The sequence below is a fragment of the Taudactylus pleione genome, unplaced genomic scaffold (assembly GCF_031769625.1).
Source record: "Taudactylus pleione unplaced genomic scaffold, aTauple2 ptg000457l, whole genome shotgun sequence".
NCBI classification, from domain to species: Eukaryota; Metazoa; Chordata; class Amphibia; order Anura; family Myobatrachidae; genus Taudactylus; species Taudactylus pleione.
In genome coordinates, this window is record NW_028284859.1 from 1,779,763 (window position 1) to 1,846,761 (window position 66,999).

At 43.3% G+C, this 66,999-nt stretch overlaps 1 pseudogene; it reads left to right on the top strand.

Moving 5' to 3' along the window:
- The first annotated feature begins 5,446 nt into the window (after nucleotides 1-5,446).
- LOC148504747 (nicotinamide N-methyltransferase-like) lies at nucleotides 5,447-39,686 on the top strand (annotated as a pseudogene).
- The last annotated feature ends 27,313 nt before the right edge of the window (nucleotides 39,687-66,999 follow it).

The window sequence follows — 66,999 nt, forward strand, 5'->3', positions numbered from 1 at the left end:
AGGTGTGTGTGTGGGGGGGGGCACTGATAGGCAGATGGGAGTGTTTGGGGGTTGTCACTGACAGGCAGAGGTGAATGAGTGTGAGAATCACAAATAGACAGGGGAATGAGTGTGTGGGGGAGTCACTGACATTCAGAGGGGAATGTGGGGGGACCACCTACACAGAGTGGAATGTGGGTGGATTGTTGAAAGAGAAAGGGGAATGTGTATTAGATCACTGAGGGCTCTATTAATTAACATTATTTTTACAAAAATAAAGTGAAAAAGGGTGTTTTCACACCCTTTTCACATTATTTTAGTATCACCTATAGTTATTACAGGGCAATTGAAGTAGAATTCGTAAAATTCTACTCCAACCCATAAGTATCACTTATTTTTAGTAAAGCAGATCACATTTCCCATAACTGTAATGGGAAATGTGATACGACCAGAGATACTAAAAATAAATTGTAAAAAAATATCGGGGAAAGCCCTGTGATAATAACGCCACCTGGAGGTGGCATTATCCAGGGTCTCCCCCAGTTACCGGACTCCTACTCTGCTCTAACGGGGAGAGTAGAGCCGGGAGTCTGTCCCAGTAATCATCTGTGTGGTCTAAACAGACCTGACTCCAGGGACCGGTGATCGGGCCTCCGGTGATGTCTCCCCTCCAGTCAGCTGGTCTCCCATAGTGCACTGCGGCCCGGTCATCAGGTGATCGGGTCCCAGTGCAGTATGGGAGATCACCTGATCGGAGGCATGGAGAACATCACCGGAGGCCCGGAGCATACAGGTAAGTGTAATTAAGGGAGAGGGGAGGTCACGGGGGGGAGGGGGGGTCACGGGAAGTCCACGATTGTGGGGGGCGGGGCTTATTGCTGGGGGCGGAGCTTAGCACGGGGGGGTAGCAGCGACGGTCGGTCGGCGCATGCGCAGGCACTTTGTCACGGTATTTTTGTGAAAATACCGTGACTAGTGTGCGGAGGGGATTCGCAGGGACAGAGCTTTATCGCAAGCTCTGTCCCTGCAAGGGATTTGCAGTAATCCCGGTGATATTGCCTGAATTCGCAATGCGAATTCAGTCGATAATATCACACTACAATCTACATTCAATATGCAGATTGTACTAAACAGAGCCCTGAGAGAGAGAAGGGAATGTGGATGAAATCACTGAGAGAGAGGAGAATCTGGAGGGCATCATTGAGTGAGAGAGTAGAATATATGTGGGTGTCAATGAGACAGGGGAATTTGAGCAGATCACTGAGAGAGGGGAATGTGGAGGGATCACTCAGATGAGAGAGAGGAGAATGTATGGGGGTGTCACTGAGACAGGGAGGAATGTGGGGGGATTACTGAGAGAGAGGGGAATCACAGAGAGAAATGTGTGTGGGGGGGATTGCGGCTGCCTGGTATAATAAAATTATATATTTTTCATATTGAGATAAAGCATCACGTGCAATGCACCACCAACAGGAAACAGCCACAATGTGAAGAGGAGCAACCAGAAGACACATGAGAAGGTGTCTGTGGGCTGTAGAGGGCTGGATGCAGGAGCTGTCTGGAGAGTCAGAAGGATTGCTGTCTGGAGGGACAGAAGGGGTGCTGTCTAGAGAGACAGAATGGGTGCTGTCTAGAGAGACAGAAGGGGTGCTGTCTAGAGAGACAGAAGGGGTGCTAGCTGGGGAGACACTGTGGGGTTGGTGTTGCAGAAACACGGGGAGTGATTAAACAGGGTGTGTGTCATGAGGACACGCCCCTTCTCCGTGAGGCCACACAGCCTTTTTGAGCTGCACATGCCAGAGGCAAATGCAGGGAGTTTATTTGCCATACTGGGTGTCACAGGGGCATCTTAATAGAGGAGGGGGCCAGCGTGCATTCCCTGTCTGGAGCTCCCTCCTCTCTCCCGGGTGGGCGGCAGCTGACTGGCATGGCTGGCTGCCCATCGCAGCATCAGTAGACGCTGAGCACTAGCATGTGCTCAGAGTCTACTGCACATGTGCAGATTGCCGAGGAAATAACGTGGCTGCCATTTTCCCGGCGATTTCATCACTGCGCATGCGCAAAACATCAGAAATATGGCCACGGCAGTAAGACCCCCAATGCCGGACCTTGGAGAGGTATGTTTTAGATAATATGGGTGCAGCGTGTGCACCGCACACCCTGCACCCATTATAGTTACGCCAAAATATATATGTGCCTTTATTATGAGGCCTTATAATTCTTATATATTACATTTGGGGTGAGCATTTGGGGGTAGGGCCCCTGAGGCTACTCTGGCTGAGCCTCCTCAGGGCATCACCACTTAATACACATCGTTACATTTCACATCACCTTTTATGTTTGTTTTTTATTCATGTAATTTTTTCACATATATTTTAACCTCTTTTTCAACACTTAATTACTAGCACACATCTATACTTTACACTGCACTGTCACTCTTTTTCCATTTTCGTGTGATTCCCTGGGGGGGTCCTGGGCTGGATGTTTTTTGGGGTGCTCTGCGCCCCAGACGTGAACACCTAGTGTTAGGGACTGCTAGTGAGAGAGAAGTTGTAACGTGGCCTAGCAGCTTCCCATGTATTTGCAAATGCATGCAACTAATATATCTGAAGTTCTATTACCATATAGTGTTCATATATTGTTGTAAGTATAATTCAGTGTGCTGAGGAACAATAGGGGGTTAAACACCCCTCCATTTTCTACTTGGTATGACCCCTCCCTTTCATGCACCTGAAAAGTACTAGAAGATTGATTGAGCAGCTGCCATTTTTTTTTGTTTGTTTACACCCCTGGGGTGCCACCTACCCCAGTGTAGCCACTGTGAGCTTTGCCTGCTTCGCCTACACTATGCCTCTTTAGCAGGGTAGTTTCAAGGTCCGAGCATTGTGTGTATGTTCTTATAATGTATTGTGTTCTCAGTTAGATGCACTTGCATTGTGGATCTTTATTTTTTGTGGTTTTTGAATGATCCTTAATATATTGAACTAAAGTTAATTTTGTTTTGAGAAACAAGCACACTGGGAAATCAGATGATATATTTTTACTATTTATAATAGGACAGAAAATGCACTTTACAAATGAGTTTTAAGCTGGGTACACAATATGCAAGATTTTGGCCGATAATGCCATTTCCTGAACTACATGGCTAATAATTGTTTAGAGTGTATGTAGACGCAGTGCCCGACGGTTGGTTGAAAAATTGTTGTTTTTCCTCCCAATTCATTGAGAGCTATATTCGTTCACTTGTTTTGGCATCGTCAGAAAATGCAGTGTGTACGGACCTCGGCCGAAGTCTAGTGTATAGTGTACAGAGACACTAATGGGGAATTCAATTAGCCCTGATACTTTATTGGGGGTAAATCCTCAGACTTTAGTGCTATTCAATTACAGACCTTTTTTCTCGCACCATAAATTATCTAACGGGCGTTAACACATAGGGGTAAATTGACTAATGCAACATACACGGCCAGATAAAATGCCTGTCAGACCGACAGACATTTTATCTGGCCGGCTGCCAGCCGCAGATGTCGCCGGCATACACTGTGAGATTTCTCTCACAGTGTATTCGGCAGACATCTGTGCTCCGCCCCCGGGGGAGGAAACATTTCCCTGTTCCTTCCATAGGAAGGAACACAGGAAATGTCTGTCTGTCGGCCGCGGCTGGGCATACACTGCCCGATGCGGCCGACAGTTTAATGGGAAATATCGCATCGGACAGACATGCTGGACAAACCGGCATGCCCAACTGAGCAATATTTAACCCTCGGTCGCCCCCCCCACACGCTACAATTATCGTGGCGATCCGCCGATATCAGGCGGATCGCCCCGATAACTGTAGCGTGTATGGCCAGCATAAGATGGGAGTTCTATTTAAGAAGTGATGTTGCCCATAGCAACCAATCAGACTCCAGGTATTATCTTGTAGAAGGTGCTAGATAAATGAGAAGTAGAATCTGATTGGTTGCTATGGGCAGGGGTGTATCTAAGGGTTAGAGCGCCCCTGACAAAATAAGGGACTGGTGCCCCCCCCCTTCCCCCTCAGCTCTCCCCCCTCACAGCCCTGTCGCCTCACACAGCTTTTACTATTTTTAATATTAAGAAACACACATTGGCTTCCACGGGGAAAAAAAAACATCCAGTCCCCCTTCCAAGACCCAACTCCCCAGCCAGCCCTAGCAGGGTCCCCTTCTGTGCCCCCACTCCCCAGCCAGCCCCAGCCTTTTATGTCCCCCACTCCCCAGCAGCCCCCATTCTAAGTCCGCACTCCCCAGCCAGCCCCAGCAGGCCCCCTTCTGTGCCCCCACTCAACAGCCAGCCCCAGCCTGTTATGTTCCCCACTCCCAAGCCAGTCCCCCCTTCTAAGTACCCACTCCCCAGCCAACCCCGGCAGGTCCTCTTCTGTGCCCCTAATCCCCACTTCTTATCTTGTTGCTGCAGTGCTTTCACGGGCCGCAGCTCCTCTGTCCTCTATTCAGCACTGCGTGGTGACATCACGCGCACCGGGTCGACTCTTCTCTTCTCTCCACAAAAAAAAAAAATCACATGGCGTTGATAGGCGCGCACTTCAGGAAGCTGCATGGCCCGGCTGCACAGTCGCAATGAGGATGAGGCTGCTGCTGCCAGCCCCCCCCCCCCCCGGGCCATGCAGCTTCCTGAAGTGCGCGCCTGCAGGCGCCGTCAGATGAAGTTTTTTTTTTTACTGTGGAGAACACCCGGCGTGCGTCAAAGAAAAAACCTCTTAAATACGTGGCCCCCCCATCCTGAATCAACACTGCCGGCATGCACGTATCTATCACCTGGCCATTGATGGCACCGCTGGGTGGCGCCCCCCTCGGCCGGCGCCCCTGGTGACTGCCATCCTGGCCAATGTGTAGATACGCCCCTGGCTATGGGCTACATCACTTCTTAAGTAGAACTCCCATCTTAGTAAATTTACCCCTTAGAGTCCTGGAAAGTTTACGGAACTATGTGTAAACCCACTGTTTTCATCTGATAGGCTAATTATCACATATCTTTTCAGGTCTGTTCAGACTTGAAAATAAATATATGTTAAATGCAGCACTATAGGCTGACTTCGGGGTTAAATGGTAAATTACCATGGCTAATTGAATTCCCCCCTTCATCTGTGATATGATTTGGGATTGAGGGGATCATTTAAAAACAAACAATTATTGAGTATTGTGTACACTGTACATCAGCCACTTTTTTAGATCGTTTGTGTTAATCACAATTGGTCAGAATCTAATAGTGTGAAACCAGCATTAGAAACTGATTTGAATATGCCGTGCTAAATAGTGTAGGATGTATTGTTCACTAATGTTAACTTTTGTGAGTGTGTAAGAAATAAATCATATTTATAAATGTAATATTATGAAAGTTATTTTTTTTATTTCAATAGCCTGTTTATACAGTATCCTAAAACATTTAAGAGAAGCAGATATATTTTGAGTCATCCTAAGAAAATAACATGGAAACCCCTTTAACCACTCAACAGACCATACATCGATGAGTTTAACCCAATAGATTACTACCATACATACTATGCTCTAGGAGAAGGAAAACTTAATGGAGAATGGTCAGAGTTTGTATTACGGAATCTACATGAAACCTTTACTCCAGGTAAATAAATAACACTAAACGGAAATACCAATTCATTGCTGTTAGAGTTGTGTCAGCATTATTATCTCTACATTAAATCATGCAGCAGTAATAACTAGGTTAAGACGTTACTAAAAATATGATTTAATAAAAAAGAACAGAAGAAGAATGCTCTATGGTGGAGGCACACTCCAATAGTTTTATTAAAATATAGCCTTTTATAGTATAATGTTAAAAAGTTTTAGCACTAAATGAACTGTCATAAAGGTATTGATACTCATCAAAAGTGAGAAAATAAAGATAAATGAGACAAATGTAAAAACAATGAAAAATTTGTGTGTGACTTAAAAGAGGTGAAAGAGTGTTAGGCGAACATATATACAAAAATGATAAAAAAGTGATAAATTAAAATGAGCATCACTGTCCACTAATAATCAATATGATACTGTATGTTAATAATTCACTCCAATGGAACAAGGAATGAAATATATGGTATGCCAGGTTACAATAGAGTCCTCTTATATGGTAGGTTAGATATGTTGTCAGATCCCCAACAATATAATCAGGTAAGTAAACTTTACCATAAATATATGCAATATTTATTCATTCATGATGGATTATAATCTAATATCTCGAATGAGAGGATCCAAAGATCCTAAATATAAAATCATCATGTAAGAAGAAATACTTATACACTGCAGAAAAATCAGGTAACAAATAGAAAAAGACACAAAGTTGAATTGAAGGTGCTGCCCTTGATTGGGGACAATGAAACAGTCCTGTATATTCGACCATTCAGTTATGCAGCAAGATGAACACTTTATACTTTATATATAGTATTACACATGAAGGTGTGCAATAAGCATAATATTCTGTTGTGGGTAATTAATACCATCGCCTATAATCAAAGCTACAAATCCATGTTCTTTAAGTGTTTAAGTTGCTGAGGTAAATTACCACATGGGGATAACACTGTGATTTAACACGCAGGCCTGATCCCAGTAATAAATAACATAGCATATAATTAGAGTGCAGTTATGTAGCAAAATCAAACAGCTTGTATCTAATGTTACACTTGGAGGTGTCACATTAGCATGCAGGACTGAACCCAGTAATAAATAACATAACATATAATTAGAGCTATGAATACATGTTTATAAAAGGTTCAAATTGATGAAGTAATTAACAGTAAGATAATGTAAATATGTTTCAGTTTTGGTTATCAGAAATGACTCCACATTTGGGAAATATATTCATAATTAATCCAAAATATTAGCAAATAAAGAGGGAGACCGTTTGTGCACTTAGGTGGACTACATTCTGCTGTCCCTAGTTTGCATAGGACTAGAGATGAGAGTTGTAGTCACACTAGCACAATAGAATAGATAATTGCAGCATCTGCTGTCAGCGCTCACTCTCTGTTGGTAGCCTGATGCTAAACTGCAAGTGAGGAGATGCTGATGAGAGTACTGGGAAAGGAGGAGAGAGGCATAATACCTGTACATATACACAATGTTCCCAGGAAAGAGGGTAGCGGTGTGGGGGGTCCCCTGTGCGCCCAAGGGCGTCCCCATGGAGGTTTTGATGCACGTTTTGCTGGGACTTGGTCACGGAAGCTTGACATAATAGTTACTGTGCAGTGTCACAGTTGTGGGGCTTTGAGGCTTTGTTCCTGGGCTGGGTCTAGGACTAGTGCTATTAAACTCGAGTGCTCTTTGGAGGAGACTTGGTTTTATGATGTTTCTCCGCATGAGAGGGTGCAGAAGACTTGTATAGAGTTTGGTTTAATACAGAGACTACTTAATGCGGCTGGGAAGCCGTGAGGTAAATGGTGGCAGTACGGACTGCTTGGAGTGGCTGGGAAGCTGTTAGGTGAATGGTGGCAGTACGGACTGCTTGGAGTGTCTGAGAAGCTGTGAGGTGAATGGTGGCAGTACGGACTGCTTGGAGCAGCTAGGAAGCCGTAGGAGAAGGGTGGTAGTGTAGAAGCTACTTGGTGCGGCTAGGAAGCCGTAGGAGAATTATAGCCGGACGGTAGTAGATAACAACGGAGCTCAGTGGATAGGCTCACTTAGTAGACTAAGGGACTTGTTGCACTGACAATTTGCTAGTGGGACAGGAGGTCCCTTTATACCAGCTGCTGGAAGCTGACTGGCCAGATCTAGAGGGGGAGCTGCTCCATTGGTGGAGACAGCATCCCATGCCTAGGGCCAAGATGGCTATGCCCATGTCCACTGGGAGTGCGGTTGGAGCACTTGTAGATGACAGCCCAGCAGAGGAAAACGGAGTGCAGGTGCCGGCGGGGAGTGGAGAGAACAGCGGCCAGCTGGGAGCAAGTGCAGGGGCAGCAGCAGCAGAGGATCGGCGGAGAGCCAGAGCGCCATGGGACAGAGACCAGACAGGTAAGCAGTGGGTTCTGTTGCGGAGGTCTTGGTGGCTTGTGACAGTACCCCCTTCTTCATGAGTGGCCACCGGACACTCTTGATTTTTGAGGAAACCTCATGTGAAATGCTTTGACTAGGCGAGGAGCATGAACTTCGGAAGAGTTTTTCCAAATCCTTTCCTCTGGACCATATCCTTTCCAATTGATGAGGAATTGGAGATGATTAAAACTATAACAAGAGTCCAGTATGCTTCCAACCTCAAATTCTTCTCCTCATTGGGATTGTACACTTGAGACTTTGGGAAGAGCCTTCTGGAATCTGTTTAGAATTAGCAGTTTCAGGAGAGAGATATGGAAGAATTGGGTACACGAAGAAAAGGTGGTAATTTTAGTTGGAAGGCAATGGGGTTAATCACTCTGGCTATCGGAAAGGGTCCGATGAAACATGGAGCCAAATTCATGGAAGGAACTCAAAGTCTGAGCTTACGAGTGGAGAGCCAGACCATATCTCCAGTTTGAAAGCTCAGACCAACTCGTCTCTTGTGAACAGCAAATATTTTGTATCGAGCTAAGGCTTGGGTCATAGCAGAATAAACCTTTTCCCAAATGAAAGGGAATTGTTGGAGAGATAACTTGGCTGCCGGTACGTCAAATGCTGGAAGCAGAGCGAATTCTGGAACTTGTGGGTGATGGCCGAAGACCGTGAGGAAAGGAGTTGACTTAGTGGTGGTATGGTAGTGATTGTTGTGGGCAAATTCAGCCCAAGGAAAGAGTTCAATCCAGTCATCTTGAGAGGAGGAGATGAAGGTGGAAAGGAACTGCTCTAGATCTTTATTAACCCTCTCAGTTTGCCCGTTGGTTTGAGGATGGTATGCAGTGGAAAACTTCAGTTTCACCCGTAGAGCTGAACAAAGTGACTTCCAGAACTTCATCACGAACTGCACCCCTCTGTCAGAAATGATTTCTTGGGAGAGACCATGTAACCTGAAGATCTCCTTAATAAAGGTTTGAGCAAGTAATGGTGCAGATGGTAATCCGGTTAGGGGTACGAAATGGGCCATTTTGAAAAATCTATCCACGATAACCCAATTAGTATTATGAGTGGGTCCATGGTTTTAATGGAATCGCTAGAGGTTGGAGCTGTCTGAGTGGAGCCTGTTGGGGTATCTTGTGCTGGGCACACTTGATGCATGACGACACATAGGACCTTACATCCCCTTTCATCGAAGGTCACCAATAGGATCACTGGATGAATTCAAGAGTCTTATCCATACCTAAGTGACCAGAGAACTGAGAAGCAGGGGCCCACTGATAGTTTGGTAGAAGCAAAGGTAGCTGGATCCAGGATTGGATGAGACTGTTCCATGGGTAGATCAGAGTCACCCCGTCATGGAACGAGAGAGTGCATCAGCTTTGCGGTTTTGTGAGCCGGGACGATAGGAGAGTTTAAAATTGAACCTGGAGAAGAACGTCACCCACCTGGCTTGCCAAGGGTTCAAGCAATTTGCAGACTTAAAGTAAAGCAGATTCTTGTGGTCTGTATAAATGGTGATGGGGTATTGGGCCCCTTCTTGAAGATATTGCCATTCTTCGAGCACCAGTTTTATGGCAAGCAGCTCTTGGTCATCAATAGTGTAGTTCTTCTCTGCTGGCAAGAACTTCCGAGAAAAGAAACCACAGGGATGAAGTTTCTCATCTTCAAATCATTGGGAGAGTACAGCACCAACACCTTTGAAGGAGGCATCCACTTCCATGATAAATGGCCAAGTAGAATCCAGTTGTTTTAAGATGGGAGCAGAGATAAATGCTTGCTTTAGGAGTTGAAATGCGGAAGTAGCTTCGATGGGCCATTTAGTTGGATTTGCACCCTTGCAGGTGAGGGCCGTGATAGGTGCTACCAACGTCAAAAAACCCTTCACAAACTTGTGGTAATAGTTGGCGAAGCCTAGGAACCGTTGTATGGATTTCAAAGCTGAAGGGAGAGACCAATCAATAATGGCTTGTAGTTTTGAGGGATCCATTTGATGACCTGTTCCGGAGATGATGTACCCCAGGATTGGTACACTTGAGACTTCAAATAGGCATTTCTCCAGCATGCAGAAAAGTTGGTTGGAGCATAATCTCAGAAGAACTTCTTTCACCTGATCATGATGGCATCTGAGGTCTTGAGAGAAAATCAAGATGTCGTCCAAATAGACGACCACGCACTTGTACAGGAGACCTTGGAAAATTCATTGAAAAAAAATTGGAAGACAGCTGGGGCATTGCAGAGGCCGAAGGGCATAACGAGATATTCTAGTGCCCATCCTTGGTGTTGGATGCCATTTTCCATTCGTCCCCAGGACGTATACGGATTATATTATAGGCTTCTCTTAAATCGAGCTTGGTGAAAACTGTGGCTCCCTTGACTCGATCAAACAATTCGGTTTTGAGGGGAGGAGGGTAGCGATTCTTGACAGTTATATCGTTAAGACCTCGGTAGTCAATACATGGACGTAACCCACCATCTTTCTTTTTTACGAAGAAAAATCCAGCCCCAGCTGGAGACGTGGAAGGTCGAATTAAGCCTTTACTTAAATTTTCCTTAATATATTCTGACATGGCTTAAGTTTCAGGAATAGATAGAGGGTATCTTCGGCCCCTGGGAGGATTCTTTCCAGGGATCAGGTCTATGGGACAATCCCAATCACGATGGGGAGGCAATAAATCTGTGCTCTGTTTGCTGAAGACGTCCAGGAACCCCAAATAAGATTTGGGCAGGACTGTAGGACTCTGTAGGGCAGAAGATCAAACAGGTACTACCCGATGAAGGCAGCTCTTGAAACAGTCAGAACCCCAGGCGGTTATCTGCATGGTTGACCAATCAATTTGTGGTGAATGTCTCTGTAGTCAGGGTAACCCAAGAACTAGAGAATGAGAGGCTTTGGGAATCACTAGGAAGGATAGTTGTTCGGAATGGAGCACCCTGATGGTAAGTTTAAGTGGTGTTGTGCGATGAGTGACGGTTCCACTAGTAATGTGACTACCATCGATGGCGGTTAAAGTGATGACTCGAGGCAATGCTTCAACGGAAATGCTTCAACGGAAATCTGATGTTTATGGACAAAGTCCGTAGTGACAAAGTTTCCTGCCACTCCGGAATCCAGAAGGGCTAATACAGCTTTGGAACCTTGAGGAAGCTTCAAATGAGCCTGGATGGTGGAATCTGACTTCCTTGGTGAATCAATAGCAACTCCTAACTTAACCTCTCTGTCGAAAGTTAGGAGGAGGCGTTTCCCGGACGGATGGGACAGGATCTAACTAAATGTTGGGGTGATCCACAGTACATACAAAGATTTTCTTTCTGCCTTTTCTGCTGTTCCTCGTTCGACAAGCGAGAGCAGTTGATCTGCATGGGTTTGTCGCCCATGGAAGGAGAAGACACACGATGGACCAGACGTGGTCTACCACAATCAAATCATCTTCTTTCTAGAGCATGCTCTCTAAGGCATAAGTCCACCTTGTTGCAGAAATAGATCAAATCGTCTAGCTTCTGTGAAAGATCATGGGAGGCCAGATCATCTTTGAGTTTTTCTGAGAGACCACTCCAAAAGGCAGCAATGAGAGCATCCTCGTTTTAGTTGAGTTCTGAAGCCAGAGTTCGGAATTGGATAACAAACTGGCCAACGGTCGTGCTGCCCTGACGGAGATGTAGAATATCGGTTGATGCAGAAGCGGTCCTTCCTGGCTCATGGAAAATTCTGCGAAATGTGGCAATGAATTCAGGATACTTAGAGAGCAAAGGGTCAGATTTCTCCCAGAGAGGTGAGGCACAATTGAGTGCTTGACCTGAAAGCAGAGAGATAATGTAGGCCGCCCAGGTTCTGGCTGTCGGGAAGCTGGCTGGCTGAAGCTCGAAATGAATTTTTGCATTGGTTCAAAAAACTCTGCATAACTTGGGGTTGCCATCGAATTTGCTTGAAGGTGAGAGCTGAAAACGGGCAGTGGGTGGTGCCAGAGGAGCAGGAGGTACAGCGGGAGAAGAGGCGACTTGAGCCCAATTGGAGCAGGGTGCGACAGCAGGGCCTAAATGCTGTCCAAATGAGATGACATATCCTGGATGAACTGAGTCAACTGTAACTGAGAGGTCTCTTGTCTTTCCAGATGAGATAGAACATCTTGGGAGGAATCCGCCCCAGATGCTTGACCACTTGCCGAGTACATTGGGCCAGTGCAAACTGTCACAGTTGTGGGGCTTTTAGGCTGTGTTCCTGGGCTGGGTCTAGGACGTGCTATTAAACTCAGGTTCTCTCTGGAGGAGACTTGGTTTAATGAAGTTTCTCCACATAAGAGGGTGCAGAAGACTGGTATCGAGTTTGGTTCAATACAGAGACTACTAAATGCGGCTGAGGAACTGTAAGGTGAATGGTGGCAGTACAGACTGCTTGGAGCGCCTGTGAAGCCATGAGGTGAATGGTGGCAGTACGGACTGCTTGGAGCGGCTCGGAAGCCATGAGGTGAATGGTGGCAGTACGGACTGCTTGGAGTGGCTGGGAAGCTGTGAGGTGAATCGTGGCAGTACGGACTGCTTGGAGCGGCTAGGAAGCCGTAGGAGAAGGGTGATGGAAGCTACTTGGTGCAGCTAGGAAGCTGTAGGAGAATTATAGCTGGATGGTAGTAGATAACAACGGAGCTCAGTGGGTAGGCTCACTTAGTAGACTAAGGGACTTGTTGCACTGGCAATTTACTAGTGGGACAGGAGGTCCCTTTATACCAGCTGCTGGAAGCTGACTGGCCAGATCCAGAGGGGGAGCTGCTCCATTGGTGGAGACAGCATCACATGTCCATGGCCAAGATGGCTGTGCCCATGTCCATTGGGAGTGCGGTTGGAGCACTCGTGGATGACAGCCCAGCAGAGGAAAATGGAGTGCAGGTGCAGGTGGGGAGCGGAGAGAACAGCGGCCAGTCGGGAGCTAGTGCAGGGGCAGCAGCAGTAGAGGATCGGTGGAAAATCGGAGCACCGCGGGATAGCGCCCAGACTGGTAAGCATGTTCTGTTGCGGAGGTCTCGGTGGCTTGTGACATGCAGCCTCCATTCCTGTGCCTGTTGTCCCTAAAAATATGATTTAAATATCTGTGTTTAATGCTATTAACACCATACCACACCACACACACTCTTGCAAAAGTATTCAACTGCCTAAGAAGTAATTTGCATTACAACTGACACAGTACACAGATTATTTCAAATAGTATTTTAATTATGAAACGGTAGGCTCTTAAAGTTCATTTTCAAACTCCTAATTCATCATTTGTCTGCAGATTTTTTAAATAAACTGAAAAATGCAGGGCCATAGGGAGGAATGTGCTAGCTGTGCTGTAGCCAGGGCAGTGGCATAACTATAAATTTTGCTCCCCCATGCCAAAAAAGTTTCAAGCCCCCCCCGCCCAAAGATCAAACACACCCAAAGATGACATTTAAGGTGTGTGGTTACATGATACAGTAAAGTGCCTTACACATTATGACATACTAAGTAATGCCCCTTACAACACATTGTGCCACACCGGAATGCCCCTTACAACACATTATGCCACACCGGAATGCCCCTTACAACACATTATGCCACACAGTAATAACCTTTACACATGCCACACAATAATGCCACTTATAACACATAATGACATACAGTAATGCCCTTATAACAAATTTATGCCATGCTTTAATGCCCCTATTTCACATTATGCCACACTGTAATGCCATATACAACACATTATGCCATACAGTAATGCCAAATACAAAACATTATGCCACAAAGTAATGCCCCTTACACATTATGCCACACAGTAATGCCCCTAATAGCACATTGTGCACACAGTAATGCCAAATACACATTATGCCAAACAGTAATGCCCATTACATCCTACCCTGAAAGATCTACTTCACCAACCCTCCTCTCTTCTCCTGCCAGTCTGTCACCTCAGCTCAACACAGGTTACACAGTTTTTATGTCCGTGTAGAACCAGATTATTGGGAACATAGTTTATAGCCTGTAAACTGCGTGTAAGTTAGTGCCCCTTATACAGTGCCCCCTGTAGTTGTGCCCCAAAATGCACTTCCCCCTATACTAGTGCCCCTTATGCAATGCCCCCTGTAGCAGTGCCCATTATGCAGGGCCCCCTCTGGTTGTGCCCATTAAAGTAGTGCCCCCTATAGTTGTGCCCCATATGCAATGCCCCCTATACTAGTGCCCCGTATGCAATGCCCCCTGTCATAGCGCCCCTTATACAATGCCCCCTGTAGTAGTGCCTATTATGCAGGCCCCCTGTAATTGTGCCCATTAAAGTAGTGCCCCTGTAGTTGTGCCCCTTCTAGTAGTCTCCCCTGTAGTTGTGACCATTTTAGTAGTGCCCCCTGTAGTTGTGCCCCTTTTAGTAGTGCCCTCTGTAGTTGTGCCCCCTGTAGTTGTGGCCCTTTTAGTAGTGCCCCCTGTAGTTGTGCCCCTTCAAGTAGTGCCCTCTGTAGTTGTGCCTGCTGTAGTCGCCCTCAAGTGGTGCCCCCTGTAGTTGTGGCCTCTCCAGACCTCCCCCCCCGTACTTACCTGACTCTGCATGCTGTCATCCAGGCTGTCTCTCCCGCTGCCACGCGACTGGATCTAAATAGATCCAGCAGACGCAGTCGCACAGGTTCCCCACTGCATTTCTGGGAATGCTGGCCTCTGAAGTGATCGGAGGCTTCCTTAGCCTCCGATCACTTCAGAGGCCAGCGCTCACAGTTGCAGTATCGCAACCACTGCCCCCATCGCCCCCAAGCTACCCGGTGCCTCCAAGCCACCGCAGGGGCTGCAGGGGCAGTAGTTATGCCACTGCACCAGGGGCACAGAACCCTGGGGGTGTCACCATTGCAGTCCCATGGAACCTGCATCTGGATATCAGGGTGTGGCCAGTAATGCTGCTACAATGACACCCTGAATACCATCAAAATATAGCATCCAGACATTGGTGAGTGTCAAACAGCACCTGGCACCACTCTCTTACCCTGTATGGAGAAATTCCTCTCTCCATCCATAGCAGCCAAGACACAGAGGCCCTGGGCTGAGCAGAAGTGCGAATACAAGATGGCAGATGTGGCCATATAGCAGTCAGCTTCAACGGAGACTGAACCCCTGCTGTTCCCTCTGCTAGATGGGGACCAGGAGTCCTTAGCCACTGACCCCCCTCCACAACCCCATCACCTACTCTGTCCTGGTGCAAGTAATCCAAGACACCATGCAGCCTTTATTACAGGACTAAGCTTTGCAGTTTGCACAAGCCCTGTGGAATTATGCCAAATTACTATTCTGCTGAGGTAACCTACTGTATGCCCATGAGTTTTCACCTATTTGTTCCCGCCTTATTAAAGAAGGTGAAACATTTTGCCTGCTATTTCTGGCTCTTTGAAGGCTCCTCTTTTATTGACTTTATTATGTTATTGTTGATGTTTATATGTGACATGCAATGTACATGCCCCTAATGTTTACTCCAAACTATTTTTTCAACGATTGTTGGCTATATTCCTCTGCATAGGTGTCCTCAGCACTTATAATAGGTAGGGATTTTAACTTAATTTAGGCCACTATTATGAATAAAAAATCCCCTGACAGGAAGAAGTAAGTACCTCTTAGATTTGGAGTACACCACCCATTGGTTTGTGAATAGAAATGCTAGTCTGCTGCGCATGGAACTTTGTCCCGTTTGGATTTCTAATTATTATATTGACACATTTGTTCCTCAGTATATCTAATTCTGCCACTGAACTGATCTGTATCTCACATCATGCATTGGTGTGGCTTACTATTGAACCCATGTATCACCAATGGCTTTACTCACGCATGTGGGCAATTCTTTTAAAGGTAGTATTGTGAAATCCTCCTTGAACCAGACACGCCCGAACTTTGCAACCTGAATTCGGACCTGAGTCCGGCTTGGGTTTTCCCGTCTGACACAGATCCAAAAACGAGGCAAAATGCGTCAACCTCCTGCTGTAGGATTCTTGTGGGTTTTGGATTCTATAAAGGTCCCGGTGATTGGCACCATTTTCACTCCAGCTGTGGAGAGTGTGCAAGACAGATGTGCTCTGTCTGTACTGTTGTTGTTCAAGGGTGCAGTGTTGTTGGGCTTGGGAGTAATGGAAAGAGTCCACACAAGTAATACCAAAATTCATTGAAAGAATGTTATATGAAATTTAGAATAAAATAATATATACCAACATGATGGTCTATCACATACAATGAATTCTGGATGACACTAGGTTGGTGGTGCACCCACAAAAATTTGTGCAATACACATGTGAAAAGTTTAAGTGAAGAACAAAAACTGAAGAAAAGACAAACATGTCTATGTGGGCGCACTCTTATAACAAAATATAAAGATGATAGATAGAAAATTACTTAAACTTAACTTTTAATGAAAAAGTTTCCTAAAAGAAAGAAATTCTCTTCAATATCAAATATCACACTTGGTTATATATCAGCATGTTGATATAGTGATCAAAAATTCAGAGAAAGAAATATTAATTCAAGGTGATACAGAATAATTATATTTCCTGCATAGAAAGCCTAAGGTATAATGTAAATAATGTAAGGTATAATGTAAAAGACCAATTCTAGGTCTAACCCACATTGATCGGTATGGAGAGCAAAAAATGGTATGCAATGTATAGAAAATACCTATTATAATTAACCAATGCTTATATGCATAATGCAGGAAAATTGGCGAACATAAATACTTAAATTAGAAGGATCTCTAAGGTCCAGTTTCTATAATTAAAGTCCACAATGGACACAGAGACACCACACACAGCAAACACAAAATCTGACTGACATGAAATAAATCAATTCGGTAGGAGTAATGTATTGAGTATCAGTCAGTCTGATAGATACTATTTCCAATCGCAGTTAAACTCTCCCAGTATTAGTGAATAATTATCATAATTGAGACAAAGATCAATGTAACAATTTCATGTTATAACAAAGTGCCGTCTAAGGACAGACCAGTACGGACTTAACCTCAAAGAAAATGTATGAGAAATAAATATATGAGTGTTATGCCGGGAGTCACGTAGTTAAAGGAAAACAGTAAGGTCTGAGGTGAGAGAAACGCTCTAAGTCACTTCTACTGTTCCCAGTCAATCAAACTGGGAATGAGAGAGTGACAGTGGCGTTGCCTCAGATGAAACAACAGAAAGGCACTTCTGCTTTCTGAGATGTAGCTACGTCTGAGCCCTGATACCAACTAGGCATTGCAGGGGGAGTCACATGCTATGGACTCAGATGAGAGAGCGCATCTGAGCGATAGTGAAAGTACCTGTGTCAGAATCGGTTGTGCTGGATTGCAGTGTGTGTGAGGTCCTGAAGCTGAATGCTGTCACAGGACGCGCGTTTCGCTGGAAAGGCTTGGTCACCTGATTGTTGGGCTTGGGGTCTGTGCTGCTGTTGTTCAAGGTTGCAGTGTTTTCGGGCTGAGGATGCAGTACTAAAAGGGGGGCTGCAGTACATAAAGGGGTGCTGCTGTGTTGTCCTGTCCATCAAGGGTCTAGGACTGCAGCACATAAAGGAGTGCTGTCATCCAGGGGTGCTCTGTCAATCCAGGGGTGCTCTTCCCCAGTTTAAAAAATATAAGAGTTAAATAAAATTATCATTTAATTTCTGTTTTGATTTTTTTTGTTTCTACTGTAGCTAGTAGCTATGCTATTATTGTTTGGTGACACTGCTGGTCAGACCGCAGTTTATCATCCACGTATTTGTGACTCTGCAGGTGGTCCGTCCACACTCCTCAGGGGTGCTTTGTTATCCATAAAGGGGAGCTGTGTTGTTCATCAATGGACAGCTGCCTCGTCCAGGGGTGCTTTTCCCAAGTGTAAAAAAAATAAATGTGAAATAAAATTATCATTCCTCAAAAAATAAAAAATAACAGCAACTTAGCTGTACTGTTATTGTTCAGTGACACTGCCGGCCAGACCGCAGTTTATCATCCACGTATTGTGACACAATAAGTCGTAGTGCAGTGTGTTATTCTATTTCATAAAAAATATTGTAAGTGGTAGCGCAGTTTCTTATTCTTATTCATAAAAAATCTTGTGACACTAAGTGATAGCCCAGTGTGGATTTTCTTGTCTTATTCATAAAAAATCTTGTGACACTGTAAGTGATAGCGCAGTGTGCTGTTCTTTTTTTATTCATAAAAAATCTTATGACACTGTAAGTGGTACCGCAGTGTGTTATTCTTTTCTTCTTATTCATAAAAATGATTGTGACACTGTAAGTGGTAGTGCAGTGACTTATTCTTACTCATAAAAAAATCTTGTGACACTGTCACTGTGGGCTGAATTCAATTCAGTGCAATGTTCAATAGCCGTGGAAGGGTGCTCCTGCAGCTATTCAGTACATCGCGCTGTTTGGGCGGCTAAAGGATTTCTTTTCACACCCCCCTGGGGATGCAATAAGAAATCCGACAAAAGTGCTGGGCGCGCAGCTGTTTGCCAGCGTAGCACAGAGCTAACAGCCGTGCGCCTGGCACTTTAGTCAGAGAATGCCGGTTACTGCGCCTTAACATCCCAGTGACTAAAGTTAGTTCGTTCATCCAGATCAAACAGGTTTTGTGTGGGGCTATCACTCAGTAGTCAACATTCGCAACAGTGGAGTCATCCGCGAATTTGAATAGGACAGTTTTGTTATCTGAAAAAGCATTTCAACTTGCGATATGGGACCATCTCTATGAATCATTTGGTCACTTTGGGTTTCCAGATGACTATATTGTTCAAACTTTTTACTCAGCCCCCATGACTTATGGGTAATGGGTATTTGTATTCTCCCTTCATGGTACAACGAGGTACTAGAAAAGGCTGTTCTCATTCCCCATTATTATCTGCCTTAGCAACAGAACCCTTTGCTATTGGTTTAAGGAACTGAGTATTTTAGGAGGATTCGGATAGGGGCACCTGAGACTAAATTAGCGTTATTCACTGATGATAGGGTGATATTTCTTACTAACCAACCCTCTTGATCCCTGCTGTTATGGACATTCTTTGTCATTTTGGAACTTTTGTGGGGAATAATTTACATTTCCACAAATTGAAATATATGGCTCTGGGTTTATTATCTCAGTCAGATTACCATCCATTTTGTCAGCCCATTTAAAGAAATCATCCTCCTTGAAATGCCTTGATATAGTTATATTATTTCCAATCCTTCAGAGCTATATAAAGTGAATTTCACACCTATGACATTTAAAATTGAACACCTTCTTGAAAGCTGGCGACTGCTTCCTTTATCTTTGATTGGTAGGATAGCAGTACTTAAAAATATTTTCCCAAAACTATCTTATATTATCCAAATGTTGCCATTGTGCCTCACTAATAATAATATAGCTCACTGTTCTAGAGTGTTCTCTAAATTCCTGTGGAATAACTAGGATTACACTCGCGAAACTCCAGTTGCTTCGTAGGGATGGAGTGTTTCTATCCTGGCCACTTTCACTAAAGCACTTTTCATTACATATATTATTGATTGATTCTGTGGGAAAAGTTCATACACAAATAGAGAACTAGAATTAGAATTGTTTGCTTCATTTTCCCCTTGTGTGTTACTGCATGCCAACTGTTCTTCTCTTCCCCCTCAATTATTTGGTAATATTATGTTTGGAGGCACTTATCATATATAGCTTTCTGTGATTAAAAAACTCAGACATAATCCCCTAAACTCCACATTTGCTACCTTTTGGACAAATACATCTTTCACCCCTGGTGAAGACAATGTTAACTTCTGAGTTTGGCGGTCTAAATGTATAGCTGTCATAAGAGAGCTATTTGACCTGAGTGGCTGCCTACTTTCATTTCAGGTTTTAAAAGAATATTTTTTATTTTTACTTACTAAATAGCCAATTTTAGATGTACCAACAAGCTAGACATTTCACTCTAACCCTACCTTTACCTAAATTGCAAAATTCCGACACAGATGATTTATCTTCCCTATTATCCTAGCTGTCCTCACAGAATATTATAATGGTTATACTCCTCAAATCTAATTTGGAAACCCTATGGACTCCCGATGTTAATAGTTAGAAGAGGCTTATACCTTCTCTTGAAAACTCTGGACCACTTTTTAAATATTATGACACTACACTTAGGTACTGTCATCTACTCTTCTCCAGGAGATGCACATCAAAGTCCTTCACCAAACCTATATCTCCCAGAATCAGAGATGCCATATGGTTGGTGAGGAGTTGGAGCAATGCCCCAAATGTCATATCTCTACTGCTACATGTTTCCATAATTTTTGAGAATGTGGGAAAATATGTGTACCGCCATAGACAAATAGCCAATACCTCTTAGATAGAGATGTGTGCCAGGCCACTTTTGGTGGTTTTGGTTCTAATTCATTATCTGGTTTGGTTTTGCCAAAACACAGTGACTAGTTTTTGTTTTGGAATTTCTCCAAAAATTTACATAAAAATCTAAAATCACTTAATTTGGGCTTTTTTTTTGTTCCTAGAGTATAATTACCTTAATAACATTACATTTTAGTAATTGCCACTCAATTGACCACCTCACAGCCCACAATATTGTTCCCCAATATAAGCCAAAGGCTGACTAGCTAAACTAAGAAACAGAGCAGCGGCACAAATACACGGCAGTTATTTCTGTTTAAAAATGTTTTGCAAATTAGTAATTTGATCAATCAGCCTTTTTGCTTAGCAGTTCCCCAAAATCTCCCCAACCATAAAAACAGCATTCCGTACCTGTGGGTTGGATACAGTGCAGGCTACAGTGCGGGTTGGATAGAGTATGGGATACAGTGTGGGTTGGAAATATTTCTGGTCACATACAGTGTGGGATACAGTGTGGGTCAGATACAATGAGGGACGTCTACAGTGTGGATCGGCTACAGCGCGGGTTGGATACAGCGCTGGTCACCAGTGGTTGGATACAGTGCAGGTCGAATACAGTGCGGGCTGGATATACCAATTGTGCACTTATGGTGACAGAGGGTGCTGGCGTTGTCTTCAGTGTGGGGGTGCCAGCGGTGACAGCTGTGCGGGGGTGCCGGCCATGAGGGGGTGGTGGCGGTGTCCTCAGTGCAGTAATGATGGCAGTGTCGGCAGTTCAGGGGTGCAGCAGTGTCGGCAGAGAGGGCGACAGTATTCTTAGTGCGGAAGTGCTGGTGGTGTCGGCAGTGCGGGGGTGCCAGCGGTGTCTTCATTACAGGGTTGCTGGGCACTACCAGGAATGTGTGGCTGGTGAAGGAGATGGGCACTACCAGAAATGTGTGGCTGGTAAAGGAGATGGGCTCTACCAGGGATGTATGGTGGGTGTAGGAGATGGGCACTACCAGTACTGTGTGGCTGGTGTAGGAGATGGGAACTACCAGGGATGTGTGGCAGGTGTAGGAAACAGATTAATATACATCATTATGGGCAGTACAGATAGTGTAATGGTAAGCAGTACTGGCCACAGCACTGAGGTCATGGGTTCAATTCCCACCATGGCCCTAACTGTGTGGAGTTTGTATATTTTCCCTGTGCTTGTGTGGATTTCCTCTGGGTGCTCCGGTTTCCTTCCACAATCCAAAATTATAATGGTAGGTGAACTGGCTCTTTATAAAAAAAAAATAATCCTATGTCCTATATGTATGTGTGCATGTGTTTAGGGCAGACTAGAAGGACCAAGTGGTTCTTAACTGGTGTCCAATTCCATGTTTCTATTACATCACCCCCATGTTTGTCCCATCCTCCGTCAGTGTGTTTGCATTGTCTATGTGTCTGTCACCATTTTTATGTTATTGTTTCTATTACCAACCTGCATGTGATGTGTACCTGTCTCTCTGTTCCCACAGAGCTTCTCTGTGTCCCTCCATTGTGTGTATGTCTCCCATTGTCCCCACACCCCATATGTTCTCATATGTTCCTCCTCTTTTTCTCCCATCTGTTCCCACAACCCACTGTCCTATTGCCTCACATCTCCCTCTTCTTCCACTTCTCCCCTCTTTACAAGGTAAGATCAGCACAATTTGCTAACCTTTGAAAAGCGTGATCTATACTTGTAATAAAGTTGTAATGGCTGAGTCTGTACATATAATTTTTTTTGGAGAAATGTACTTCTTGGTACTGTGTATGAACTATGAAGACAAAAAAAAAATCTGAATTTTTGTTTGTCTGTCTATTCTTTCCGGTATCACGAGCAAACAACCTGATGAATTTGAATTGCATTTTCAATATTTTATATCCTAGTCAACTAGAAAGAAACTGAGGTACAGTATGTATTATCTCAATGTGTCATCAGGTAGAGGAAAAATAAAAGGAAAAACCAGATGCTTGACACTCGGAATGTACAGTGTGCAGGCTCCACAAGCCAAAAATTACCAAATGTACAGTATATAAATATAATTGTTTTGGGACAAATATACTTTTAGAGACTGTTTATGAACTGTGGAGACAATTTTTTTAAATCAGAATTTGCACATATATACAGTATATACACAATATATACTGTGATAGGATCACTGGTAAAGTGGTCTGTGGCAGGTACATTTGTCCCAGATTCCTGTCTTATGTGTTTTAAACCCCCAGGAGAAAGTCTGCAGTGTAGCAGGCTTGAGTCTCGGCTTTTTGAAAAGCCGGTTTGGGACCTGGGGGTTGTGGGTGAGAGGAGAGGGAGGGCTCCACCCACGGCCACTCCAGGTTTTGGGCCTTGCTGCCTGGTAACAGGCTTGTTAGGGTTTCCACCTGAGAGTGGCCAATATAAGCCTAGTGTGTATAGGGCTGAGTGTCTCACCTGGGAGAGCAGGCAGGGAGTTTGCTCAGAGACAGTTGAAAACCTAACTGTGAGTGTTGTGCTGTGGCTTTGTTGCTGGTGAGGGCATTAGGCCCTGCCAGGTTCTGGTAGTGAGGGAACCACCTGTGAAGTTAGTGCCCCGACAGGGCTAGGATTTATGTTTATGTTTTCTTTATGTTATTTCTGACATTGTACAATAAAGACTGGCGCCAACCAGCTTGTACTCGCATCCAGACTGGTGTGCTGCTTCCCTGCTGCTGTGGGTGTGTGTAAGAAAGGAGTCCTTCTACCCAGGAGAGGGAACCCTAATCTGACTGTGTCACAATATGGTGGAGAATGCGGGCACCCACACACACTGAAGTTGCAGCGAGAGGAAAACTTTCCGTTTAAAAATTAAAGGGACAGACACCCAATTGGTGAGTGTGGAAATAACACTGTGTCCTTGGAGTCCCATAGAGGAGGCGTCAGCCAATGCTCAGAGAGGCAAGGTTCAGCTTCCAACCTACACCCCAAGACAAAATGGAGGACATTATTAAGGCCTTGCTCCAAGCTACAGCAGCTCAGCAGGAGACAAACAAACTTCAACAGGAATCTACCAGAGCTCAGCAGGAGACGAACAAACTTCAGCAGGAAGCTACCTGGGCTCAGCAGGAATCCACCAGGGTGCAACTGTTGGCCTTGGAGACAGCCCAGAGGCAACAACAGGTCGCCGTCGAGGAAACCCGCCAGGCCTTAGCGGAAAACAGCCAGGCCTTAGCAGAAAACAGCCAGGCCATAAAAGAAGTGGTACAGCACCTGGTCGCCCAGCCCAGAGATGTTACTACTGGTCCTCCCACCACCACTCACTCCATACGAGCCAGTCACTTCCTCCAAAAGATGACTTCGGGCGATGATGTGGAGGCCTACCTCACCGCATTTGAAAGAACGGCCGAAAGTGAGAGTTGGCCCAAGGAGCAGTGGGCAAGTCTGGTGGCACCTTTTCTGTCGTGGGAGCCACAAAAGGCCTATTTCGACTTATGCCTGGCAGATGCCAAGGACTATATAAAACTAAAACAGGAGATCCTAACTCGCTTGGGAGTCACCACCTTTGTTCGTGCCCAACGGGTCCACCGCTGGGAGTTCCATATGGACAAGCCTCCACATTCACAGATGCATGACCTCGTCCATCTGTCCTCAAAATGGCTACAGCCCGAGACGCTGACAGGACCACAGATTGTGGAAAGGGTCGTGATGGACCGGTACCTGCGTTCATTACCTGTGACTCTGCGCAAGTGGGTGAGCCATGCAGACCCTAAGTCCGCGGACCAGTTGGTCGAGCTGGTGGAGAGGTACGTGGCGGCTGAGGAGCTGATGAGTATGCCCCACCAAGCCCTGATGGCGCACCGGCGAACTCCCACCGACACTGGTAAGACTGTTCCAGGGGAGAAGGGTGCTGGGTGGTGGAATGTACCTAAGACTGAGGGTGTAGAACCTGGAGACAGGCCTGCCAGGCCAGGAAGGTTCTTGCCCCGTAAACGACTAGACATTAATATGACTCAGTGTTTCCGGTGTGGTGACTTCGGCCATATTGCCGCTAATTGTTCACTTACAACTGAACCTATGCAATGTGATACTGCTCTTGTCTACCGCAGGGGGTCTTTCTTTGCACAGACAACCTGTACGGATGACCGGCAGGCTGAGACTGATAAGCACGTGTGTGTACTCACTGTAGATGGCAAATGAGTAGAGGCACTGTTAGACTCTGGTAGCTTGGTGACACTGATGAAAGCTGAGCTGGTGAACCCCTTGAGGCATAAGGGGAAAACTGTTGGTGTGACCTGCATACATGGGGATACTCGATATTATGTTACTGCCGAGGTGAACATCGAGACACCATGTGGTTCTGCTATAGTTTCTGTGGGTTTGGTGCATGGTCTGATGTACGATGCAATATTGGGGAGAGACTTTGCTCACTTCTGGAAGTTGTGGGAAAGCCGTTTTGTTCCAGAAGTGAACAACCCCGATCCATTTGAGAAGGTTGTCGATGTAGTGGAGGAGGGAGTTTCTTCTGAGTCAGAGTTATTCCCTTTTTCTACTATGATCTTCGAACTAGAGAATGCTGAGCGTGACGGTGGCCAGCCAACTGATGTGCCTCCCATTGAGGTGGGAAGTGTTGTTGGGCCAGTTGATCGTCTGCCTGATTTAGAGGTCAGAAGAGAGGTCTTTGCCGTGGAGCAATTGAATGACCCTACTTTGGTAAAAGCCAGGGAGAATGTAAAAGTAGTTGATGGTAAACCCGTAGACCCTGATAGTCCTTTGTCCTATCCCCACATGGCAATGTGTCAGGATTTGTTATATAAGGTGACTAAGAAGGGGGAAGAAGAGGGTATACAACCGCAATGCTCGGTTACGCAGCTTTGCTCCTGGGGACAGAGTGTTAGTGTTGGTTCCCACTGTGGAAAATAAACTTTTGGCTAAATGGCAAGGGCCCTTTGAAATCTTAGAAAGAGTGGGACAGGTCAATTACAAAGTCTACCAGCCGGGGAAAAGAAAGCCGGAACAGATATACCATATAAATCTGTTAAAGCCCTGGAAAGATAGAACGGTACTGTCGGCCGTCCGAGCCCCTCCCGTAAATCCAGGGCCCTTAGTTCCCGAAGTGACAGTGGCAAAAACCCTGTCGGCAATTCAACAACAAGAGGTCAAGGAGTTTCTGATCAGAAATAGGGTGCTGTTCTCTGTCGTACCTGGGAAAACCTCGGTCATTAAACATGACATAATCACTGACCCAGGGGTTAAAGTTAATCTAAAGCCCTATAGGTTACCAGAAGCACAAAGAGAATCGGTGTCGAAAGAAATTAAAAATATGCTAGAGTTAGGGGTTATTGAAGAATCACATATTGAATGGTCAAGTCCCATTGTGTTGATTCCAAAGCCCGACGGGAGTGTGCGTTTCTGCAATGACTTCCGAAAGTTGAACAGTGTTTCAAAATTTCAATGCCTACCCGATGCCAAGCGTGGATGAACTGATTGAGAGACTAGGGACGGCAAGGTATTTAACCACTCTTGACCTAACCAAAGGGTATTGGCAAGTACCGTTAACCGAGAGCGCCAAACAAAAGACAGCTTTTTCAGCACCAGTGGGCTTGTTTCAGTACAAGATGTTGCCTTTTGGGCTACATGGGGCACCTGCTACCTTCCAAAGAATGATGGACAGGATTCTAAGGCCCCATAGACGGTATGCGGCTGCTTATCTGGATGACGTGGTCATTCATAGTCCTGAATGGCAGTCTCACTTACCCAGGGTACAAGCAGTGTTGGACTCCATCTATAAGGCAGGTTTGACAGCCAACCCAAAAAAGTGTTGTCTAGGCATGGAGGAAGTAAAATATCTGGGATACACCATTGGCAGAGGCCTGATAAAGCCTCAGCTCAATAAGGTTGATGCCATACAAAACTGGCCACGGCCTCTGAATAAGAAGCAGGTGAGAGCCTTCTTGGGAATTACGGGGTACTACAGGAGGTTTATACCCAACTTTGCCACCATGGCAGTCCCACTGACTGACCTGACCAAAGGCAAACAAAAAGTCATGGTAGAATGGAGTCCTGAGGCAGAGAAAGCTTTTCAGGAGTTGAAAGTAGCGTTGTGTTCCCAACCAGTCCTGATGACTCCTAATTTTGACAGGGAATTCATAGTACAAACCGATGCATCAGAAGTAGGTATAGGAGCGGTCCTGTCCCAGAACAAGGAGGGTGAGGAACACCCTATTTTCTATCTAAGCAGAAAGTTGGATGTACATGAGAGAAACTATGCCACAGTGGAGAAGGAAGCGTTGGCCATAAAGTGGGCATTAGAGGCTCTCAGGTACTACTTGGTTGGAAGAAAGTTCAAATTGATCACTGATCATGCCCCTTTGAAGTGGATGTCCGAAAATAAGGACAGTAATGCGAGAATTACGAGATGGTTCTTGGCGTTACAAACTTTTAAATTTTCAGTGGAACACAGGCCAGGAAGCCAGCTGGCCAATGCAGACGCGTTGTCACGCGTTCATTGTTTGGGGGCTTCAGTTGTTCCGCCCCACAGGTTGAAACAAAGGGGGGGGATATGTGATAGGATCACTGGTAAAGTGGTCTGTGGCAGGTACATTTGTCCCAGATTCCTGTCTTATGTGTTTTAAACCCCCAGGAGAAAGTCTGCAGTGTAGCAGGTTTGAGTCTCGGCTTTTTGAAAAGCCGGTTTGGGACCTGGGGGTTGTGGGTGAGAGGAGAGGGAGGGCTCCACCCATGGCCACTCCAGGTTTTGGGCCTTGCTGCCTGGTAACAGGCTTGTTAGGGTTTCCACCTGAGAGTGGCCAATATAAGCACTAGTGTGTATAGGGCTGAGTGTCTCACCTGGGAGAGCAGGCAGGGAGTTTGCTCAGAGACAGTTGAAAACCTAACTGTGAGTGTTGTGCTGTGGCTTTGTTGCTGGTGAGGGCATTAGGCCCTGCCAGGTTCTGGTAGTGAGGGAACCACCTGTGAAGTTAGTGCCCCGACAGGGCTAGGATTTATGTTTATGTTTTCTTTATGTTATTTCTGACATTGTACAATAAAGACTGGCGCCGACCAGCTTGTACTCGCATCCAGACTGGTGTGCTGCTTCCCTGCTGCTGTGGGTGTGTGTAAGAAAGGAGTCCTTCTACCCAGGAGAGGGAACCCTAATCTGACTGTGTCACAATACATTCATTGCACACACTGAATGCACACGGGTATATAAATATATATTTCAATGTGCAGAAAGTTAATTTTCTTTTTAAGTTACCGAGCTTTTGAGTCTCAACTAGTCACAGGAATGTTACGGACATCTAAAACTTATTTCACACTATCAAAATCCCTATAGATTCTGGGGGCCTAGATGGCCCCCAAGTCCCTGTCTGTTCACTTAAATATTCAATTTAACAACAGTGTGAATGAAGTGTTCATTGCTGTCATGTTGATGTTTTGCCTTGCCCTTAAGCTTCCCTAATTTTTGTTTCCAGTATGTATTTATTTGAATGTAAATGTAAGAGTTTTAATAATCTGTCCCTCTAATCAGGGAGTATCCCACCACCAACCCCTTGACAAACCACACACCCTCAACAGCCCTTATGGCTGCTTCCAGATATTTCCCAGGCTCGTTTTCCATAACAATCCATCCCTGACTAGAAGACACATGTTTAAAAGGCACTTAAACTTGAAATTTAAAGAAAAGAAAACTTTGTAGATGGGAATTCTGCTTACAATATTTACTAAGGATGCCTGTAAAAAACAAAGGGGAGTCTTCTTCCTTGTCCATAATTTCAGTTAAAAAATGTGATTCAGAAGTGAAATGATTCACATGAAACTGTGGGCAACATAATATTCATTATATTAATTTTTTGGGGGGGTCCCCACATTCTGGGGATTGCCATCCCATGGCTGACCAGTTTGGGGCTGCATAATGATTTGGCAGGGGGACACCATGCTGTACCTCCCCCTGTTGTGGCATTACAGCCCTACCTGGTTCAGCCTGTTGCTGGTAAATGGAAAATAGGGGGAACCCCACCCCAGTTTTTTCCCCAATTTTCCATGACCAGTCCAGGGCTGGTTATGCATATATCGGGGGGCCCCACATGATTTTCCATGACCAGACAAGGCTAAAAGGTCCAGGGCAGGTTATGGATTTAGGAGATGGGGCTACCCACATCATTTTTTTAGCCTATTTTAATCTCTTCTAAGCATGTACAGATCATAGTGATCTATGCATGCTTCCCAGAAACTCAACTGTCGCAGGCAGCTGCATTTTTTAGGTGCTTTAAAGTCCGTTTTGAAGTCGATTTTGAGTCCACTTTAAAAACGACTGTTAGTAAACTTTAAAATTATTGATGTTTGGAGTGATTGTCTATTGTAGTCTAAAGTCATTTTTTGAGTTGATTTATGATCAGATTTACAAAATTGGCTCAAATTCTAACCAAAATGTTACCAAAACCAAATCGAACTTTAGTAAGTTTACCCCCTAGTTAACATTTGGCATTATAATTGATTTTCTGCAAATTGGAAGGGTTAAGATTAAATGTTTCTTTTGATGATCAGATGAATTCTGTAAATGCAGATGTGCAAGTGTTTAATTTATATACCCTTACGCAATACAAATGTAGAAAAGACCCAATTTACTTCATTTCATGCATATTGCCAAATGTAATAGGTATTATAGCATTATAAGATTCATGCCTAATGGGGCTGATTCTGAGAAGAGAGCAAAGCAGAAATAAGTAAGATTGGGTACACACTAGACGATAGACATCTAGTGTGAATGCATTATTGTGCCCTTCCGTGTATCGTTCATTGCATCTTCTGATCTGCTGTACATACACGGCCGATCATAAGATATTGCATGCGGGGCTGTGTAGCTTAATGAAGGACAGAACGAGTGACTCTGTCATTCATTAAGGGGTCTATTTACTAAGCAGTGTTAGGAGACAGAGTGAAAAGTGATAAGGTGCCAGCCAATCAGCTCCCAACTGTCATTTTTCAAAAAAGGCTGTGAGATGACAGTTGGGAGCTGATTGGCTGGCACCTTATCACTTTCTTATCACTTTTAACTGTCTCCTAACACTGCTTAGTAAATAGACCCCTGTATCTTTTAGAGTGTATCGGCAATCTTGCATGGTCTGGGGCAAAGGCAAATCAACCCGACAGTCGGCAAGATTGCTTGGTCGTTTAATGTGTACCCAGCCTAACTCTGCACCTGGACAAACTATGCTGAAATGCAAGGGGTGCAAATGCTTTTTTATTTCGCTTGCAGGGTAAATGTTTGCTGCTTTTGTATGCAGCCCACATTTGCTGGCAGCTTTATTTTTATACTGCAATTTACTTTTGACTTTGGACCCGCTCCTCCCTAAGGGATTCTTTCATAATAATATTGACAGTTGGGATGCCGCCACTTAGAATGCCGGCGCCAGAATCCTAACACTTGTCAGAATCCTGGTGCCAGCATCCCAACCGCTGGCATCCTGATGGTAAGTACTGGGGTTAGGGGGTTAGGGTTAGGCACTAGGTTTAAGCAGGGATGGTTAGGCATAGGGAGATTATGAAGTTTAGGATACTGACCAACAGGTGTCGGTATCCTATCCCTGTGGAGATCCTGGCTATGGGATTCTTACCACCGGAATCCTGAGCACCAACATCCCATACACAACCCCTCCCAAATGTAACTCCCTCTGCACATATGAAATCAGCCTGACCTGCAGTGCAGCATGGTTTTATCAAAATGCGCAGTTACTTGCTTTTAATTGCTATGCTTCCTGCTCAGACTCAGGCCCAATATGTTTTACCAGGTAGATATATTTTTAGTCATAAGTCCTGTACGGCTGCCGACACGTGAGACTCCTGGGAGGAGGCAGGCCTACTAGGCACAATAAACTGGGGTGGCTTTAGGAATAACCTTTCATGAAATCTCGATAGCACAGAATTGATAAATAGAATTTATTCACAGGAGAAATATAATAGCAACGTCTCGCATAAAGTCTCAACAACACTGAGGTTCACATAAGCAATAATGAGTATTGGAGAAAACCCCCCATATAGTCTTTAACACAGAAAAGTTAATATGGTAGGGAACCCCGAGTCCAGTATGAGGCTAACACCTCAGGATGGTATAGAGGAGCTTCACCTGGGTGGAACTCTGTAGTGATGGAGATCCGCAGAGTGAGCCCTGTGATGCGGTGAAAGACGGAGCAGGGTTGAGCCCTGTGATGCGGTGAAAGATGGAGCAGGGTTGAGCCCTGTAATGCTGTGAGGTTGAAGCAGGGTTGAGCCCTGTGATGCTGTGAGGTTAGAGCAGGATTGAGCCCTGTGATGCAGAGAGGTCGGAGCACGGTTGAGTCCTGTGAGGCTGTGAGGTTGAAGCAGGGTTGAGCCCTGTAATGCAATGAGGTCGGAGCAGGGTTGAGCCCTGTGATGCAGTGAGGTCGGAGCAGGGTTGAGCCCTGTGATGTAGAATGGTTCCGGAACAGGGTTGAGCCCTGTGGTGTAACTAGTATCCGGAGCAGGGTTGAGCCCCGCGATGCAATGAAGGTTAAAGCAGGGTTGAGCTCTGTGAAGCGGTGTGGTTCCGGAACAGGGTTGAGCCCTGCGGTGTGGCTAGAATCCAGAATGGGGTTGAGCCCCACGATGCGGTGATGATAACTGTAACGGTGCAGTTGACAACTGTAACAAAGATGGATTCAATGTCCACAGGAGTGAGAGGCAACTGGCAAAGTAAATAGTGCAGAAAAAGGTGAAACCACAGCAATGGAGCAAAAGCAATACTTAGGCAATGGCCATGCTGAGCTCTGTAGTGTGGCTGGTAACTGGCATCAGAAGTTTAGCTGGAACATGAGCGGAGATACAGCAAAGTCCACAGCAACTCACAGGCACAGCAGGGATTTGGCAGGAGTCCAAGAAAGACCTGAAAGTAATGTTGCACAGACACTGAGACACAGTTAGTAACAGGCTTTATACTAGAGGCCTGTGATCCATAGGAAGTTCAGAACATGTGACCCAAATGGAATCCGGTTTGAAATAATGAGCAATCTAGGAATCCCACAATCTGACAACACCTTGGAAACAGATGATAACTCTCTATCCCCTGTATGTGAAGAATGCCAGCAAGCAGGATAGCTCCTCCAGCGACCACAAAGGAACTTTGGACAAAATAATCTATCTTTATGTCCTGATATAGTAGCAGTCCTGACAAGTCCATTTGGCCATCATTATGCTTAAAATAGTTATCTTAAGATTGTAGGGGGTAAGTTTACAAAAGTGAGAGTTTTTAGAAGTGAGGATGTTGCCCATAGCAACCAATCAGATTCTAGCTATTATCTTCTAGAAGGTGTTATTTAAATGTTAAATAGAATCTGATTGGTTGCTATGGGCAACATCTCCACGTCTAAAAACTCTCACTTTAGTAAATTACCCCTAGGAGTTAGAAGTGCAGTTAAAGGTGGGGCCACAGATTACATGTACCTACTAACATTCCTCTTTATATTTTATTGTGTAAGGTGGTGTAGAAGGAGGCACACTGATTGATTTTGGTGCTGGACCAACCATCTACCATCTCCTTTTTGCTTGTGAAGTATTTAACAACATAATCACCTCTGATTTTCTTGAACAAAACAGTGCTGAACTTCAGAAATGGCTGATGAAGGATCCCAATGCTTTAGATTGGACTCATGTTATCAAATATGTATGTGAGCTTGAAGGGGACAGGTACGCACAGGGTCTTCACTTGAGTTGATCATAAGTTATTTTGTCTATCAAAGATCACTGTACTTGGTAATCAACAAAATAACAGCAGCAGGATATTTGTGACTTGGGTTATCTAATAAACATAATTTTCTCTCTCCTTAATTTTAATTTTATATTGCATTTTTGTTATCGCCATACTTACATGAAATTTGCTCCCAGGGCAGGCAAAGCAAAAACAGCCTGCCATGGCAAGCTAATCTGTGCTGAATAAGATTTATAGATTTACTTCTGCGCATGTGCAGCTTGCTGCAGCACTACAAAGTTCCTCCCTGCTGGCTACTACTCCAGCATTCCAGCCCAGCCGGCAGTGGCATCAATCTCCCACCCCAGCTTAGCAAGGGCTGTGCTAGGGAGGCAGGCTGCTGCCGGCTATGCAGGGATCTAGGAGCGGTATTCGGCTGTGTGCTGAGCCACTGTCAGTGTAACCACTTACTGAGGAGAAGGTAGAGGGAGCCTGCAATGGGGAATCACAGGGGAGCTTGGACAGCAGCTGTGTATATGTGCTGTGGTGTGGGGGGTTCTGATGGTTATTGTGTGTGTGCTGCGGGGGAGGGAGCGTGTGATGGCTGCTGTCTGTGTGTGCTGTGGAGGGGATGTGATCTGATGGCTGCTGTGTACTTGAGTAAGAAGGGTTTGCTGGCCGCTATGCACTGGACTATACACACACACACACACACACACAGTATATCCATATATACATTGGGTAAAATAAGTATTGAACACATCAACATTTTTCTCAGTAAATATATTTGTAATGGGGCTATTGAAATTAAATGTTTACCAAATGTCAGCAGCAACCCATGCAATCCCCTCATGCAAAAAAATCAACCATAGGTGTCCATAAATTAAGTTGTGTAACAATGTGAAATGACAAAGGAAAAAATATTGAACACATGAAGAAAGGGAGGTGCAAACAGGCATGGAAAGCCAAGACACCAGCTAGAATCTATCAGTAATTAGAAAGCAATCCTGCCCCTTTCAGTGCAAATTAATATAAGCTGGTTCAGTCCCAACTGATGACCTATAAAAAGGTGTCTCATTACCCAGGTGTCGCACAAGAAACATCTCATGATGGGTAAAAGCAAAGAGCTCTCTCAGGACCTTCACAACCATAATGTTGCAAAACATACTGATGGCATTGGTCACAGAAGGATTTCTAAACTTCTGAATGTTCCAGTGAGCACTGTTGGGGCCATAATACGGAAGTGGAAAGAACATAATTTCACCATAATCGTGCCATGACCAGAGCAAGATTTCTGACAGAGGAGTGAAAAGAAATATCAGAAGAGTTATCCAATAGCCAAGGACCACTTGTGGAGAGCTTCAGAAAGACCTGGAGTTAACAGGTACAATTGTTCAAATAAACAATAAGTAATTCACTCAATTGCCATGGTTTGTATGCATGCTCACTACGCAAGTCTCCATTGCTGAAGAAAAAGCATGGTATGGTGTTTTTGGGGTGATGTGCAGTGCCATTTCCCCTCCAAACATGGGCCCTGATTCAAATAAATAGGAGACACTAATTAGTTTAATGGTGATGTACTATTTGCATGAAAATAATTATACGTCTTAAATATTTTTTTGGCTAATTGTGTTAGTGTAAGTAGGTACAGTAAAATAAAGTTATTTTATATACAATTACTGCAAGTAAATTGATCTGGATACCCTAAAATAACATTTCAAAAGGTTATCTTTAGTTCACCCAACATATAGTGCAAATGCGGAACCTGATTACTGTATGTTAGAAAAAGTGAAAGAGTTAAAGTAATTTAACTTACAAAAAGCACATCTCATGTAGCACAAATCAGCCATTGCCATCAATTTACGGTGAGATGTAAGAATAATGGACGGTTTTAATCTACTGGGTGTTAATCAAGGTCATACACCATTATCTTCCTATGCTTCCCACACTGAGTGAAGTTTGGAGGTGGGATAATCATGGTGTGGGCCTGTTTTTCAGCATACTGTACTGGCATACTTCATATAGTTGTAGGAAGGATGAATGGAAAGATGTACCGAGACATTCTTGATAAAAATCTGCTGCCATCTACCAGGATGCTGAAGATGAAACAAGGGTGGACATTTCAGCAAGACAATGATCCCAAACACACAGCCAATGACACTCTCAGTTGGTTTCAGAGAAAGAAAATAAAGCTACTAGAATGGCTCAGCCAATTACCCGACTTGAATCCACTTGAAAATTTATGGAAAGAACTAAAGATCAGAGTTCATAGAAGAGGCCCACGGAACCTTCAAGATATGAAGACTGTGTGGAAGAATGGTCCAAAATCACACCTGAGCAATGCATGCGACTAGTTTCTCCATACAGGAGGTGTCTTGAAGCCGTCATTACCAGCAAAGGCTTTTTTACGAAGTATTAAATACATTTCAGTAAGGGTGTTCAATACTTTTTCCCTGTGTCATTTCACATTATTACACATAACTTGATACATGGACATCTATGGTTGATTTTTTTGCATATGTGGATTGCTTGGGTTGTTGCTGACATTTGGTGAAAATTTCATTACAATAGCCCCATTACACATATATTTACTAAGAAACATGTTATTGCGTTCAATACATATTTTACCCGCTGTGTATATATGTATGAGCTTTGAGACTCAGACGCACGTGCAGATGTAAAACATCAGCCACTTGCATCCGACATTGATGCTGCAACCGCCTATGTATCAGGCCCAGTATGTGTATGGGAATGTAGTGCTGACAGTTCAGGTAGTGAAGGGAAAACTCTACTTATTACCATCTGGAGATGGAGATGAGATAAATATCTATTCTCCAGTTTATATAATTATCGCCAGTAGAAACCCCCATTAGATTCTATAGGGGAGGGAGTATGCTCAGGAGACAGTGAAAAGAATGTGACATCAGTGATTTCTCCATACTTTTCACTACACTAAAACATTTTCCAGCTGTTATGCTGGAAAATTGAGCTTATGTTTATTAAATAGAGTTGTATTAGAGGCTTCTCTGATCTGCCAGGTTGTGTATATTTGCCCAAATGTAGAATTGTGCACATCTCTGCCCCTTTTCTTATGATTTCATCAGGCATCATCATTATCAGTTGCACTTCTACCAGCCCTATTGTTGGTACAAAATATACATCTGAAAACAGGTATATTTATTTGTATTCCCAACTCTGTAGAATGCACAAATCCATCTATATGTGAGAATGCCACATTACAGCCACTTATGCCTACTCAGTTACGATGTGCTTGGCAGAGCCGGCCCTAGCCCATTTGGTGCCCTAGGCAAAATTTTGACTGGTGCCCCCTAACAACTTCCCATACAGAGCTGAACAGGTGGCACTCCTTATGGCCACGGACCTAGTGCCCGCCTACTTTATGCAATACTGACCTGGGCCTAGTACCCAGGTCATTTACACCTAATAGGGCAATAACTCCCTCTAGGGCCTAATGGCCTCTATGTAGCCCGGGCCTTTTACCCGCCTACATGCCCATGGTCCTATTGCTCAACAGTGCCCCAACAGGCCTAGTGCTCGACAACCCTGGTAATATAGGGAAGGGGTATATGATAGGCCTCATGGAGGGCCTACCTGCTCCGTTGGAAGAGGCTGCAGGGGAGCTTCGTTGGCTCCTTTACTCCTTTACTTTCCACCCCGGCAGTCCTCTCCGGTCCTCAGCCGCAATCTTCAGCCGCTGGCCCCTTCCTGGCCAGTGGCACTGCCTCTTCTTTGCTTCTTCCAGCCAGCGCCACCTGTCTTCCTTCTTGATCACGGCATCTTCTGGCCTCTTGCCACAGCCACCGGAACTCTTGCTGAGACGCTCTCTTCGGGAGGTCTTCACTACTCCCTACCCGCCGCCGTACTGCCTTTTCCTGCTCAGCGGCGTCTGATACAAGATGCCGCGAGTGGGTTGGGCTATGATGCGGCAAGCCGCGATTGCCTCATCGCGTCTGCCTCCTATTGGCTGCTGGCCCACGAGCCAGGTTTGGCTGGCAGCAAGAGCCAAACACCCACCGCGGCCGATGCTGTACCAAGGCTACCAGGTAACGGGCTACAGTAAGTCCGCACCCGGAACCAAGTCCTGCCTGCCGCGCCCGACGATTGACCGGCGCTGGGAACACATACTCCGTCCCAGTGCTGGCTACCTGCCGCCTATGCTTCCCCGGCGCTGGGAGCAGAAATAGCATCCCAGCGCCGGACACATCTCCTCCTTCTGTGCCGATGCTGGGATCAGCCACTTGATCCCAGCACGGCTTTCCACACAGCAGTGGCAGGGCAGGGGGGAGGGACATGCAGCACCAGTGTGGGGGGAGGGAGCTGTGGCAGAGCCCTGGAATGCCCCTAGGCATTCCAGTCGCCCCTAGGCATTTGCTTATTATGCCTATGCCTAGGGCCGGCTCTGGCGCTTGGTATGGGTATGACTCTATCACCAGTAAATCATTAGGAATCAGTGAGATTGCTGAGACACAAGTTGATACTTTAACTGCTTGCCTGGCATGGTTGCAAGAGATACAGCCCCTCTCGTTGCGCCAGGTCCTGTGCTACTTGGCTAGAATCATGTGGTTTTTTTGCTGAAAATGCGACTTAGTCACAATGCTACTTGGCCACACCAGGAGACTGTGCTGATTAGTATGTGATGCAACACTTGTATATTTGTGTGCGATTGAGTCACTGAATCAATATATGAAGTGGTATGATGCAGTGGCCGAGGCTTTTTTCCCCCGCAAGGTTCCATTGAACATCATGTACAGACTCAGTTGCACAGATATACAAGTGTCACATATCAAATTAATCAGCACAGTCTCCTGGTGCATCCTAGACCATCACATTGAGAACAAGGCAAATTTGTACCAAAAAAGATGTCCCAGCGCTAGCAGAGTCTCATAGGACCTGGCATATATATATATATATGTATATAATATATATACATATATATATATATATATATATATATATACAAAGCTGTGCACCGGCACTCCCACACTCCGTGTCATAGGGCAAGCAGCCCAGTACTTGCTCCGGGACGGCACCCCCAAAATGTAATAATAACAAAAGTCAGGCAGCACTCAGAGTCTCAATAATTCCAATACCCTCACCAGAGGGATTTAATAGTCATATTAAATCCCTCTGGTAAGGGTATTGGAATTATTGAGACTCTGAGTGCCGCCTGACTTTTGTTATTATTATATATATATATATATATATATGTATATATATATATATATATATATATATATATATGGAGTATTCCACTTTTGGCTGACTCATACAATACATACTGCTGCCTGACATTTTTTTCTATAGAGAGAACAAGAGCTCTAAAATGCATTCAATGTTCTTCAATAGAACTCTACTAGACTTTGGATAAAATACAGTATTTATGAGCCATGAGCCCAGTATAGGCAATCACTGCAGAATAGTATGTTTTAGTAGCAATGGGGCTGATTTATAGTTGCATGCAAGTTGTCCATAATCACACCCACATTGCCTGTTGTGAATATTTGCACACATTCTGAGTTGTACTCTTCAATGTGACTGCACCTCCCTCATCCATACACTTGGTCTAATACCCCTTTTACACTGACTGAAAAATCCCGGGTTGATGCACGTGAACATGCATCAACCCGGGATTATAGTCAATGTAAATGGATCAACACGGGTCCAGTGACCCGGGATCCAACCCGGCTAGCTTGCAGGGTTGAGCACGTGCCATTCCCGTGTCACCCTGCAATGCAAATGGCATGACCCGGGTCACGGTGACCTGGGTCACGCCACATGCCGCTAAATTGAATGGTGCTTGGAGATGACATCATCTCCAAGCATCCATGGCCAGGCCGACCTGAACAGATCAGCGCACCCCACCCTCCCTACCTCTGGACTGCTACGGAGTAAGGTAAGAGGGTCGTGGAGGAGGAGGGAGGGGATGAAGCGGTGCTCACCTGCACCAGAGAGCCGGGTCAGTGTTGCCCCAGGTCCAGTGTGAATGGTGCCGATCTGACCCATGGTGTAAAAGGGGTTCTGTCCCGGGTCTGATCCAGGTTGGAAACGTGTTCCAAATCCTGGGTCAAACCCAGGACTTTGGTGTAATACTCTTCATTATTATCAGTGCATACTTTCACTAGCCCTATCCTTGGTTCAAGAGATCTGACTAAAACCAGATGGATCTCTGTGTATACATAAGTCGGCAAAGACCACAATTCCATCTACTCGCAATCAATATTCCCTCACTGAACTTAGCCTTTGTACGTATGCCCTGTAACTAGCCTTTTACTGTACACTCCGCAGGTGGAGACAAGAATGAGTGGAACATGCATTACCCAAATGCATGTATCCAGCTCTGGAGCTTAAGACCTTATTTTGATATAACTTAATGTTACAGCATCATGCATGTACTTAATCGTTCTCAGCAATCCACTGTCCTGGAAGTTTTAATCCACCTACAGTATATTGATATTTTCAGATCATTACTGTTATTTTTGTATTTTGTATTTTTGTATATTGCTCTATTCCTGGGAGCTATTATTATGTAATTTAATGTAATAAACTTTCTATTATTTCCTACATTGGTTTTACATATAGTTAATTCATTGTTTAGCTATTAAGTTTCCTGTGATGTGGCTGCCAGTGCCGACTCAGAACATATTTTTTGAAATTATTGTTGAAATGGGTAATACCCTTAGGGGCATATGTATCAAACTTGATGTGAGATAAAATTATGAGATATATATCACCAACCATTCAGCTTCTAATTTACATTTTGCAGTCTGTGTTTAAGAAATGATAGTTTGGAGCTGATTGGTTGGTGATATATATTTCACAATTTTATCTCACATCAAGCTTTGATACTTTATTATTATTATAATTATTATTATCCTTTATTTATATGGCACCACAAGTGTTCCGCAGCGCCTTACATAGTACATAGAACTAATAGGTGAACAAGAAACAAGTAACTTACAGTACATTACAGTGCAGGACAAGGACACAACTTATATACATTGCTGAAAGAGTGATTAAAGCACTCACAATAAGCTGCCGGGAGTTGGCGTGTTAGGTGCCCTATGGGGAATAGAGAGTAGAAGAAAATGTAAAGAGAAGCACATGAGGGAAGAGGTCCCTGCTCATGAGAGCTTACATTCTACTTATGCCCCTTAATGTGGTTGGTGGCTCCCAGTCACTAGATGTTTTTTTGTGTGCATTTCTGATGTTAAATTATTTTTTTGTGTGTGAAACATATACCAACAGCCCTTTATGTGCTTCTATTATAGAGAGAGTTATGAAGAAAAAGCTGAGAAGCTCCGCAGTAAGGTGAAACAGGTCCTGAAATGTGATGCATTGAAAAGTAACCTGTTTGATCCTCTTGTACTGCCCCCTGCTGACTGTCTCCTCACCTGCCTCTGCCTAGAAGCTCCTTGTGAAGACATGGAATCATTTTGTAATGTTTTGAAAAAATTTAAAAACTTGATTAAACCTGGAGGACACTTACTGGTTTTAAATATGGTAAATTGTTCATTTTACTATGTTGGTAATAAACTGTTTAATTGCTTGCCAACAACAAAAGAGGCTGTGGAGATGGCGTTTAAAGAGGCTGGTTATGAAATTGAGAGAATGGTATTTTCTCCTTGGACTGATATGTCAGAGATGGATCTTGCTAACCAGGACAGTAAGTATTTCATCCATGCCTGTAAACCAAAGTAATGGGAAACTGGTCATAAATCACTTTGGGAAAAACAGAGAAAAATATGAATAATGTAGTTTGTTTTCAATCATTCATCTGTATTTTTCACAGATCACAACTTCATATTCATGCACATAAATTTACGACTACATGCCACATATAAACACATACTGTCATACCCAACATAAACGTCATTTCAGTCAAATTGCAATAAAACAATAACTACAGACTAAATTTTTTAGAAAACAGAAACATATTCAGTAATAATAAAAACAAGGAAATAAACTACTTATTGTGTGGCTTTCTGCTAATCTGATTATTTTTTTTTACTATTTATGTACTTTGAATTTCACTAAGTAATATTCTCCATATTTATTTACATTTGCTTGGTCATCATATTGTATGTTTTGCTCTTAACTGTAATATATTTTCTATGTATTATCGGCATAAATGAAGTATATAAAATAAAATAATATGTATTACAACTGTCACGATTCACAATGGTTCCATGTGTACGTTGCACATGAAGTCCTTGAATTGAGGTTAAAACTGTGGTCAGGTGTAATAAAATAAAGATTTATTTAGCAACAAGGATTTACACGTGAATATAGGAATGGTCAAGTTTGAACAGAACAGTACTGATATAGTACAGATGGACAATCACATGAAATGGACAAAGTTCTGTTTGCTGAAGTAGATAAACTGTCACTGAGTTCTGAATGGGGATAATAACAGGCAATCTATGAACACAGGTAAACTGGCTGGACTGGATAAAACTGCACTGGATACACACAGCAGCAATAAATGCAAAAGGTCCAAGGTAGCAATGCACTGTATAAATAGGTATTGCAGGTGTGAGGCAGATGAGGTAAATGCTGAAAAAACAGAGGCCCTGATTCAGAGCCGGACGCTCTGACAGAGTCCTCGCTCTGAATCAGGGCCATCCCTCTGAATTTAAGAGCGGCCTCCTGGCCACTCGCATAGCTGTGGGTAACCACCCACAGCTATAGCGAGCGGCCAAAAAGATGTTCGCGATGGTCAAGAGCATCGCGACCATTGGGCTTGCGATGAGACCCATGTGGTAGGGTCTTGTCTGCCACAAGCCCAGGAGTGTTTTTGGCTCTATCAAAGCCAAAAGCACTCCCACTGACATCACTTGTGATGTCAGTGGGGCTGGCCCCATGGGAATGCCTCCGTCTGGCCAGCCACGCCCCCGGCACGCCCACCAAAGGGGCGTGCTGTCACTCACCATCGACAGCATGCTCCATTTGTAGCGAGACCCATAGCGACAGAGTGCCCGTCGCTATCCGGGTCTCACGCATGCGCACGACGGAGCCGGGTCCGTCGTGTGCTTGTGCACTGGCCCAACATTGACCCGCTTGCGAGCGGGTCTGAATCAGGCCCAGAGTCCAGAGTAACTGATATATAGTGATCAATAAGTCCTTGGAGAGCTGGTGAAATGCAAATAATAATAGAGTCCAGAGTAACTGATATGTCTAATAATGTCCCGGGTAACTTACACAGGGAGGCACAAGGAAACTTGGTTGCAGGGAGCCAGGATCTAAAGCAGCAAAATGACAGTGACTATCTGGGAACTGTTAATCTGGAGCACAGTCACAGTGATAGACTTAATGACCTGGCACTGATGGCTTAGTTCTGTAGAAATAAATAGCCTGTACCCCAGGGGCACCCACAGCTGCCTAACTAGGTAATCAGGCTGCAATCGTAGACTAGCCATGATGGAATGTGCTAGACAGACCTCAGGCAGACAGTGGCACCAGAGGCAAGGAGGAGGAACTGCACAGATTGTGACAACAACAAAATACTTTACTTGTTATTTACAAAGTTGCAGATTTCCAATGGAACCAGTAAGACAACATTGATAATACATTATTATATTTTCCAGTGATCTTTAAAAAGTGTACATTAAAAACGACATAAAACTATTTCTCAGCCATTGCTCTACATGTATAGTAAGAAGTATAACTCAAGTTAGAAAACAACATTTAATAAGGTTATATATAATTTTATGGGGGAAAGTGTTAATGATTAAGTCAGTGGGATCATGAAAAAGGCACATTCATATTTTTATATGATATTATCTACTCCTGTGCTATATCTTTCTCTCTATTTTTGATAGCACTCAGCATATAATAGTGATGCAAATATAATATTGACTATTAAATAACTTGTCATAATTAATAACTGTTTCAGGTGGGTTCAAACTAAGAGATTCCAGATGGATAGAATCCCAGAAATGATACTTAAACAAACAAACTGAAAATAAAAAGCGTAAATTTATTATAATACTTAGCTACAGTCATCGATTAATTCAGTAGACACAGCAATCACATCAGCAAATCCAGGAGCCACTCTCTTAGCATCTAGGGACTGGATTATGTTCAAACATCCTAGCACTTCTGCAGGCATAAGGCTAATTCTATACTGACACATTACAGCTTATATAGGCTGTTTCTGAGAGAAAAACTCCTAAGTAGGCATCCTTCTCCCCCCTTTAATAATGTAATTGAGGTGGGCATAATACATGTGTGCTAATGCATGAGAACAGCCACAGGTCCAACTGCATACAGAGCCCATGGCTATCTGCAAACTGAGCACGTGCCATAGAGAGCAATCACAGACTGCTCATGCACCGTACTATGCAAACATACATGGATGTGGAATGAAGGTGCGGACAATCTGATCTGTCCATTGAAGGACAACTCTTTCCATTAAATGGGTGTTTCTGGGTGGTGCCATGTGAACACATGTATCTGATCCATCTCATGGGGTTGTCATGGGAGTGTCATGGGCATTTATGTAGGCCATCTTCTGCACTTCTTTGGAGTGTGCAGATGGAGATAGGACACTTGTTTCAGACATATCTTTTTTTCTGCACCCAGCATGGAGTGGAGTGGGTGTAAATGCCAACACTAAAGGCGTTGGCTGCGGATGACAGTCACTGACTTTGTGGAACTAATTTAAAATTTTGTCAAGAAATCAAATCTCTGGAATTTAACCATTAAAGCAAGAAGGGAGATCCCTGCAAATGGTGCTGAGATCATCTGTGAGTCATGTGAGCTTGTGATCTACCCCTCCAACATGAATTCCCATCATTATTATCTCTATTCACTCTGAAACATCAAACATTGAGATGGATCCTTATCTTCCTTGGGGATGACAGACATGTTTGCTTCTACAGACTGAGGACATATAGTATCTTTATACTTTATTACAAGCTTGTATGACAACAGACACAAGGGGCCTGATTATGAGTCACATGCAGAAACGCTCACAGCAGCATCTATTGGTGGTCACCCATCAGTGACTTTATACAAATGCACTGCAAACTCCTTCCCTTGTCTACATCTGTGCTCCCAAATGTGTAAGGACTGAGACACTCACTTTTAACACCTGTACATGCTGTAATACTGATTATTGCATCCTTATATGCCATCATCGGACATGCCATCAAAATTTGCCCCATCCCTATGGCAGGGGAAGGTTCTCCATCTGACCATGGCCTCCAATGCCTTCGACTGTGCATCTGTGAATGCAGCTGGCATGCCCGCAACACTCCCATAGTACGTCCACTGATTGGTCTTAAAAGGATTTGTAATAAATAACTGGAAAAACCATCAGGCCATGTGTTCTTCCCATTAGGAATGGATGACAATGCTACATGTAGCTCCTCACACTAAGGATGATTCAGATAGAAATGATGGGGACAAAGGTCCCTCCACCTCATCTTTCAAACACAACTCCACTTTTTATCCTAGTCATCAAAAAGGCAGTTTTATCGATTGCTTTAGTAAAATGGTGAATGAAAAAACAGAAAAAATATTGAAAAACAAAAATAAAAATATCTAACTAAAAAAGAGTTTGTAGCTTTGAAATCTGCCTGCAGAAAATGGTGGAGGGGTGGTAATTATGGATAAAGAAATGTATATGGTAGAAATGAATAAACAACTAATGAGTAGGAACACATATAAGAAAATTAAAGGTGTTCCAACCTTAAGAGTTATGAAAGATTTACAAGCTTTTACAGAGCAAGCATTAAATGATGGGGTACTTAAGAAATCAGAATATGATTTAATTAATATTAAATATCCTTCAGTACCCACAATTTATATTTTACCAAAAATCAGACACCATCCATCGTAGGAATGAATAGTGTAACATTTAATTTATCCACTGTGATTGATTCATATTTGCAACCTTTGGTGAAGGAAACAAAAGCATACCTTAAGGATAAAATGGATGAAATAGAGTGTAAAGAAAATTATATATTTGTGAGCGGGTATGTAGCATCTTTATATACAATAATCAAAACCAAGGAAGGATTATAGGCAGTTTCATAGTTTTTAACTAAGTCAAATCTTTCTAGAGAAAGGACAGATTTTATCTTGAAAAGTATTACATTTATTTTAACTAATAATTATTTTCATTTTAATGGAGTCTATTTTTTACAGCAAGTCGGTTCTGTGTTGGGCACCAGGTTTGCCCCCAGCTATGCAAATTTATTTATGTCCTACTGGGAATATCAAGACATTTTAAAAGATGGCCAGCTGCAGCAGACTTAATGTCATGTCAACATTTTATTGATGATGTTCTTTTTATTTGTAGCAGACCAATAGAGGATCTTAATTTATTTTGTAATTCCTTAAATCAGAATGATTGTAATATTAAGATTACCTTTTCAATAAGCCAGTTAGAAATAACTTTTCTGGATTTAGCCCTGTATGTGAAGGATAATAAATTACATACTAAAATATTTAGGAAAGTATTATTTCAAATAGTTGTATTGAGAAAACTAGCCAACATCACAAAAACTAGAGATATGGAAAAACACACAATAAACCTAAGTGCTGTCAGAGAGCTGTTGGTAAATAGGGGATGTAAACCCCTAATGCAAATAAGATAATGAAAAAGAAATGAATACCAGCGCTGCTAAATATGAAACTATTCTAACAAATACCAATGGACAGTTGATATCACAATTAAGAAAATTTTATAAATTGCCACAAACCTAAACAAGCATCTAGGTACATAAAATATGTTACGGAAATTGCCACATATTCTACATTGTAAAGGGGTGGAGGTAATCAGGGAGCAAATAAAACAAGACGAAGATCTCTCTGATGAACATGGACAATTCCTCTTGGATTGTATCACCTTTATATTATCACATATTTTTTTATTTCTTAACATGTTTTATTTACAGGTGATGGGAACAGCCATGGGGACCAGGTTTGCGCCCAGCTATGCCAACCTATACATGGGAGCCTTTGAGGATTAGGCTTCTTCTTTGGAGGATAAGATAGGAAGAAGTGCAGTGGAACCTCTAAAGAGATATAGTAATAGAAGTTGAGGTTCCCATAGATGTGGGTTGTGTACTATTTCCCGAACTGTTAAAGGATCTAGTAAAATAAAAGACTTCAGAGTGAGTCAATCCAGTTATGATATAAAGGATTTTATCATGTGTAATTCTAAGAATTACATTTTTGGTTTAGAAAACGGGTAAAGACCCACCTTGCTGAACACATATATAATATTAAAAAAGGTCTAGAAACCCATACAGTTTTGGTACATTTTAAAAATAAACATAATTTTGATCCATGGCACTTGTACTCTTTTTGGGGCACTGAAATTATTATTATTATTATTTTTTTTATTTTTTTTTATTTATTATCCACCCATCTTGGCATAGTAAAAATTTGGATGTAAGGTTAGCCAAAGCGGAGATGCGTTGGATCCATAAGTTGAAAACTCTTGTCCTAAAAGGTTTAAATGGTGAATTTGAGATAAAATGTTTTTTATGATGTTTTATCATTTGTTATATTTCATTGGTATATTTTACTTTTTTCAGAATATTTTTTATATATTTTTTATATATTTATATTTTTATATATGTATTTATTCTTTTATTGTACCTGGTTTATTTCTATATGTGCCTCCTTAATATTAATGAGATTATTATTTCTCTATTTATTTCTGTGTATTGCGGACTGCACTATATTAATTGTGTGAATGCACAATGTACAGTTTGTGCTGCTTATACATAGTGGTGGCAGTGAGATCTCCTAATATACTTTAGTAAGTGGTGATCATAAAGTAGACTTTGGGATCTCATTTGGCTCCTCATTTCAGGAGTTTCTCAGGTGCACATATGTTATGCCGGACAGATCAGAGTAAAAGGTGCACGACGGAGCCGCACATGTGCAGAAGGTGCATGACAGAGGTCAAGCATCCATGGAGAGCTGTTAGGTCCAAGCGCTCATCATCAGTAACATTGAGTGAACACACTAGATGATATGCATGACATGTCGTCCAATCCGGCTGGATCGGATGACATATCGTCTAGTATGTACCCGGCATAACAGTCATGAATTTTTAGGATATCATTTAAGTGAAATGGAGTATATTAGGAGAAATATCTTAACAGATAAAATTATCAAAGTAATTTGTAATGATAAGTTTCCACCTTGAATGTTTTCCAGAGTATCCAGACATCTGCAAATGTAGGTGCATTCCCAGGCTTGGGAGTCTATATATCAAGCAGTGAAAAGCATGGAGAAGTGGACCAGTGGAGAAGTTGCCCATAGCAACCAATCAGCTTTGAAGTATAATTTATCAAGTACAGTCTATCAAATAATAGGTAGGAGCTGATTGGTTGTTAAGGGCAACTTTTCTACTGGTCCACTTCTCCATGCTTTTAACTGCTTGATAAATAGACCCCTTGGGCTGATAGCCGGGGCTATTCCTGGCACCCTTGGCCAGTAGGTGTAGGGTTGATTGTGTATAAAAGTGTGCTGCAAAAAATAGATTTAATAATATTGTGTTTTGCTGGTGAACTACATGTCTCAGCAAGCCTTCATCCCATGCTGGTACTTGGGGAACCACAAGTACCAGCATGCTGGGCATTAAGGGCATGCTGGTATCTGTAGTTCACCTAAAAAAGATATATTGAAATACCTAAAAGACACACACACCATTAAAGTGAAGTTTTATTAAAGCATACATGCACACTCACTTTCACACTCACACTCACATTCACACATACTCATCTATAATCCCTGTAGCCATTCATGTCCCCTTGTCCAGTAGAATCCACGGCACCTATTGAAAAAAATTCCATACTCACCTAGCGTAGATCACGTACTCTTCAGTCCATGTAGGCATCCATGGGGTTAAAAAAAGAAAACGCAGATCCAAAACCAGCATAGACAGGAGGATGGGTATGTGTGAATGACCAGGACCCATGTGAGTTCTGTAATTACAGGAGCTGCTAGCCAATCAGCATGCACCTCCATTGGAGCTGCATGCTGATTGGCTCTGAGTGGTCAGGCTGCCTGTCAGACTTTCCCCCATAGACTTCAATGTTGGGAAAGCACCATTGAAATCTATGGTGGGAACTGCTACACTGTACTCACACTCACATTCACGCATACTCACCTATAATCCCTGTAGCCATTCATGTCCCCTTGTACAGTAGAATCCACGGCACCTATTGAAAAAAATTCCATACTCACCTAGCGTAGATCACGTACTCTTCAGTCCATGTAGGCATCCATGGGGTTAAAAAAAGAAAACGCAGATCCAAAACCAGCATAGACAGGAGGAAGGGTATGTGTGAATAACCAGGACCCACATTAGTTCTGTAATTACAGGAGCTGCTAGCCAATCAGCATGCCCCTCCATTGGAGCTGCCTGCTGATAGGCTCTGAGTTGTCAGGCTGCCTTTCAGACTTTCCCCCATAGACTTCAATGCTGGGAAAGTGCCATTGAAGTCTATGGTGGGAACCGCTACACTGTAGCCTATGATGGGAACCGAAAGGTTGAACTCTATTAACCTTGTGGTTCCCATCATAGACTCCAATGGCACTTTCCCACCGTTTAAGTCTTTGGGGAAAGACCGACAGGCAGCCTGACTATTTAGAGCCAATCAGCAGGCAGCTACTACAGAGGCAGAGGAAGGATATGTGTAAACACATTTTTCTGACTGTAAGGGGTATATTTCCTAAAGTGAGAGTTTTTAGAAGTGTAAATGTTGCCCATAGCAAACAAACAGATTCTAGCTATTACCTTCTAGAGGGTGCAAGTTAAATGTTAAGTAGAATCTGAATGGTTGCTATGGTCAACATCTCCACTTCTAAAAACTCTCAGTTTAGTAAATATACCCCTAATAGTGTGTGAGTGAAACACTTGCACTTTACTACATAGCCCGAGTTCTATGCTCAAAATGGCAGAACGTCTGGATGCATATTATGCAATTGTAAGTTGTGGGGGTGTGAGAAACATGCGAGTTTGCATGATTTTATACTCTATTACATAGGGTGAGTTCTAAAAATGTGTTGGCTAAGCTCTATACTCGCTCATTTTCAAACTCACACCCTAGTTTCTTTCAATCAATAAGTTTCAAAAGAACTGCACTAACTTCATAATTGGGTTCTTAATAATATTATACTTCCAAAAGTGCAAAGTAAAATGTTGTCCTTGGTATGAAGATAATTATTAGTGGTATTCAGCAACCATGAAACAGCATGTAATGTTAGTCTCAATTATTACCTCTGTATAGTGGGATCAGTATGGAATATCACTGGATGCATGTCCAGCGGTTCTAATTAGGGATGAGCGGGTTCGGTTCCCTGAGAACCGAACCCACCCAAACTACAGTGATCTGAGGCAGATCCGAGTCGACTCTGGTTTTCCCGCCTGACCCAGATCTGACAACGAGGCAAAACGTCATCATCCTGCTGTCGGATTCTCGCGGGTTTTGTATTCTGTAAAGGTCCCGCATTCGCCGACATTTTTCATTCTGGCTATGGAGCGTGAAGAGGGAGGAAGCTGGGAGCTGTGCATAGGGGTTGGCTACAGTTGTGCTGCTTAATGTCCATAGGGGCTGACTGCTGTCCATATAGGGGCTGGCTGTTGTTGTGACTAAGGTTGACCTGTCCATCCATAGGGCCTGGCTGTCTCTTGTCCATATATAGGGGCTGGCTGGCTGTTGTCCTGTCCATAGGGGTTGGCTGGCTGTAGTCCACAGGGGCTGGTTGGCTGTTGTCCATAGGGGCTAGCTGTTCTGCTGTGTTGTCCAGGGGGTGCTCTGTCCAAAAGGAGTGCTCTTCACCCCCAGTGTGAAAAAAATAAAAACATTTCTGTGTGCATGTTAGCCACACCTGTCAGCAACGTAGGTGCACAGGGGTGCTGTGCCGCTCTCTGTCAAGGGGCTGCTGCCTCTTTCAAGGGTGCTCTTCACTCCCAGTGTGAAAAAAAATAAAAACAATTTCTATGTGCATGTTAGCCATGCCTGTCATCAACATAGGTGTGCAGGGGTGTTGTGCTGCTGTCTGTCAAGGGGCTGCTGCCTCTTTCAGGCATGCTCTTCTCCCCCAGTGTGAAAAAAAAACCAAACATTTTTTTCTGTGTGCATGTTAACCACACTTGTCAGCAACGTAGGTGCGCAGGGGTTCTGTGTTGTGTCTGTCAAGGTGCTCCTGTCTCTTTCAGGGGTGCTCTTCACCACCAGTGTGAAAAACAAACAAACAATTTTTTCTGTGTGCGTGTTAGCCACACCTGTCAGCAACGTAGGTACGTAGGGGTGCTGTGCTGCTGCTGTATGTCAAAGGGCTGCTGCCTCTTTCAGGGGTGCTCTTCACCCCCAGTGTAAAAAAAACAAAACAATTTTTTCTGTGTGCATGTTAGCCACACCTGTCAGCAACGTAGGTGCACAGGGGTGCTGTGCCGCTCTCTGTCAAGGGGCTGCTGCCTCTTTCAAGGGTGCTCTTCACTCCCAGTGTGAAAAAAAATAAAAACAATTTCTATGTGCATGTTAGCCATGCCTGTCATCAACATAGGTGTGCAGGGGTGTTGTGCTGCTGTCTGTCAAGGGGCTGCTGCCTCTTTCAGGCATGCTCTTCTCCCCCAGTGTGAAAAAAAAACCAAACATTTTTTTCTGTGTGCATGTTAACCACACTTGTCAGCAACGTAGGTGCGCAGGGGTTCTGTGTTGTGTCTGTCAAGGTGCTCCTGTCTCTTTCAGGGGTGCTCTTCACCACCAGTGTGAAAAACAAACAAACAATTTTTTCTGTGTGCGTGTTAGCCACACCTGTCAGCAACGTAGGTACGTAGGGGTGCTGTGCTGCTGCTGTATGTCAAAGGGCTGCTGCCTCTTTCAGGGGTGCTCTTCACCCCCAGTGTAAAAAAAACAAAACAATTTTTTCTGTGTGCATGTTAGCAATGCCTGTCATCAACATAGGTGTGCAGGTGTGCTGTGCTGCTGTCTGTCAAGGGGTTGCTGCCTCTTTCAGGGGTGCTCTTCACCCCCAGTGTGAAAAAAAACATAAACATTTTTTTCTGTGCATGTTAGCCACACCTGTCATCAACATAGGTGTGCAAGGGTGCTGTGCTACTGTCTGTCAAGGGACTGCTGCTTCTTTCAGGGGTGCTCTTCACCCACAGTGTGAAAAAAAAAACAAAAATTTTTTCTGTGAGTGGTTGTGTTTGAAAGCCCCAACTTAGCTGTGCTGTAATTGCTTGGTGACACTGCTGTAAGACCACAGTGAGTATGGAGGACAGTCACATGATCGGAGAGCAGGATTCACATACCAGTCTTGTAACTGCCGGCAGTGGTCATGATGACGATGCAAGGCTGTCAACGTCATCTATGAAGGCTGATGTACCAGGGTTTAAGTCAGGCCAAAAAGTCAGCTAAAAAAAATCAACTTTTACCCTGTTAAAGCAAAAAAAATCTAAAGCTAAGTCAGCCTTAAAGAAACAAAAAAATAGCAATATGCCATTCACTACATGAAGTGGCAAAGAAAGGATAAGGCCTCTGCCTTTGGTGGTTCTAGTTGTGATGATTTAAGCACTTTTCCTTGTAGAAGAGGTACAAAAAAATTATAATTGTCTCAGAAAAGTCACAGATCCCTGAGGAGAGTCCAAGTTTGTCCGTGGTTGCCATGTGTGAGCCTAACCTTTCTAATACTGTACTTGAAGAGGATCCTACTTCCACCATTTGTGTGTCATATGCAAATGTGGGGAGGAGCAGCACAAGTCAACTTGCTGACACAGAAGTCGAGGATGCTTCTGTGGAATTGCACCAGAAGGATGAGGAGGATATTTATGTAGTTGGCGACATCAACAAGGATGATAAGGATGTTGATGATCAAGAGAATGTTGATGCCGAGGATGTTTGTGTAAAAACTGTAAATCAGGCAACAGTTGTTGCCCATGTTGGGAAAAATCCCAATGTTACCATGCCTGGGCAAAGGACCAAAAAATCCAATTCTCATGAGTGGAATTATTTCCACCCAATCCGGACAACCTTTTCCAAGCCATTTGTAACCATTGCCACGTAACAGTGAGTAGAGGTAAAGACCTTAACCATCTAGGAACCTCCTCCCTGTTACATCACTTGCAGCGCATTCATCAAATTGAAAAGGGTATTTCAAATTCATAAACTTTGGGGACAAAAACCTAACAACAATCAGTCAAGTGTCACCTAGCTGCTCCCTTCTATCTGGATCCAAGCACCTGCAAACTCCACCACCAACACCTGCATCATCATCAACGTCCTCATTCGTGATCGGAAGTAGTCCTGCATCCAATTTCTAAAGCATGACAGACTCCTCTCCTATCCGTGATTCCGGAGAAGGATCCTTGAGTGCTATGTCTTTTGCCGCTGCTGGGGGTGGATCTTCATCCCAGAAAGGGACCAAGAAGTCTACTACTAGTAGTAGTTTAAAAAAACAATTGACTATTAAACAGTCCTTTGATAGAGGAAGTAAGTATAACAGCTGTCACCCAGTTTCACAGCGGATCACTGATGCCATGACGGCTATACTTGTATTAGATGGTGAAAATGAGGATGATAGTGTGAAGGAAGTGCAAAAGAAGGATGAAGGGGAAATTTGTGTTAAATCAGACTATAATGAGGATGTTAATGATGAGGATGTTTGTGTAAATCAGCCACCAGTGGCAGTAGTTCTTGCTCATTATAAAAATAAAGCCAAAATAGCCACATATTGGGTGGAATTTGTCGAAGCTGAATAATTGGCTGAGACAAGTTCAGTTTAAAATTTAATTGCGGCGACGCCATCTTGCGAATGGCCGCAAGACTCCATTTTGGAAATGAGATCGCAAGACGCCATTTTGTGGCCAGCGTCAATTCAAGTTACAATTCAGGAGCTAAGAACAGATGGCAATGTTTTAGTTAATCTACCAAGGGCAACTGGAAAAACAAGCTTTCTGAGTAAAAGTAAATAGAATAGACAATAAGTATTTTTACATACAAATTGGGAATCCCTGGATGCAGATAAAGTGTAGTTGTGACAATTGTAATATAATCCAGGCATTGATCTACACAATTGAATTTGTCTGAATCCAAACAGGTTTTAGTTTCATACCTAGACAGGATGGTCTAGTCTCACAGCTGGAAGTTACATTTGCATTGCAGTCTGAAACTGTGAGTGAGGAATGATGTGTGTGTATGTATGTATGTAGATATATATATATATATAAATATGTTAAGTTCAACATAGATGGAATCTCATGCATAAACACCACACATTACGCACAATTGAGCTGCTAACATGACGCCCAGTAACGAATGCACAATTATTAGCATCATGCGATTGCATCTTTCACCATTTCACATACACACATTATGCTTAAGACCCCGAATGAAAATACCGTTTATTAGCTTTATGCGCACGCATCTGCCCCAAGTTAACTAGCGTCTTTATATCAAACCCCGAATACTCACACATTACATATTCACACATAAGGTTTAATAAGCTTTAAAGTATATGATTTAAGTTGGTTCAGTTAGTTTAAATGCTGTGAAATAAAGATATTTGATAACTTAGGTTCTGTACATGATAAGAAAGCAGTGTTTGGGTCCATACTGATGTGTACTCTTTCAACAGAATTCCAGTACTATCGGTGTGGAGATCGCATCATGCATTCGCAAGTTATGGATCGCAGAACCTACAAGCAACAAAATGTTTTATCTCATGAATAATTGTTAGGATGTTACAGAGGGCGTGACTAGAAAGATCCCCAGCTGTTAGAGGCAGGGAGAGTCTATTTGAACCAGCCTGTTAAATGTGCTGTAACATATGCTTCTCCTCTGGGAACCAATGACATCAGCAAGAAACTTCCCCATTGTCCTGTTTATTCTGGGGGGGGTATAAATATGTGTGCCCGAACATTAGTTTTTAGTCTTCATGCTGAATGCTGTATGACTGGGGGTCTCTTACTGATGCCTATCTCCATGTCCGGAAGCGCTGCGTATGTATACTGTACTTGGGTCTGTATTATTTCCTTTTACGCCTAAATTGTGTATAGATTAATTGCGTGTAACTGTCTGAACTTTTACCTGAATAACACTTGTGCTTTGGAACCACAGATTCCACATCTAAGTCTTTATTTGCGGTCTGACTGCGTACGCAAATTAGCGTTATTCTTAGAGGTTTATAGGAAGGATTTTAGAAGGTATAGGCAGGGGTATATAGAGGTTCTGATCCAGTTTCGTTAGTTGGGGGCTCATAGTGAAAGTCACTTACCTGCTCACACGGTACATACGGCCATCGATATTTCAGCAAAGGGTGGAGTGGCCACATGCAGGGTTTGCCTGCAACTGCTTTGTGCTGAAAGATCGCTATCCGTCTCCATGTGAATCAAAGAAGCTGACTAGAATCCAGGAACAAGAGAGGAAAAAGTTTGTTTTCCCTATGTTGATATAACCTTGCGTTTAGAGGGGTGCCGCAGTATTGCGTACATGGCCACAACGCATTTTTGCATATGCAGTTAAAAAGTCATTATACGGTTGTGCGGTAGTCGCATTATTGTGCATGCGGCTGGTCGCACAATAGCGTATACGTGCTTCCGGTTGTTCTGCCACGTGTTTGAACAAAGCCATTGAGGTTTACATTTTTTTTTTCTATTACCAATATCTGGGTTAACGTGTATTTTTCTGCGCAGGAAAAAAGTGTGTAACAGTGAATATTTGTTGAACAAAGTTAAGGGTATCGTATCATCCTTAAGGGCTAGGTGCAAGGGTTAGCCTAGTCGCTCGGTAAGCAGCTTTACCGTTCTATACACAGTAGCAGGTGTACATGTTGTCTTTGTTGTAGAGAGGTGCATGAGAGTAGCCGACATATAAACGCTCATAGGTGTGGAAGTTGCCTTACTAAATCTTATCCGGGTGTGGGAGTTGCCTTGTTCAAATCTTATCCAGGTGTGTGGGCGCCGCCGACTTAAATCGTCCACAGGTAAGTGAAAGTATCTTGATTGTCTTTCACCACTTTAAATTTTTATTGAAAAGCGTAGGAGTTGTCCCGGAATGGGAGCCATGCAAGCAGTAGAGATGTTAGGCAATGATGTGCTGCTAATGGAGGCGCCGATTGGATCGGCCCGTCTTGTCATGTATACCAAGTACGGTACTTATGCAGTAAGGTATTGTGATTTATGGTTTAATATGACGAGGAAGAGTGTTAGACCGTTTCCCAGAATTGGTAGTTTTGACAAAAATGTGTTAGACAATGTCCAGGATCACATGAGTATGGTTCACTCCCGAGAGAAAAAGGTTAAGTATTTTGAATGTTTAAAACTATGGCAGCATGAAGGGTATGCGTGGCTTAAAAATGTGCAAATGACGCAAACTAGCGTTGTGAGAGCATTGCCAGAAAATACATCCGCGACGCTAAGTTGCAATACGGGCGAGCCGCAAATTGGCGCGCACATGCGGCAAGGTAGCGTCGTGGAGAGTATTGCCAGCAGTTCACGCTCACCTCCCCCACCTTATGTGGATGGAGGTGCAAGTACAGTTACCAAAAATACCCATAAAAATGTAACAAGCAATTTGTACCCCCTCTTAAGCAACCATAAAGAAAATGTTTATGATGTGAATGATAAGCCTATTGTAATGTCTGCCATTTCCCATGCTGTGCAAATGATAGATACTGCATCACCACAATCACGGGTGGTGCCGCCATCTCCATCGGTAACAGCAAGGGAAGTGTTAACACACTCTACACCCATAGAGGAAGTTGTTAATACCATACGTAGCAGCAGCAGATTAAACCCCCAGCCAGGTAACCAGGTCAGAGGTAGCAATGCTACCGGTCTGCATCCCATTCGGACAATAACCGTTCCGAATGGAAATGCGGATGCAAACGGTGTAGTGCCCACGAGGGAAGTAGTAATGCATTGTCCATGGACAAGAGCAGAACTAAATTCCATCATAAATGATTTCCCCGATCCCATAAAGGAACTAGCCAAATGTCAAAGATTTTTGAGAAATTTGGGTAGTTCTCATGAGCCCACTAATAAAGATTGGCGTGTGGTGTTAAGGGCCTGTCTACCACGCAATACCGATGTGAAAAAATTTATCACGGACTGTGTATTGGATGGCGACGTTCCCTTAACAGACCAAGTAAATCAAGGTAACATTTCCCGCATTGTGACTCAATTGGGTATATATTTTCCAGTAGTAGTTAACTGGAACAAAATCTTCACAATCAAACAAAAAGAGAGTGAAACTGCAGAAGACTATTGCGACCGGGCTCTGCAGGCTATCACCCAGTACACTGGGATAGAAGATATTAAAGATAGCACTCACCACAGGGGAATGATAGTCACGATACTAATGGACGGTCTAAAAGAGAATTTAAAAACTCGGGTTCAGACCTCACAGCCTGGCTGGAGGGGACTTACAATAGATAACCTCATAGAGCCTGCCATAGAACAAGACAAAAACATCTCAAAAAAGAGGGAGATCCAGAGCGAAAAACTAATGGCTGTCAGTATACAAGCTCTGGAGGGAATGACAGTAACATCACAGCCAACAGACACACCTGCACTTGCACACACACTCATGTCAGAACAAGTATGTGCTCTCACTAACCCCACTCAACAGCAAACACAACTCTATCCCACTAACCCAATGCAACCACAGGTCCCAGGCTATCCACCAACTTTTTATCCCCCACAATACCCTTACCCTCCCTATCCTTACCCATATCCACCACCTTTACCCTCTGCTCAAACTACACATGCTTTCACCTGAATCACGGACTTGTTTTATTTGTAAACAAACAGGACACTTAAGTAGAAACTGTACAGTAAAAAGAGTATGGACCCCACATCAGGGGAGACCTGGATACCCCCATAAGGGATATGCACAGAGGCCAGCAAATGTTCAGCAGACACCAGCTCCAATTGTAGCCGTAAATGCTTTATTGGAGAATGGCAGCCAACGCTAGGGGTCAGGTCATACCTGTAGTCTACAGATAGTCAGGTTAATGGGAAGTACTAGAGAAGAACCGGTCTTGATGGTTGATGTAGCTGGTACTGAATATCCTTTTCTTGTAGACACAGGGGCGACCAAGTCAGTGATGAAATCTCCCGTTAATTTACAGGTGACCAACGAGACAATACCAACAATGGGTGTGACAGGTAAAGTGGAACGTTATCCTTTAACAAAGTCCGCAGAGGTTAGTATTGGGTGGTTGCATACCAGGCATTCTTTTCTGGCTGCCGCGGCTCCTACTAACCTGCTGGGCAGAGACTTGTTATGTAAAATGGGATGTGTTATATATTGCACCCCTGATGGTGTATATTTAGATATCCCAGAGAGAATGGTATACGAGGTGCGGGATATGTTAGACACTCCTCAAAGGATAATGTATCACTCTACAGTTTTAAAAGAAAATCCATCACAAGTAGATGAAATGTTGTCCCAAATCCCAGATTCCCTTTGGACTAAAGATGGACAGGACACTGGATTAATGGCAAATGTAAGCCCAGTAATGGTAAACTTAAAAAGCGGTAGGCAAGCTCCAAAAATTCCCCAGTACCCACTAAAACAGGAAGTAGAATTAGGGGTGTTTCCAATAATTGAGCGATTATTGCAACAGGGAATTTTAATTCGCACAGCTAGTGTAGCCAACAGTCCCATTTTTCCAGTAAAGAAGAATGGTGGGAGGGGTTATAGACTGGTGCAAGACTTTAGTTAATAAGGTAGTAGAGAGCCAATTCCCTGTAGTGCCAAATCCAGCTGTCATCCTGATGCAGATCCCACCAAATGCAACCCATTTCACTGTCATTGACCTCTGTTCTGCTTTCTACTCTGTGCCTCTCCACCCTGACTGTCAGTACCTATTCGCATTCACATACAGAGGTGTGCAATATACATGGACATGATTACCCCAAGGTTTCATAGACAGCCCCAGTATCTTCTCTCAGGCATTACATGACTGTTTACAATCTTTTCAACCTGCCAATGGATCGGTTCTAATTCAATATGTGGACAATTTATTGCTATGTTCTGACTCGTTTATGTCATGTGTGAATGATACTAAACTTTTGTTACTTCATCTCTCGCATACAGGACACAAGGTGGCTAAGGACAAGCTACAACCTTGCCAATCCAGAGTAAAATATTTGGGACACTGCCTAACCCAGGGGTTACGACATCTTACAAATGATAGAATCCAGGCCATACAAAACATGACACTGCCGCAGAATCAACAGCAACTTCGTACCTTCTTGGGAATGTGTGGATATTGCCAAATGTGGATCCCAGGTTTTTCTATTTTGGCCTTGCCTTTACAGGAACTAGTCTCTTCCTCAAAGCCCGATCGTGTCATACACACAGGAATCAGAACAGGCTTTCCTTAATCTTAAGGATAGTCTGACAAAAGCTCCTGCATTGGGAATACCCGATTATGAAAAACCTTTTGATTTATATTGTATGGACGCCGATGGTTGTGCTGCAGGTGTCCTTACACAAAAACATGGTGATGCCTGTAGGCCCGTAGCATACTACAGTGCCCAATTGGACACGGTAGCAAGATCACTCCCCACCTGTTTGAGAAGTGTAGCAGCTACCGCTTTATTGGTGAGTAAAAGTGAGGACGTAGTATTGGGCCATGATATGATTGTCTACACTCCCATGCTGTATCTGCCCTGTTGAACTCAGCTCAAACCAGACACTTCTCCTCGGCTAGATTCCCCAAATGGGAACTAGCTCTAATCGCTCCTGCAAATATTACTGTCAAACGTTGCAGTACGCTGAATCCAGCAACATACCTACCATATGTACAGTATGATGTACAAAGGGTGGAAGGAGAGGAGTTGCTGGCGGGAGGTGAGTTCGGCAGACATGATGATACTCACGATTGTATGACATATCTGAATCAGACTTTTACTGCTAGACCTGACATACATGACACACCTTTAGAGATTGTGGATGTAACTTTTTATACGGATGGAAGTTGTCATAGACAAACAGACACAGGTGAACTATGTACAGGTTATGCTGTTGTAAATGACACAGACATCATGGAAGCTAAACCTCTTGGTCCTCCTCACTAGTTAGTAGCACTGACTAGAGCATGTGAACTGGCAGCAGGCAAATCTGCTAACATTTACACTGACTCGAGGTACGCGCTCGGGGTACATTAAATTTTAGATATATCCAGGAACTTGCTAAATTAATAGATAATATCACCAAGATGTACGATGACACATTCAGGTACACAGGGAGAGAATTGCAAGCGTACAAGAAAGAACTGCTGCAACACAGGTTAGTGTTGAATTATTTAACTGCTGTTACTGGAGGGTATTGCATAATGTTAGCCACCCAATTTAAAGTAAAATGTTGCTCTAATGTCACCAATGATACCAGCAACCCTAAGGAGGTGATAGACCGGAAGATGGATGAGATTCTGTAGCTAAAGTGGGAATTTCGTAAGAACCATAACGCTTCAGTGGCTGAAGCAGGGGTAAAGATAGAAGGATGGGTGTCATGGCTGTACCCAGTGAAATGGTTCTCAGGTCTAGGGGAATGGGTCCCGCATGTGATCGCCAGAATAGGCAAATTCTTGATCCTTATACTGATTGTCATCATAATAATTGGCATATGCGTCTGGTGTGTTCCTATTGTGTTGAAGTGTGGAAAATGTAAAAACAGAGTGAAATGAAGGAATGAAACTATGATGGTGGTCAGAAATGATAATATGTATACCGAGGTAGATACAGAACTGCATTACAACCCTGAGCTAGGAAATACCATCATTTAATGTATTATATTTGGACATGCATAGAATGTATTATTGAAATGTTATTTATAGAACACCTCAAATAATGTAAAGTGTAAATTCCCCTTCAAGACTGCTTTTATAAGACTGGTGCATCCCCACATCTTTCACATGATCTTCCAAGATCCGCGGTGTGCATATAATAGTAGTTTTATGTCCCCACTCAGAGTCACATTATTGAAGGATTAAGAACCACCTTGTGCCATCCCATGATAACACTAAATAATATGTAAATGTAAGCCTAAATTAAATTCTAATAGCAGATTGTGATAGCATGTTGTTTGCTATCAAAGGGTGGACTGTCGAAGCTGAATAATTGGCTGAGACAAGTTCAGTTTAAAATTTAATTGCGGCGACGCCATCTTGAGACTGGCCGCAAGACTCCATTTTGGAAATGAGATCGCAAGACGCCATTTTGTGGCCAACGTCAATTCAAGTTACAATTCAGGAGCAAAGAACAGATGGCAATGTTTTTGTTAATCTACCAAGGGCAACTGGAAAAACAAGCTTTCTGAGTAAAAGCAACTAGAATAGACAATGGCCATTTTTACATACAAATTGGGAATCCCTGGATGCAGATAAAGTATAGTTGTGGCAATTGTAATATAATCCAGGCATTGATCTACACAATTGGATTTGTCTGAATCCAAACAGGTTTTAGTTTCATACCTAGACAGGATGGTCTAATCTCACAGCTGGAAGTCACATTTGCATTGCAGTCTGAAACTGTGAGTGAGGAATGATGTTTGTGTGTATGTAAATATATATATATATATATATATATAAATATGTTAAGTCCAACATAGATGGAATCTCATGCATAAACACCACACATTACGCACAATTGAGCTGCTAACATGACGCCCAGTAGCGAATGCACAATTATTAGCATCATGCGATTGTATCATTCACCATATCACATACACACATTATGCTTAAGACCCCGAATGAAAATACAGTTTATTAGCTTTATGCGCACGCATCTGCCCCAAGTTAACTAGCGTCTTTATATCAAACCTCGAATACTCACACATTACATATTCACACATAAGGTTTAATAAGCTTTAAAGTATATGATTTAAGTTGGTTCAGTTAGTTTAAATGCTGTGAAATAAAGATATTTGATAACTTAGGTTCTGTACATGATAAGAAAGCAGTGTTTGGGTCTGTACTGATGTGTACTCTTTCAACAGAATTCCGATACTATCGGTGTGGAGAGCGCATCGTGCATTCGCAAGTTATGGATCGCAGAACCTACAAGCAACAAAATGTTTTATCTCATGAATAATTGTTAGGATGTTACAGAGGGCATGACTAGAAAGATCCTCAGCTGTTAGAGGCAGGGAGAGTCTATTTGAACCAGCCTGTTAAATGTGCTGTAACATATGCTTCTCCTCTGGAAACCAATGATATCAGCAAGAAACTTCCCCATTGTCCTGTTTATTCTGGGGGGGTATAAATATGTGTTCCCGAATGTTAGTTTTTAGTCTTCGTGCTGAATGCTGTATGACTGGGGGTCTCTTACTGATGCCTATCTCCATGTCCGGAAGCGCTGCGTATGTATACTGTACTTGGGTCTGTATTATTTCCTTTTATGCCTAAATTGTGTATAGATTAATTGCGTGTAACTGTCTGAACTTTTACCTGAATAACACTTGTGCTTTGGAACCACAGATTCCACGTCTAAGTCTTTATTTGCGGTCTGACTGCGTACGCAAATTAGCGTTATTCGGTTTATAGGAAGGATTTTAGAAGGTATAGGCAGGGGTATATAGAGGTTCTGATCCAGTTTTGTTAAATTATTTAAATTTAAATTCTGACAACAGTTGTGAAGGCATCTGTTCCATTTGTAAAGCCAAAGTTAGCAGAGGAAGGGATGTTAACCATCTAGGCACCACCTCCCTGTTACGTCATTTGCAGCGAGTTCATGCAGTTTGTTTAACAAAATTATAATAATGTGTAAATTAATAACAAGCAGTTCAATATCAGCTACCAGCAGTTTGGACAAGCACATGCAATCTCCCCCACCAACACCCTCATCATCACCTCCTCCTTAATAATTGAAGGTTGTCCTTCCTAAATATGTTTTGGGTGGGCCCAAACAAACCAAGGAGTTCAGTCACGAAAGTGTCAGTCCTAGTTGCTAAAGTGCTTGATTTGTTAAACTGTGCATGTCCTTTTTAATATCCCACATAAGAGTGAGTGGGAGGGACAATTCATCTTGCATCTCTTTTCTTTACATTTTGCACAATTTGGGGCATTGCCGATTGACATCATTATAGTTTATTAAACTGACATCCTGTCTGCCACTGCTGTGTGGCAATTTTTCATAGATGTCCTATATTTTTTTAAACTGCCATATGTTTGTGCCGCTGCTTTGTGGCTTACTTTAGTCAGCCATCTCACTGCAGAATTTGGCCTATATTGGTGAAAAGTAGTGAAATCAATATTGTGAGCTGTGAGGTGGTTAAAAATGCCTAGAAATGCCTGAAAATGTTTGTTATTAAGGTTAATAATACTGTAGGTATAAAAACAGGCCCAAATTATGTGGTTTTAGCTGTTTATATAATTTTTTGGAAAAAAATACAGATCAAAAACCAAAACCAAAAAATCAAAAGACCAAGGAAAAATCCAAAATCAGATTCAGATCCAAAACCAGTGGAGATCAAAGATCCAGATGCAAAACCAAAATACGGGGGTTGGCACACATCTCTAGTTCTGATCCCGACAGCATCAGGCCGGCAGTGAAGATCCAGACATGTAATTTAAACTATTTACTATCCTAACCCTAACCCCCCCTGTAAGTGCCTAAACATAACCCCCTCTTCCCCGCAGCCAAAACCTAAGTCTCCCGAGGGTGTGCCTAACCCTAATCTCCCCCCGGGGTGCCTAACTCTAACCTCCCCCCGGGGGTGCCTAACCTTAACCCCCTTCCCCTAGCCTAACCCTAACCCTCCTGGGGGGGTGCGTAACCCTAAGTCTCCCTCCTAACCTAACCCTCCTCTGCGTGGCTGTCCATGCCCGCCTCCCGGCTTACCTTCGAACGGTATGCCGGGCGTCGGGCTACCGGCATAGGTAAAATGACAGGCGTCTAAATCCCCTACCGGGATTACACAGTCGGGTTGGCGATCCCGACTGCCATCCTGTATAGTTGCCATGAGCAGCATTAAGAATACACAGAAGATAAGGGAAAAACACTCAGAGGAGAACCTTATCACTTTCCCGGAAATTGATGATTTTATAACTTGTGAATGATGAATTACAGTTTTCTTTATAAAAAAAAAGGTGAATTTAAAACTTAACTTTCACCAAAGAGAATTGTTTTCATGATGAATAGAGCACTAAGAGGTATATTTGATAAAGTGAGAGTTTTTAGATGTGGGGATGTTGCCCATGGCAACCAATCAGATTCTACTTAACATCTAACAAGCACCTTCTAGAAGATAATAGCTACGATCTGATTGGTTGCTATGGGCAAAATCTCCACTTCTAAAAACCAGCACTTTAGTAAATATACCAGTAAGAGATGGATTAAGATTTCAACAAAAATCATGGATACATGTAACTAAATGCAGATACTGTACTGTATTCATCCTTAATGTATGCTGAATTGTACACATTTATCACTGTTCGCTTGCTCCAGCTCTATACTTTGTGCAAGAGATGCGGCTGAAATTAGGAGTAATTTTGTGTATGCACAACTCTGCCTACTGTAGCCTGCATTTCTATAGATACACCAACGCACCCTTGCTATAAAAATACCTTGCTGAACATTTTTTACATTTTACTGTGCAAATGCAGAAACAATTTATTTTATACAGTTAATAAATACCAGGACATTTGGATTTTTTTTTTCAATTTTGAAACACTGGCAAACATCAGACAACAGCTTTTTGGCAATCTAACAAGTCTCTTAAAATTGTCATAGCAAGCAGAAATAGAGCACTGCAGTTATTCCGCCAAAAAGTACAAAACACAAATAGTGCAAAACACAAATCTCTCCATAGAGACACACCGAGAGACTTGTTAGATGCTTAAAATATATCATATCATCAACTTGGCAAATTAGAAGTAGATCAGGAAAGCCTCAACTATAGCACAAGAAAATAGTTTACTATTGACTTCATACAAGATAGACACTCATACAAGAGGTAAGAAATATTTAATGCCTTGTACTAATATATCGTGAACTTTTTGAAAATTACCTAAAATTGGTCTAGCTGCATTGTGTGTTTTCAAAATATTTTTAAAAATGCAATTACTAACAATGATAGACTTGAAAAGCAATAACTTTACTGTCTACCAGCATTTTATGAGAGTACGCAAGTATTATTTTATTGGAAACAACTGTTGTACTCACTATACTCATAATAACTAGTGTGTTTTTCATTAGAAAGGTGTCAGAGTGTTATAAATTACAACTTGCAGGACCTGTTCATGGACACCAAACTGCATAAGCTGAGGCTTACTCAGCTGTCCGATGCCACACAACACATACTTACCAGCACTTTCGCAGCCCCCTCCGGGAGGGGTAAAAAACAATTTTTCTTAATTGGAGAGATGCTCACACAATTAGAATCAATTGAAATATAATTTATTAATACATAGAAATATGGTAATTAATTGTAAATCAATTCCAATATACCCTTAAAAAGGACAAAATACATATAAAAAATACATAAATTTGGCAGAAAATTCAAATTGCCTTAATCACGATCTACTGTAATAATCACTGTATTTTGAACCATTTGTTGTTCTTGACACCAAAGAAGCAATCGTATAACTGTCAAAAAATTATACAGGTTGAGTCTCCCATATCCAAAATACTTGGGACCAGGGGTATTTTGTATAATGAAATATTCCGTATTTTGGAATATTTGCATACCATAGTGAAATATCTTGGGAATGGGACCCAAATATACACAAAGAATGCATTTATTTGTTATATACACCTTATACACACAGCCTGCAGGTCATTGTGAACAATATTTTCAATAATTTTGTGGCTCAAGCAAAGTTTGTGTACATACATGAAATAATTTGTGCCTTAGACAAAGTTTGTATACATTGAACCATCAAAAATCAAAGGTTTCATTATCTCAGTCATGCAAAAATAATTCTGTATTTCGGAATATTCCGTACTTTGGAATATTTGGATATGGGAGACTCAACCTGTATTTATATAGTGCCACACATTCCTTTATAAGATGTTAATCCACTCTGGGAGGGGGCTGCCCGATCGGTGAAGCAGGGAGAGTGGGGGTGGTTTAAGTAGGTAGAGCGGGGGCAGTCATCGCGGCCCCATCCCCCACTTTAGAATACAGATATTACCAGGATTATAAAGCAGAGGGTGGGGCTACGATTATGCAATTCAGTGCAAATCGCGTTATTGCGCCCCGGACTGCCAACTTTTGCGGCGGGCTCGGGGAGGTCGCGGGGAGCCAGCCACAATTTGGTGGGACTTGCCTACTCTTGCGGGGTGCAAGGAGCAGTGCCAGATTTTTGTGAGGCTCCCGGCACTCCCAGGAGAGTAGGCAAGTATGGCACAACATTGTGACCGATGGTCATGATGGTGATCCCAGGCTGCGACCTCGGTTGCAGTGCTCGGATCGCAGGAGCGTACAGGAGGTGTCCCTACACTTCAGACGCCTCTTGCAGCATATGAATTCTAGCAGGGCAAAATTGCAGCTCGTGTGCAGCTTTTTAATTCCACCCACTGCTGAATCAGCCCCATAGTCTGGACATGTTTTTAAATGCTTATTCATATTAATATGTTCAATGATTTCAAGGGTTTATTTTTGTTTCTAAAACTAGCAACTGTGTACAAATTAAAAAATATAATCACAAGAATGGTCCCCGTACTGCTAAGTACCATCCGAACAAAAATGTGACTATATACTCTATTAATTATGTATTATTAATTTCTATTAGTATTTTTGGGTCATAGTTTTAAAATAACTCAATATGGGTCATTAATAAAAATGAAAAAGTGCTAGACTGAAGCACAAATCTTTTTGTAACATCGTGCAGCTATGTTTTACGGGTAAGAACAAACATTGGCCCTGATTCAGACCCACTCGCGAGCGGCTGTCCGCTCGCAAGTGGGTCGATGTTCTGCACTGAGCATGCGCACGACGGAGGGAGCTCCGTCATGCGCATGCGCCAGACGCGACGAGCGATGGAAAGTCCTTCGCTCGTTGTGTCTGATCAAAGGGGGCGTGCTGTCGATGTTGATTGACAGCACGCCCCCTTTGGTGGGCGTGCCGGGGGCGTGCCTCCCTGACGGGGCCGTTCCCACGGGAACGCCTCCCGTCAGAAGCGGCCCACTGACATCACTAGTGATGTCAGTGGGAGTGATTTTGGCTCTGATAGAGCCAAAATCACTCCGGAGCTTGCGGTTGAAAACCTCAACCGCAGGCTCCGGCTCGCAGTTTCGATGGTCGCGATGGTCACGACCATCGCGGCCATCAAACTGCACGCTCGTATAGGCTGTGGGTGGTGACCCACAGCTATACGAGCGTCCAGGAGGACGCTCCATTTTTATGGAGGGCGGCCCTCATTCAGAGCGTGCGCTCTGCTCAGAGCGTACGGCTCTGAATGAGGGCCATTGTCCGGGGAGTTCTTGTTTAATGCAGTCTACATGTAAAAATCAGATGTATAGAACTGAAAAACAACCTGGCACCTAGTCTGACAAACACCTTTATTTAATTAATCCAATTATTGCTGCAGCTGAAGGCCCCCATACATCAGCAATCTGAAAACCACAATTGAACAATTTGAAGATTTATTGCCCGATTTTAGGATTTCCCAATATAGCAATCTGCACCCATACACTACAGATCTTTTTCAGTGATGTGCAGATCGATTGCAGCAAACACAGATCTGACAATCTTGAAAGGCCCATCATTTTACTTGTAACGGTCTGCAAATCTGCTGATCATGTCCATACACTAGCAATTTACAGCCCCAATCGATCTGTGAAATCCAACATGTTGGACAATCTGATTTAACAATTCCAATCACTTTTTGGTTGCAATCTGCAATCTGTGAAGCCCATACATTGCAGATTTTTATACACAATCGATTGCAAATTGCAGAATTACCACAATCGATTACTGATGTATGGGGGTCTTAACTGTTTACAGGAAATTGCCACCCCTCTTAGTAATACAAGATAAAAAAAAGAACAACGTGACAGAAAGCACTGCATATTGGTTAGATTAATGACACATTTGGTTCAGATAATTCTATGATGTTTAGTAAGATTACAAAATAATCATAGATTCTCCAAAATAGACAATATATTGGTATATATCCCTAAAAATTACAAATACAGCTCACATATACCACTTTTACACCTAAATTCAGGCTCTGACCCGGAGTTGGAACAGGGTTCCAAACCGGATCAGACCCGGAATTTAGCCGGCTCTTATCCAGGACATTCCCGAGTCGGCACCGTTCACACCGGAGTCAGGTCTGGATAGTCCCGGCTTTTCTGGTGTTGAAGTGGTCGCTTGGAGATGACGTCATCTCCAAGCGCCACTGAAGCCGGACCAATTGGCCGGCATGCGGCTCGCTCCAGGTCATCGTGACTCTGAGCGCGCCGTTCACACTGCAGGATTTCACAGGTTACTTCCATTTTAAATCCTGCAAGTAACCAGGGTTGGATTTCCGGGTCACTCGACCCGGCGATCCAACCCTCTCCCCTTTTACACCAAGAAGCTACCCGGGGTAACCCTGCAATAACCCGGGTATTAGCTCTGGTGTAAAAGGGGTATTACATACAGCGATGGCTCAATCTGGTTGATAATATATTTGAACTGCTAGTCCTTATAACCACACCATCAATATAAGAACTGCAAAACTGTTATATAACAGCTCCACACTTCTTATGCAAAAACAATGAAAAGCAAGCATACAGGTTTAAATTGCCAAATAATATGTTTCCTTATTTGACTGAAGAGAAACACACAGTCAAACAGTCACTTCTCCATTATACCTCTTTTCCACCAAAAACCCAGGTCCGACCTGGGTTTTTGGACATGGTTCCAACCCTGGTCAGACCCAGGTCAGACCCATTTACACTGCACCTTTGATCTGGGTTACTCCCAGGTCAGCCCGGTTCACACTGAACTCAGGTCTGCCCTGCTAAACCTGTGAGGTCATAAAAAGTGGGAGGTGAATGCTCCACAACCACCAATCCTCTCATTTTAGGCATGATCCAGGT